The 72,089-nt window shown below is 42.4% G+C and overlaps 2 protein-coding genes across 2 annotated transcripts in view; one reads left to right on the forward strand and one right to left on the reverse strand.

Annotated features, from left to right (window-relative positions):
- Positions 1-33,263: 33,263 nt before the first annotated feature.
- On the reverse strand, positions 33,264-51,577 carry angpt2b (angiopoietin 2b). The gene is made up of 9 exons (XM_068710966.1): positions 51,187-51,577; positions 45,874-46,029; positions 45,057-45,178; positions 42,709-42,941; positions 42,062-42,186; positions 38,954-39,055; positions 36,720-36,886; positions 34,114-34,244; positions 33,264-33,854 (listed from the first exon to the last, which is right to left on the reverse strand). The coding sequence occupies exons 1-9, from the start codon at positions 51,502-51,504 to the stop codon at positions 33,694-33,696; spliced, it is 1,515 nt and encodes a 504-aa protein (XP_068567067.1). The 5' UTR covers positions 51,505-51,577; the 3' UTR covers positions 33,264-33,693.
- A 17,725-nt stretch (positions 51,578-69,302) lies between these two features.
- col9a2 (procollagen, type IX, alpha 2) overlaps positions 69,303-72,089 on the forward strand; it is a 17,310-nt gene continuing 14,523 nt past the window's right edge. The window contains exons 1-4 of the mRNA XM_068710965.1: positions 69,303-69,510; positions 70,583-70,657; positions 71,511-71,546; positions 71,655-71,717. Coding sequence (XP_068567066.1) covers positions 69,439-69,510; positions 70,583-70,657; positions 71,511-71,546; positions 71,655-71,717 — 246 coding nt within the window. The 5' untranslated portion in view covers positions 69,303-69,438. The remainder of the gene's footprint in view (positions 69,511-70,582; positions 70,658-71,510; positions 71,547-71,654; positions 71,718-72,089) is intronic.

The following is a 72,089-nucleotide window of genomic DNA, read 5'->3' on the forward strand; positions in this document are numbered from 1 at the left end:
ATGCCGCACGTTAACATGAGTGAATCGCAAAGAAGCTACGGTTTTCTGCTAACGCTATGGGACGCCAATTAGATGGCAAGTTTTTTTTGCATATGGTTCCCCTCCTCTGATCTCTTTTTCGAGACAGAGTGATGGTGTGGTGACTTGTAAGAGGTACATACGCAAGGGTAGAGGGATGACGGATAATGCAACTGCACAGCTAAATGAGATGAGATGGAAGGCAAGCGAAAGACAAGTGCTCGGGTTATAATTCAGCTGTTTATCATATAAATGAAGGGTCGTGTTCAGCTGAGCTAAAGGGGTCGCAATCCATCATTTGGCATGCAGATCCGTCACCATTTCCACCACCAATGCCAGCCGTCCACACGATTCCTCTGCTAATGTCCCTCGATTCATTTCATCACCTCTGACACACTCAAGTTATTTTTCCAATGCCCGCTCTTGAAAACACACTTTTATTTCATTTTCGATATTTTACTGATCGGACGGCGGTGCGGCCAGCGCGGGAAGTATTCTCTGACTATGCGGAACTTTGCTGTTTGACGAATCGGCTACAGACGGACTTACACAGCCTGATCAGTAGCTATCGGCCATTTCGTTGGTAGGCAGGCAGCAAAAACAAAGGTTTCATTGTTTTGAGCGTGCGCACGGGCCTGCCAGTATCACCCCACATGACCTGTGTCATCAAATACCCTTAAAAGAATAAAGGTCCCTGTCCCTCCGATATTCCTGCTGGGGGAACAAGCTTCCAGCTCGTGAATTTCTGCATTTCTGTTCTATTCCAATCATTCGCGGCAAACCTCACCCTCCATGCTCATCCTGTTCACGTCTTTTAGTCTTTTGTCTGCTCCGACAAACCTTTTGTCCACGCCGCACCCTGTGACTTTAGAGGCTTAGCGATTACAAAGCATCCTGAAGGTGCCACAAAGGGGATATTATTGAAGATGAATGGAAGCCGGCTGCTTTAGGGGTTCCCTTTTTAAACTTCACTAAAGCAAGGATAGAGGGATTAGGAGCCAGTGATGCTAATGATGCACGGCAGGGAAGTCTGTCCAGTGTGATATGTGACCCCTACAGTACTTGATTATGGGTTAGTTTATTAATCCTGCTCTTTAGCATAACTTCCAGGTATTAAAAAAAAAAACGTATCAAACTATCACAGATGCATTTAAATAAAAATTGGACTGTCGGCTTTGCATCACCACTGTGATTGATGGGTGCTGTACATAAACACTCAGATGTGTATCTCTAACACTAACTAAAGTTATTTTTTGTGACTCTGCTGTCTGCTGAATACAAAGTGAAGTGATTACACGGAGACCTCCCACTGCTCTCAGCAAACTGCTGCTTCTGTAACTCACACTGGCATGGAGGCTTGGCACCAGCTCTGCCTGGGTATAGTGCCCCCCCCCCCCCGGTGTTGTCATTAACATACAAGCCGTGTCTCACTGACTGCCAACCTTTAGCAGAGATTCCATCTTGTCGTGATACGCCGTGAGGGAGTGCAGTAAAACTGCCACGCTGCCAGGCTCTGACTGTTACAGAATTGCAGGAAGGCTGTGAAAGGGGGAAAAAAAATTACAACCTGCCTGGCAGAACGTCAAGAACGAAAGGGGACTGAACTCACAGAGGATTCACTTCACCTTATTCTCCTCTGTTGGGGTTGTTGCTGGGAGTTATTGATACAATTGACCAGCCTAAGGACAAGGCAACAACAAAATCTATAGTGGAAGAAGATTTTCCTTTTAGTCCAAAATGGAGGCATCAGTGAAGGCAGCCAAGTTCCGCTCATGTGTTGTAGGTCATCTTATTGATTGTAAGTTAACGTTAATTGAACGAGACTGCGCTCCGTTGTTAAGAAGAGACATGGCTCCTCGCTCTTTGGCCCGCAAAGGCAGTCCTGCTCTGCTGGTTTATGGCCATCAGGCAGGGCCGTGCGGTCAGGGGAGGCAGAGCCTCACCTGTCGTCATGACAAGTAAAAAACAAATAATGATGAAATAAATATTAATATGTCTCTACTGATCTGTGCTATAAATGTAATTTCTGTATGATTCCAATCGTTTCATGCATTTTTATAATCAAAATTGCTGGATTAGCGCATGTCCTGTTCAAACAGAGGAGACAATGAGGTGAGGCAGCGACGAGCTGAGCCTCACCTCAGATTGTGAATCCCTCACTAACTGGGTTGAGCGCATGTCTTTTGCTTTCTCATTGTTTGTCACCACTGTAATATCTGTAGACACTTTTATTATATGTCCTTTATTTCCATAGAATAGGCACTGTATTTCACGTATGTGTAGAACATATTTAGTGTTGCTGATCTGACATTAAACCGCAGTGAAAAAGCACAGAGAGGCAAACACTACTCTGCATCAAAGAAGAGGGCGAGCGAGAGCCCACGGGTCGGTTTATCGCGTCAAGCTGCACAGAGCAGATCGACCCAGACAGGAAGTCAAACACCGAAAAGGGATAGAGCACCCGGTAATTTTTCAAAATAAAACACTATGTGCAGCCGGACCTCAGCACACACGCTCTCGGTGGAGTCAAATATGTACCTTACCTATGTGTGTGTAAAGAATGCTGATATGAAAAACAACCAGTAGTCAATGTGCAAGCTGCCAATTGAATGGTGATGTAAGCTTCTCTATTGGGTTCATATATTTGTAAATCTGATTTATGTCAGTGCCTCACCAGCCACGAACCTCACCGCATGTCACTGCCATCAGGGCTACCAACATCCGGTCTTATTGTGTTAATTCAATTCTTATCCTCTCTCTCTCTCTCTCTCTCTCTCTCTCTCTCTCTCTCTCTGCAGACAATATTTAGCAAACTGCAACCCCTATTTGAAGTATTTAACCCTGCCTGAGGGCAAGCCGTGTTACCTTCATGAAAACAAGTTTTGTAGTCGGATACGCCTTGATCGTCGAAAACACTTTAAACCTGCAGTGCTTCACCTCCACTAATTGTGTGACCATGTCTTGTGTGGAAGAAAAGAATCTGAGGATTCAGGCAGCCCCCCTGAAAGTTTCGCTGAATTCTTTATCTCGGATAATTTGCATACTTTTGCATCTGTAAGATACCACAACCTTCAAAAGACACTGAGCAAATGCAAAACAAAAATCCACAATATTCCATCTTCTGAGGCACTTAACCTACTTACCATACAGCGACACAAGTGTTGCAGGCAGCCATCACCTCCTATGTTAAGCACAATCTTTTTCTCCTTTCCTCTTCATACTTCACATATACGCAGAAACAGAATTGGTGATTCTGACCAGACATTTTTAGGTTGAGAATGAAAGTGAGTTCCAGTCCAGTATTTTTTGCTGCACTCTTACTACGATGTTTAAGTGATGAACATCTAAAGATGATATTGTTCTGGGGATCAAAACCTCCGATGTGTGACATGTACATCTCAGCCGCAGAGGAGCCCGCTGTAGAGAACAAAAGAGGACTTCTCTGTCGCTGTGCATGTACTGTAGACGGTGATGAACATGCGAAGACAATGTTGTTTTGGGGACGCTAACCCGTGATGTGTGACATGTACATCTCAGCCGCAGAGGCCACCACGGTGGAGAACACAGGGGGGATTACCCGTCTTTGTGTATGCACTTCAGGCAGTTTTCCAATTAGTCTTGATGATTCTGAATTCCCAGCTGTATAAATTATTGGTCTAAACTTTTCCTAGAGCTAGCTCCGGTCTTGACATACAGTAGATGGTAAAAAGTCTGCTGTGCCAAACTTTGATCAAACACGGCTGCCACTGAGCCAAATTACCAGCTCTAAAATGATAGGGTTTGGCTGGGTTTAACTAACTGATAGAAGGCAGCATCATTCGGATCCCAATCCCTCTTGTCAAAAGTAATTCCTGCTCTCACTCCATCCCTGCATTTAGAAGTAGGATGACTCACCGGCTTCTTTCTGCCAAACTAAAGTCTATTCACGTCTGTACGCACACCAGGACGGCTTCTATCCCTTCGCCCTGTCCCTCTATGCATTCTGACCCATCAGAGTAGCACAGACTGAACTTCCCGTTCTACCTTTCAATAATGCAACACGTCCTCTTAAGCCTCGACACTACGTTTTATAGAACACTTGGAGAAATAATCTGCTCTGGAATTGCATCCTGTGTGGAGAAAAAGGGAAGAATAATGTCTCCTACCGCGGTTAAGAACTGTCTCTATCCTCTTCCTCTGTTATTACTTTGATGCCAGCCCTCTTTCCTTCAGTATCTACTGGGGATTTGTTTTCCTTCACCTATGTCATCGTGCCTGTCTAGCCATATTCTGTAGTCGTAAAACAGAATAATAGTAGATCAGTTTTTTTATGGATTTTTGAAGTGCATTATTTTCTTGCTTTATCACAAGCATGTCTTAAAGGACTTACAGAGATAAATAGACGAGCGTAACCAATCTACCTAATCCACGTTAGGTTTGATTTGTTTCTAAGTTACTTCACATTCACATTAGAACACCAGAGACGTAAATGGCGAATTTTTCAAAACGGCAAATTTTTCAAAATGGAACATTCTTCAAAATGGCGAATTTAACTGTTGAAGAGGAACAGTGAACAGGTGATATTCACAATAATACACATATTGTGAACAACTCCTTATCCTCAAGATTTGCTTGCATGTGGCTGCTGGGATTAAACAAATAGATGTAGCCATGCTACACTATGTGGTGGTCAGACAATGTCTTCACACTACTCATGTAATAACCTTGTGTTTTTTTTTTATTTACTTGTAATGGCACAAAAAGCAAACAAATGCAGTTAAATTCCATTATTAATGTCTGCGAAGTCTTTGATGCGTGTCTGGGTAGCTCGGCAGCCATGCTTTAACAACTTAATAAGATAGTGGAAAAGAAGTCTTGATAGAATTTCTGACTTGTGAAGTTAATTTCTTTAGCAGTTTGGCTTTCACTTGTTTCCAGGGACACAGAGACAAGTTTTTCATGGCCCATTGGTCTGATCTAATTTGGTGGAAGAGAACTCTCTATGTCTAAATTTGTCACCGTGGCCACCAAGGTTGGCACCGAAGGATGGATCACTGAGCAGCGCCCCTGTCTCCCATATCAATTTCAAGCCAAACCCTAAAAATACACCCAATTATACAGAGGAGAAGAAAGCGTCTGTTGTTGGTTTCTATATTTTCTGACCCCATGGTGTCACCTGGATGAGACGGTGTCGAATGGAGAATGTCCTGGAGGGCTGGAACACGTGGGGGAACTCTTGAATAAGCGTGACTCGCTATACGTACTGCATAATTCTCATAAGAATCCGACATGCAAGTCATGTTGTCGGAGCTTAAACAAGCAGTCAATTCTCCTTTTAGTCTATTTTAGTTTTTTCCTGCCAGTCCGCCGCTATTAAATCGACGAGGAGCTCTTGGGATTCACCCAGGAGCTCTGTCACTTCCTGCTTGCCGTCAGACTGTGCAAGCTGCGCACTTCAAAAAAATAAAGACAAATTATGTCGGCACCTCCAAGCACCAATGGATGCCCCGTCCTCTCTTCCGTCGACTGACGAGCCTTTCAGGGCTGTCAACTCCACCCGCTAATCAGCTAATAACACCAACAATTGGTAATTAGGCATCCCCAGAGTAAGCAATTAATTATCGGTTCACAACGTGCCTTCCCCCCCCGCTAATAGTTTGGTTAAAAAAAGACAGCCCGCTTGATGTTATGTTTAATAGTCATAAACTTTTATTGCCTCTCGAACACAAAGAGTCAATTACGTAGGCGAGTGAAGATGCCTGCTACGGGCCCTGCTGGGGAGAGAGGTTGATTAAGGGTGTTAAAGGCCCTACAGCTTTGAAGGGATGGATGAAGAGTAAATAAACGGGGAGATAATTAAGGATTCACAGAAAACAACACGCTTTTATTTTCTCTCGCTTTCTCTCGGTCTGCCCGTCTCTCTTGGTCCTCTTGATGTCCCCCGTCTGCTTTCACTGGCCCTCTCTGATTGTTTATTGCTTATCTGGAGAGAGCCGATGCTATTGACTGTACTATTTGTTTTGACTGAGAGCGGCAAATCCTCATCTGTTTGGGGTTTACTGGTTATTGCTAATGGTCAGGTTGATGGCTACATTGGAGCACCATTTATTAAAATATATATATCTAGATAGATAGAGATATAGATATATATCTATATATATATATATCTAGATAGATAGAGATATAGATATATATCTATAGATATATATATATATATCTATATATATATATATATCTATAGATATATATATATATATCTATATATATATATATATATAGATATATATATATATATATATAGATATAGATATATATAGATATATATAGATATCTATCTATATAGATATATATAGATATCTATCTATATACCTCACGCTTACCAGAGATGCATTTACTCGGGGTAAATTTACAAACATACACTCTTGTTCATTATGGACATGTTAGAGCCTCTAAATAGGGATATTGTAATAGAGTATTAATATACACTCCTCATTAGGGATGTCAGTTTGGTTAATGTTGCTTTTCATAGCTTATCACCCATTAACAGGTAACTAACTGTTTTATTTTTTAGCAAAAACATTTTTTTAAGTGAAATATAAGAGGCACTTTCCTTTTACTGCAGTGCTCCTATTACTCAGTGAGCTTTACTGCCGCATTAGTAAGCGCTGCATCCAGCCACTTTTAATGTTTTGTGTCATAAATGTCTTAAATTTGTTTTCGTTTGGCTTTGCGAAAGTTTAGGTTACTGGGGCTTTATTGTTTGGTCACCGATCAGCTGATATTTGCTCTAAATAGTTTGATCACTGGTCTCTGTAAGTGTCGATCAGAAGAGCCAATCATTTGACGCAATCGATTCGGAATGGAGATGTTTTCAATACGCATTTGTCTGCTTTCAATTTTTATTTCTTTAATTTGGTCTGAGAGCGACACTGCTGGTATTCTTTTTTTTAGCAGGTCTACATTTTACATTTTGGACGAGTACGTTTGGCCATCGGCCGAGTAAAACATCACGGCTATTTGCCCGAAGTTGCTAAAAAAAGCTCACCGTGAAGCGCTGCAGACGAAGGCGTCGGACGGCGGGACTTGTGGAGTGTTGCTGCACTCCTCGGCGCCATTAGTGGTGCGTGGCTGTGCTGCTGTGGCTCTCCCTGCTCACAGTGAGTTATCCACCTCCTCCATCACCCCCCTGTCTCAGCAGCCTAATGTGGTCTGGGCTTGTTGTGGCATACAGCACACCGCCCCGCCTGCTTAGCTATTAATACGTGCACATATCCGGGCAGTTCTCTGGAATAAAGATATTGAAAAGCACGCGGAGACTTCTTTTCAAAATGGAAATTTAAAGGATGCAAAATTTGAATCGTTACATATCCGTCTTTAAAGTCAACAGTAAAGGTTTGCGCTCATGCAGATGCGTGTGTGTGTCTGCTTCTTTGTGTTTTCTTTCGGTGAACTTACTTTCAAAACATTTTTCCTCCCTGCCGTCTGCAGGCATTAGAAACTCTTCTAGAGATTAGTCCTGTGAGTTTCATAATGCTTTTGTTGCCTTTAGCCTTTTTTTCCTTTTGCAGAAGGTGTTATTCGAGCTTTCCTTACTTTTTTTTTTTTTTTTTTCCTTTGCGAGGTGCTACTTTCGGTATTGCATCAAAGTTCATCTAATTTGTCGTCCCTATATCCCTTGCAGCCGTCGGTCGATCATCGGGGGAAATGTTTCAGAAGAGCTCTAAACATGAGGGAGGAAATGAGCTCAGACGGATGTGCCCAGAAACACAGTGTGGGAGATGGAAGCAAATGAGACAAAAGCAGAAATTAGGTGGGAAAGATGAAAGCGAGAGAGCAGGAACTGAGACGGAGAGAGGGAGAGAGGAGAAAGCAGGTGAGCTACGAGCGTGCTGACCTTCCCCCTCGCTGTCACAGTAAAATAAACCCGGCAGCCCCTGCCCCTCTAGCTGGATCGGACTGCCAGTCCATCAGCTGTCCCATTAACATGTCAGAACAAACAAACTAAACAAAAAAAACACAGAGCGCCAGGGAGCGAGAGGACGGATGGATGGCCGCCTTAGCTCGGAGGAGGACTGACTGTGTGCGGAGAGATGTACTGCTGAGCATTGTGGGTCTGTCATCAGTCATTTCTCTCTGTCTCGCCTTACTTTTTCCTCTTTCTGTCTGCAAACAATGGCACAGCCATGCACCGGCACCCACCAGCCAAATCCCCGGAGTGGTTATGGATCGTATCTTATACATGCACGGCAGACTTTTCAAGATGTGTTTTCCACCGCCGAAATATTATTAGAACCTTGCGTCTTTTTAGTCAACGCAACATTGAAGTGGGTCACATTGTGTAATCTCATAAGCAGCCCTAAATTATGCGCCGACACTCCCCCCCCCCCCCCCGTCTCATCTGCGGTTCGCCAAGGTGCAGAAGAGACGACTGAGGGAGGAGAGCCGAGCTCCACGACTGAGCCTCGGCAAGCCAGAATGCAGATTGTCTATTTGTTTATATGTTTGGACTTTTAATCTTGTCAAGTGGGTTATAGAGCACAGCTGTCGCTATACAAAACCAGTGGGGTAGCTGATCTAATACATTGAGCTCTTTCTACCTCCCCTCATGCCCCCCGCCAACTCCCTTTCCTTCGTCTGCCTCTCTCTAATGGCACAGGTGGATCTACAGTGGCTCCTGGTGGAGCTCTCTGGTACTGTTTGAAGGATCCGGGATTGCAGCGTCTGTGTGATATCCTTGACCTAGTTCCTCTGCTTGTTTACACCGCATGTCTCTTGTTAATCAAATCAATGTTTGGAAAACTGGTCGACCTTTTTCTCAAAACGAATAGCGGATTGAAGGAGTCTAGAGCGGCCTCCTCGGTTTGACAGATTAGCCCAGATCCATTGATTCCGAGTAAGAAAATATAGCAGCGAGCTGGCACCGAGCACCACTGCTTTCATGGATTTTGGCAACCGGTTGAGGGTAACGTCACTGGAGGGAAAACTCTAGCGTACTGCGCTGTAGATGTGTGGAGAAAAAAAAGATTTAAAAAAAATAAAATAAAACGTATCCAGAAGGATTTTCCTTGTAGGCCTTCATGAAACAAATTCCGTAGATAGCAGGGTTTCTTGTGTTCAATCCCATCTCTTGGGAACAACTTGCGGGAGATGTATTGTTCGTATAATAAGTCCATGGTGAATGCAGTCCTGCTGAGAGATTCCTTTTACTCGCATACAGTATTGATTCAGTCAGCATGCGGGCAAATTCTTGCACAAAACATTTGACACTTTAGGGCATGAAGTAAGTAAAGCTTTTGGCACATTCCAGGCAGAGAGTGCTAAGCAAGCCATTGTGTTTCTCAAGCTCTTCAGTTTCTCCTTTTCCCTCCATCTCTGCAGCCCACAGGGCGTCTCTGGAATTTTGCAGTACCTGATGGAAGGTCTACACGACAGTCTGAGAATTATTTAACTGCACAAGCATAAGGCCTTGTTTATGCTCTCGGTATTTCATTAGTTCGCAGGTTTACCTCGGCCTTACTCTGCCTTTTTTTTTGTTACATCTGTTTTTCTGCTGGCATTCCATATATATATTCAACCTTGTTTGAATTAGCTTGAATCTTCAGCTTCTTCAGTTCCCCTCCTTAACTGGATATCTCTCTGACTGGGTTTACAGTAAGGACTTAGAATAAGGTTGCTACAGTATTCACCTGCAGCCGACCCTTGTTAACCAATCGTTACTTGTTAGCTGACAGGATTGGTGCCTCGCATGCAGGGCTGCTGTGCTTGCGGTACAGCCGCAGCGTGAGGGCAACACAGGCAGCCGAGTCCCCAGCTCACCTGTCGAGGAAAGATGGCAGCCACAGTGTTCGGTGGAGCGTCATGGACACATGCGCCGCACTTTCCCAGCAAGTCTCCAGCGTGTCGGCTAGTTTAGCTGCGAGGGTTTTTCAGCTCTGTGTCGGCCTGGCACACTGTGTCAGGGTATTGGAAGCCCAGGTAACGTTAGCGAGTGTTGCTCAGCTTGTTTTGTTCTTAATAATTCGTTTAAACCTTTAGCTTATAGCATTAATCAGAAGATTTACTTATTGCCCGTTAACGGTTCATTATTAACATCCCTCATTGAGAAACCTTCCCGCTGCTCATGTTGAGGAATAGTTCCACATTTTGAGTGCCGGGACAGTTGCTTTCGTCCCGAGAGTTAGACGATCATGTCTGTACGCTAAAATATAAAGCTACCGCCCGCAATGGTTAGCTTAGCTTAGAGTAAACAGCTAGCCTGACTCTGTCCGAAAGTATCACAACTACCAGAACCTCTAAAAGCTATTTCATTAACATGTAATGTCTCGTTTATTTTATTCATAATTAAACCAAAGTGTAAAAGTGGACAGCTGTCTCTGGACTGACCGTGGAGCAGTAAGGCGTACCTTAAACATACACATACCTTCATAGAACCAGGTGGTTTTTGGATGGATGAAACGTACACCAGATATAACAGTGAGCTTTGAAGGTGCCGCTAGGCTGTTCAGCTGAAGGCTGTAGCTACATATTGCAGAAACGGGAGTGGTATAATTCTTCTTCTCTAACTCACTGCAGGAAATTGAATTAGCATATTTCTCAAAAATGTCAAACTATTCCCTTAACAAATCATACGTTGTATGTTGTGCTCTATAGAAGCGAAGTCGTGGTTCTAAAGGGTAAACCCATCCCTCAGTGCATCTTTCTGACCCGAGGAACAACCCCCGCCCCAATTCTTCATGTCAGCGAGAACAAAAAAAGTGTACATTAATAAATAAAAACTTGAAACCTAATTCCATCTTACCGAAGATGAAACACCCTCCCGATACGGCGTCGGGAGGGGTCAAGGCAGTGCCACGGCGTGGCAGGGAGGTTTGATGAAGGGTCCGCGGCTCTCTGACAACTTATTTTCAGCGGGTTTATCCGTCAACCATGTTGATTCCATTAGCCGGGACCTGACAGCGAGTGGCTGCGCTCCAAAGCTCTATCAGTCTCACATCAGAAGCCAGTGAGAGAAAGAGAGATGACGAAAGAGACGGAGCGAGGTTCATAACGGCTGGTCCTTTCACCGTATGACTCCTCCACAACCCAAGCCATGAACATATCAAACTACATGATGCGGAAATACATCCAAAAACACGCATAAACAGTCAAATAATCCCCGGGCAAATTTTTTTTCCCATGAACGTGACGACAATTACGGTAAAAATAAAGTTGACAAGGATGGTGACAACAACCATTATGACAGCATTAGAGACCAGCAGCATTATTCTGGGCCTGCTTGAAGTGGGTCAAAGCCTTAATGCCTTCTTTGTGGAATGTGACAAAGTGTAAAGCGACTGCCGCATGCAGCCTTGTTATACCCTTTTTTCCCCCACGCACAGCCGCATAAATCTCCTCCTCATTTACCGTTAACACGATTGAAATTCAATTCCCGGGAAACTGGTTCCAAAGAGACTCTTCAGGTTCGTCAGGTCGTCGGTTTAGGCAATACACATCCTCATTTTGGCGGAGCTGAATTTGATCTGGGGAATAGAGAAAATGGGGTCAGACTGCGATTTTTCATCTTTAAACCAAAAGCTCATATTTTTGTCTGAGCTTCTTCCCTGCCTCGCTGTCATCATGAAGACATTCGATGCTCGTATTTACTCCCAAGTCCGAAATTACCTTTCCTCTGTGTCGCCTTCTTTTCCTGCTCTCAGTCCATCAGCCTCGACTTGTTATTACATTTCTTTTCCCTGAAAATGTGCCAGGGATGGATCTATTCAGTGTAATGATGATGGAAGTCGCACTAAACAGGTCGGCGATGTCTGTCACGGCCAGCGGGCCGGCTTTAACTACGAATAAGGGGCAAAATGACTGAGAAGAATGAAACATTACTCATTTAGGGGGTAATGAATTTGAACATGATTAAAAGTCCCCCATTCTGTTGAGCTCACACCCAAACAATCCAAGCTGGCTCAAAGTCAGGCTTTGACAGAGCAATTTGTATGATGCCTGAGAACTCATTAGCTTGAGAAAGCTAATTAAAGCTTTCTGAATGGTCCCTTGACCTGTGAAATCTGCAGGCTAGGCAACCGTGAGAGAAGACGGAACAAAGTAGAAATCTTGATTAAAACTCAATAGGAACTCACTACTGGAATTGATTGTTTAAGCTCATTCCAAGTCACGCGGGTCAGACATTGTACGACCTAATTGTAGTTTGAGCAGCAGCTCTTGAGAGAGGCATGGAAAACAAAACACACACACACTTGTTACATCTGTGGACTCTGCCTAATCGATTATCCAGAATTAGGGTAGCAGAGAAGAGCGTATCACAATTCGGTTTGATTTGAAATATCTGCAGATTTAATTCTTCAATGGTCCCCCTCAGAAAAAAATACAGCTTACATTATCGTTGTATTTGGTTGTTCCTTCAGGCACTAACAACATCTTTTTTAAATAATAATGAGCTTCTACCAAACAGTAGAGAAACTGCAAATACAGTAAAAGTAAACTTTCAACAGTCTGCATTATATGTTTCTTTATTAAACTGAACATTTTTTTAAATGACATAACTTCCAAGAGCAAAGTGTATAACATTTTAAATACAAAAATATTTTTTTAATAAAACCAAAACATTACGGAATAGTCAGAAATGGCTGTAAGCGGGTTTTGGAAATACCAGGTCTAAAAACTGAGCTTACCGAGGTTTACGGAGGCGTGTCCCCTGAAAGAGTTTTGATTTCCCTGATCTGATATCAACACGTCAGACTTCATCAGCGTGGTGTGACACCAGCACCACAGTTATTTGGGTGACAGATCTTCTATTTTGTTGTTTTCTACAATCACTGGCTTGTGGTCCTATACTTTCCTATTACTTGTTTTTTCCTTAAATGTCAATATAAATGCTTTCAAAAGGGTAAATCACTGCAATGGCAACTGCCTATATATATATATATATATATATATATATATATATATATATAAAACATATTTTTACTCAATAGAGCTTGGGTGCAACATTCAAGTGCCTGATTAAGTTAGTAGATACAAATATTTTAAGGTTGTTCCTCCGTTTTTTACTTTCACTCACACTTGTGTGTATTTGGCTGAGGCTGAGAGTCAGTGTGCTGAAGTGTATTAGTATTATTTGGCAGCGGCACGTGTGCAAATGTAAAAAAATAAATAAAATAGTCAAAAATCCTACCGTAGGGCACATTCATATCGGTGTCCTCTCTGTACCTAGGATTAAGCATTAAAGTTCAGCAACTTGATCGAGACTCAATAGCTTTAGGCAGTTTAATTTGCACTTTGAGGAAAACTCAATATTCAGAGATGTCCGGTTGAGTCAAGTACAACAACCTCTTTATAAAGATATCACAGCTCAAACTATGCTTTAGAGCAGAGATGGTTTGTGATCTGCAAAATGCATCTCTTAGTCACATTGTCGCACTCCACCGAGGGCGTTCCCGTGATTGAACACGTCTCAAAAGTCATTGGAAGGGTCCGTCACTCTTCAAGCTGATGCGTCGTGAGAATTTCACTTTATAGAGTTCAATCCAAGATAAAATCCTTCCAGAGTGAGAGACAGCTGATGTTTTATTCAGATTCCCCCCGCTCTGACATTTTAGAAACAGTAGGAAGTGTGGATGTATGAGGCAGGATAAATGCAGTGATGGACCTTCCCAGGATGTCCATATTCAATTTTCTGCATTACAATTTCGGCTTGACATGCAAGACCACAGCCGGCAGCAGTTACTGCGATAAGGGAACGCCGGTAAAAATGTCCTTGACCATGGCTAAATAGGGGTGGAAAGGAGGGACAAAGGAAAGGAAGAATGAGAAAGTTTTTATTTTTTCTTCGAAGGGTGAATCCCACAGGTGTTCCCCCTGTCTGACCTTGACAAAATGAAAGAAAAAAGGGGCAAAACTCATCTCAACGCCTGTAGGAAATTCAGTCTGAGGCAGAGAGCACAAGGGGGAAAAGGAGGTTAGTGCCCTCTGTGGAATTAAAGGCAGTGTTCCCCTGACGATCACACCGGGAAAAAACAGGATCTTGAACTGTGTGACGCATGAAAGAATGAATCTAGTGCTGCATGTTATCATTTCAACTCACACAAGTTGTCTCAGTCACTTGACCTTTGTAGTTGACCAAGTTAAAGTTCAGTGAGCTATTAAAACTCTCACCAGGTATGTTTTTTAGTTCTAGACTGAATACGCAATGCTGTGTATCCAGAAGAATCAATAACTGTTAAAAATGCGGGGAAACACGTTTGTCTGTTCGAGTTAGGGACTGTGAACGATGGAGACCAACCCAGAAACTTTTCATAGCCCGGAGAGCCAGGGGACTGTTTTGAATACGTTACTCTTTTTGCACACTCAGCCTTCTCTATTCAATTTTCACATCGTTTCCATCTTTTCATTTCACATTGATACTGTTTTTATCCCGTTTTTCTCTCGCGCTCGACACAAACACAAACACACACACACACACACACACACACACACACACACACAGTCACTGTGTGACGAGTTCGACACGATCTTTCATTCAGGCCGGCGGCTCAGCTTAATGTGGTCCTGGGCTCCTAAATTCCCTTCAAACGAGTTTTTCTATTACGCGTCTGCTCTCCATCCAATGCAGGGCTATTCCCTCACAGCCATGTGTGAGAATACTAAGAATGAGTATACGGCATCAGTATGTGCTGTATATGTGAGATGTGGGGTTCGCTACAGGCTTGGATGCTACTGTATAACAAATGAGTTGATACGTTTTGTTTGTTCTATACATCTTTCACTTGTGTTCGGTACGACTTCTTCCATCTAACGACCAAGCGTAACGTCCTGAACGCCCCCTGAAGAAGAAAGATGAACCCCCTAGCTCAGCACTCTGGCACGTCTAATAGACCTGCAGGCTAAATCGAGCTCATTGATCATCTTCCTTTTTTATTTTCCTCTTCTGATTTTGTGTTCTGATCCCCCATCCTATTGCTCATTAGCATCTCTGCAACTTGGTAACTGATTCCCCATTGCTGCTCAGCACCCCGGCATTGATCGTAGGTCTCCATGTCCAAATGCAGAGACTGGAGAGAAGGCATTCTCGTATGCACATACAAATTCACATCTCAGGCTTGCAGTCATGCCACATGCATACCTTCTTGCCTACGATGTTGCCTAGAATATGTTGAGCAATGCCAATCAGCCCAGTTCTCTATCCCTTATCCTCTATTAGCATGGCATCCTATTGTTTCAGCATCAATAACTGGACAATTGAATGAATAACAAACCATAAAAAAACCACTTATCTGAATTTGTTTTGTTTCCTTACTATATGAGTTTTCTGTGCCAAGAGGCACCTCAGCAGATATTTTCTAATATATTCTCAAAACAGCAGTAATCTCTATAAAGCATCGGGCGCTGATGCTGAAAAGCTCTCCAGCATGACAAATATTCTGGATGAGGGCAAATCATTTATACACGAGCAAGCTGCTTCACAAATCTAACTCATGCTATTGAAGAGTGCTGAAATGTGCCATCTCAGATACATGTCAAAAATATATATTTGGATTTTCTCTGATCATTATCATCTTGTGATTTCCCCCTCACAGTATGTTATGTTGTTATGCAATCGCAGACGGTGTTACGCAAACAGAATGACTTAGTGGATGGAGACTGTCGCGATATGTGCGTGCGTTCGAGCGTCCCAGAAGGGTAAAAAGATATGCCAAGTGTGGAATGCTGGTTTGGCGTGTGTGAAAATGAACACTGTGATTGGGATTAATGACCTTATGGGAGCCTAAAGTGGGCATAATGAGCTGGAAAAGTTCTATTCTCGATAAACCCACTGGAATGGTAATGGAACAAACTGCTGGAGTCAGGGCCCAGTGTTGAGAGGTATTGACGCTAGATTTAGACCTGATGGATTTCATTTCTGCACACCTTAGGGTGATGGAGCTCTCCGATACTGTGTTTCAGCCAACTTTCCTTATACGACTGTGCAGCTCAAGTGTTATGAGGTTCTGTGTCTTTCAGTGCTGGGCGGTATCAACAAAAAATTGTATCCCAGTATTTTAGAAGATTCTGGTGGTTTTTATATATATGTATGTATATATGTATGTATGTACATACTGTATATATATTTTTCTATAGGTTTATAACGGCTTATTTTACTACCAGGTGTATAAAGAGTATAAATCATTGACCATAAAATAAAAAAAAATGAAATGTCATCATACATACTTATATAGAGGCTTTGATTACTTGAGGGTTTGCTTGGCACCACACAATTATATAATATATGAAGGAATGAGAATGCATAATCCATAACAGCATAGTTCATAACAGTTGCAGAAGGTTAACTTTTTTTTTTTTTTTATGTAAACTGCAACTTCTGTTGTTGTAGAAAAATGGGCGACTACTTAGTTCCGCTTCCAGCTTGCGTTGGTGTTGTTGGTATAATAATGGTATCTATAATGAGATGCAGTTTGGCTGACTATTTGTTTTTTTCACCCCTAGAAAACATACCTGGAACATAACTCTGAATGTCCTCTCGACTGTCCGTAGCAGGACGATGTATCTGCATAGGTGGATTGTAATTGCGTATGTCACTCCACCGCTTGCTTTTTCCGTCCTATCCAGTGCCTCAAGCTATTCCTCTTTAAGCGATGTCTGACCTTTTGGCTTCACTGTTTTTCTGGAGACTGCTTTTGAAAACAACGACCGCAATCACACTCTCTGTAAATTCGAACACATTTTACGCTGGAGTACGTTGCCGGTGTTAGGCCCAAGTGCTTGAGGGGCTTGAGCCCTTCTGTGCACACTTTCAGTAAGTTCACATTTCTCCAGACTTTTACCCACAATCCATTGTGCTTTGACGTTAAAACACAGGGTTACCAGGGGAAGCACAAATGCATAAAAAAGGTGAACAAAGAAGAGAGCAAATGTTTTCAGCCTGGCATATTACATTTACACAGACACATTAACATTAAGGATTTAAGATGGAACATAAAAACAAATGAAAGCAGAAGAATGCATGCATTGGCTTTATTACACACATGGTTTATTCATCCACCATTACTTACAATTTTGCTTATTTAACCTGTTTTGACAAAAACATCTAAATAGTTTTGACAATTACCTCTTACCTCGTAAGGCAAGTGCCTGGAAGACGTTCTTAATGCACTCCTGCTTTGAAGCCCCGACTGTAGCTCTTCTCGGTCGGGGCATGCACAGGTGTGGGTGTGTGGGTGTACATGAAAAATGCATAACGTACGGGAAATTAAAACTGATGTACCGGATGATCCGGTATACTAGCATCAATCATAGATAGTTTATTCTCTAAACTGAGATGACCGCGGCTAAGTGGAGAGCAGAGCCGCCTTTCAATCAGACGGTCGGCAGTTCGATCCCCGGCTCCTGCTAGTCTCGTGTCAATGTGTCCTTGAGCAAGACACTTAACCCCAAAATGTCTCCCGTAGCTGCGTCTACGGTGTGTAGATAGATATTGAATTGTAAGTCGCTTTGGATAAAAGCGTCTGCTAAATGACTGTAATGTAATGTAATGTAAACTACTAATGGGACCTTACCAAGTTGTACACATTTGATGTTCTGTATTATTATTGTCAACAGCCATTGTTAATTAGCTGTGAAGAAATATGTATATATTCTTTACCTTGACCCATCAAAACTATTCTAAACTTTCCTAATTTTCTGTCTTTTTGCAATGCATTCTCCTAAAAATGATATCCACATACAGTACAACGATGTTTTGTACAAAATGTAATTTCACCTGAAATAAAATAAAATAAATTAATATAATTATGGAAGTGTTTACCTTGGATTTAACGTAAAATTAATCAATACTAATACTCACAGTAGTATTAGCCAGAAGCTAGATTTATACTCTCAGTAGTATTAGCCTAAAGCTAGATATATACTTTCAGTAGTATTAGCCTAAAGCTAGATGTATATTTTCAGTAGTATTAGCCTAAAGCTAGATATAGACTCTCAGTAGTATTAGCCTAAAGCTAAATTTAGACTCTCAGTAGTATTAGCCTAAAGCTAGATATAGACTCTCAGTAGTATTAGCCTAAAGCTAGATTTATACTTTCAGTAGTATTAGCCTAAAGCTAGCTGTAGACTCTCAGTAGTATTAGCCTAAAGCTAGATATAGACTCTCAGTAGTATTAGCGTAAAGCTAGATTTAGACTCTCAGTAGTATTAGCCTAAAGCTAGATATAGACTCTCAGTAGTATTAGCCTAAAGCTAGATTTATACTTTCAGTAGTATTAGCCTAAAGCTAGATTTAGACTCTCAATAGTATTAGCCTAAAGCTAGCTATAGACTCTCAGTAGTATTAGCCTAAAGCTAGATATAGACTCTCAGTAGTATTAGCGTAAAGCTAGATTTAGACTCTCAGTAGTATTAGCCTAAAGCTAGATATAGACTCTCAGTAGTATTAGCCTAAAGCTAGATTTATACTTTCAGTAGTATTAGCCTAAAGCTAGATTTAGACTCTCAATAGTATTAGCCTAAAGCTAGATTTAGACTCTCAGTAGTATTAGCCTAAAGCTAGCTATAGACTCTCAGTAGTATTAGCCTAAAGCTAGATATAGACTCTCAGTAGTATTAGCGTAAAGCTAGATTTAGACTCTCAGTAGTATTAGCCTAAAGCTAGATATAGACTCTCAGTAGTATTAGCCTAAAGCTAGATTTATACTTTCAGTAGTATTAGCCTAAAGCTAGATATAGACTCTCAGTAGTATTAGTGTAAAGCTAGATTTAGACTCTCAGTAGTATTAGCCTAAAGCTAGATATAGACTCTCAGTAGTATTAGCCTAAAGCTAGATTTATACTTTCAATAGTATTAGCCTAAAGCTAGATTTAGACTCTCAATAGTATTAGCCTAAAGCTAGCTATAGACTCTCAGTAGTATTAGCCTAAAGCTAGATATAGACTCTCAGTAGTATTAGCGTAAAGCTAGATTTGGACTCTCAGTAGTATTAGCCTAAAGCTAGATATAGACTCTCAGTAGTATTAGCCTAAAGCTAGATTTATACTTTCAGTAGTATTAGCCTAAAGCTAGATTTAGACTCTCAATAGTATTAGCCTAAAGCTAGATTTAGATTCTCAGTAGTATTAGCCTAAAGCTAGATATAGACTCTCAGTAGTATTAGCCTAAAGCTAGATATAGACTCTCAGTAGTATTAGCCTAAAGCTAGCTATAGACTCTCAGTAGTATTAGCCTAAAGCTAGATTTAGACTCTCAGTAGTATTAGCCTAAAGCTAGATATAGACTCTCAGTAGTATTAGCCTAAAGCTAGATATAGACTCTTAGTAGTATTAGCCTAAAGCTAGATTTAGACTCTCAGTAGTATTAGCCTAAAGATTTATAGCTCAGCTCATTGTCTACATCGTTAGCCAGACTGTAACACTGTAATGTAAAACTACAGTAAACAGCAAACTTGAACCTAGAACATTTGTTATGGAACTATTTGCTGTTGCAGTGAGAATGGGTCTACAAATCTACAATGATTCCCAATGCTGTATAGTTTTTATACTAGGTAGAATGCTGTACAATGCTGTCAAACTTGTTTGATGAATCCGATTTGAAAAGTCCTCCTCAGCAGCGGCCCCTTGGCTTCTTTTCCCCCGTCTTTCGCCGGGTTTGGACCTTTCTGTGACGCATCCTCTTCAGTTTGTGCTGCCGGCTCTTGGGACAGATGTCTCTGGTTGTCACTCACACCGGGGTTTCAGTGGGGCTTGAGAGAGCTGGAGGAGGAAGCACAGCACGGCGAGTAAGTGAAGGGTTTAAAACTGGCCCTCTGGGGGGATCACCTGTTCCGAATGGAGTGGGGTGGTGGGAGGGCAAAGGAGAAAGGAAAAGGGTGGGTTGGAAGAGGAGTGAAATGAAGGGTGAGCAGGAGTGAAATGAAGCGAAGAGCAGAGTTTTTGGTGAACATGTGTCATGCACAGCTGCTGTCTTGGTGCCTGCCGGCGGTGCTTTGAGCATTAGGCCTCGACTGTGGACACCGCAGTGTGGAGGGGTCAGGATATAGTGGAAGCCATATATTCTTTGAGGGTCGTGGTATTGGAAAGAGCGGGGCCATAAGAGGGGAAAAAAAGAGAATAAAAAGGCTTTGTCTCACATTCTGAAATGACACACATCTTCCGCCAGTCCCACCGGACTAATAGTCTTCGATAACTTTCGCTCTTCGAGGACCGTCGGCGCTATGGGTCCACGGGGACCGGGCCAGGGAATTGATGGGGGCCAGGTTAGCGAGTGGTAAAGGAGACGAACTCTGGGAATCAACGGAGGACTGTTTGGGTAAAGCTCCAGTTGCTCTCCCAAAGGTCCTCTTGATCATCACACTTGCCCCCCGGAGACTATGACTCAGTTCAGTGCTCCTCTGCTCCCGTCACATGCTCATCATGTCACACAGAGAGAGAGAGAGAGAGAGAGAGAGAGAGAGAGAGAGAGAGAGAGAGAGAGATGTGGGCGCTCGGGGAAGAGCTCACGCACATGGAAATACGCACTCATACCCGCACAGCTCCTCCGCTTATGTGTGATTTTTCCTTGACATCTGGGTCTGTTCTCATCACTCTTGTGTTTGTGTCATGTTGGTAAATGGCTCGGGTGTTTGTGCATGTGTGTGCACATGTGAGTAGTTATGTATTTATGTGCCATATGTCTTACAATGTTGGTAAACGGCCCCAACGGCTCTCCGGGGCCTGATTCCACTCTGACAGAGAAACGACCATCCTGACCGTGAGGATAAACCAATAGTCCTTTTTACAGATGGATGTCCGCTCTCTGGGTGATGAAAGGGCTTCATGGCCTACGTCAGAACCACTTGTGAAATTGGGGGGGGGGAGGAATCAACCCTGTGTGAAGTGTTTTGTTTTTTTTTCCTTTCACACAGCCATGATACCCTCACGAATACAAATAACAACACACCTCCAACCAAGACGCCTAAGGTGTGACAGTCTGTCGAGACATGTGCACTCATCACAAGTCTTGTTTTTTCCTTTTCTCACCTTAGAGTATTTTAGATTTAATACTATATATATACTAATAGTTATATATGACAAAGAAAAGAAACCGATATAAAATAAAAGCAGAACAATCTTTGTTTTTAGCAGATTTATGCCATTTAACAGTCATTTTCAAAAGAGACAAGACACATCTTAGAATATCTTGCCGTGTATTGAACAATTTGTGTTATCCTGAGTTCCATTATCTGAACTATATGCAGAAAAAAGTCTGAAAACACTTCATTGTTGCCTTATTTTATTAGATTAAAGAACATTATACGTATTGTTCACTGGTTGCACCATTCACATAAATGCCATCAATAGTAAAACAGAACCTCTCTTGTCTGGAAACAGAAAGCGACTAAATACTATATTCTGAATGAAACCTCGAAAGTCAATTGTTCAACGCAATTATTGCAAACCAATGATTAGTTTTTCTTTGTATAGAAGAGTCGCAGAAGCAATCAAACAATAAAAGGCCGGGCTCTTAAAGATTCAGTATCGGCTCTTTCAGAACCGGGGTTTGTATTTATTCTGCATCACAATAAGAGCAATGGTACGTGAATGCTGATGTGAATGTGTCCTTTAGAAAAAAACATAGGCTCAAGAAGCCATTTGTATGCTTATAGTAATTATAGGTTCAAGGTGTTAGATACATGCAGTATAATAATTTCATAGATTTGTCTCTTACAATTCAGCAGAATGTGTACGAATGAATAAGAGAAATCTCCCAAGGTTTCACATTCATCAACAAAAAGAATGGCAGACACCAAAAAGCTTTGAAATCAAGGTTCTATTCAAAGGACAGCAGCTTTTTATAAAAGAATAGGAATAGTAAATATAAATTCACGACATTGAACGAGGATCCGAAACCACTGACTTCTTTCCAAAAATGGACGCACAGCATAGTGTGGCAGAATCAGACTCCTCAAATATTCTCATGCGGAGTGTGTTGACAAGCCTGATTGGATTTACTGTTGATCGTCTCTGAGGCGTTAAGTCAATCCATGTCAAACACGCCAAATTTATCTTTGCCTCTCGGCTCATTTTCATGTGCCCTTGGAGCAAAGCCAGACTTCTTCAAGACCCCCACCTCCCCGAGGGCTTGATCCGAGCACATAGACGAGTCAAAGTGAGCAGTTTGGAAAAATGACTTGTGGTGTGTGTGTGTGTGTGTGTGTGTGTGTGTGTGTGTGTGTGTGTGTGTGTGTGTTGACCCACTTTCACACAGTCAGAAAGAGGTAGAGCTGTAAACGTTCCTCTGCTCTACCTCCTCTAACTCTCTCTGCCCTGGCATCCTAAAGATGCAGTGGTGACTATGGCAACACTGCAGTAGTGAGTAAAGAAGAGGAGACTTCTTCTTCTTCTTCTTCTTCTTCTTCTTCTTCTTCTTCTCTCTCTCTCTCTCTCTCTTTTTCCCTTTTCTCTCTATCTTCATTTTTTTTTACTCTCTTCATCTGCTCAAGGCAGTGTCACGGGTGTGCGTCTAGATTTTGTCTTTATAATGACAAAGATCCCTATCTTCTGATTTATTTAGCATGCCTGCATTGGGATTTTTTTTTTTTCCTCAGCAGTTAGTTTCTCATTTAGCCTAATTTGCATCAAATCTCTTCTCTACATTGCTTCAGTGGGCGTTAAAGAGGCTATGGGTGGAATCATGATAAAAAAACTACTTTTTATTTCAGCACACCCAATTTGTTTTAGGGGCCAAACCCGTTGCATCACCCTGCTCACTTACAGGGGTGACTGTTGTTTTGGTTGTAACGGGCTGCCGACACAAGAGGACACAGCGGGCTATTAGGATGCTGTCACGAGCACCCTGTTGTTGTTAAGGGATGCTGTTGTGCTGCTGACTCTCCTTTCAGCGTACTCCTGATTCGTAGATAACACCTCCTCTGGCTCTGTTATTCCCTTTTGTTTCGTGTGTGTGTGTGTGTGTGTGTGTGTGTGTGTGTGTGTGTGTGTGTGTGTGTGTGTGTGTGTGTGTGTGTGTGTGTGTGTGTGTGTGTGTGTGTGTGTGTGTGTGTGTGTGTGTGTGTGTGTGTGTGTGTGTGTGTGTGTGTGTGCGCGCCTATGCCTGTCTCTTTGGCACGATCCCACCGCCCCCTGCCCAGGAGTTTGAAGCTGAGGACTCCTGGCAAAGACAGAAGGGCTTTTGGGACCTGCAGCCGTATGAATTTTTCATTCACTTCCCTCCGCCAACTCTCGCCCCCTCTCTCCTTTTCTCTCTCTCTCTCGCTAGTCCTCTCGCCGACAAGTATTGTCTCTTGCTCAGTCTGCGATGGCACACCTGGTACCCGTACAAGCCTCTACACACACACACACACACATACAAACACGCATCCACATTTGCTCAAACACAGCATGTAGCCTGCAGACAGAGTAAACAGCTTCTGGACATCGCTTGGTATTCTACTTTTCAGTGTTTTTTTTCTTTTCTTTTCTTTTTTTTTCCTTCTCCATCCTCTCCTTCTTCTCGGGGGTCCCTGAGGCTGGGCATTCGGGGAGACGCCAGAGGAATGCAGAGGAATCCTTTCTGCTGGGTTAGTGTTAGCAACAAAGTACAGGATAGCGGGAGCGAATACACACTGGGATTGCACATATTCACACACGCGCACAGACACACACACACACACAAGGCACTACAGAGGAGGCGAACGCTCGGCACCACAAACACGCAACCTAACCCAGTCAATACCCACAAATCTGTTCCCTTTGTACAGGAGCGCTTTGTGGTACCTTTTGTAGTCGTTTGAGGGAGTCGATAGATATTTAAAAGAAAGAGATTAAATCCTACCTAAGAGGAGCTACGCGAATAAGACAAAAGTAAAGAACCAAAAAGGTTTTCACTTTTGTCAGCCGCCTTAGGCTTCGCATCAGCATCCATGCACACACTAGATAGAAAACAATGACTGTACATGACAACCTGACATGTCCTTTTCATGGGGGCTAGAACATAGAGCTGTCAAGTGGCGGTGGCACAGCTGAGCCATTGAACCCGGACAGAATTCTCAAGCAAAAATTGCCCATCAAAAGGCGGTTGAACCCTGAGGCCGTGACATTTTAGATCTCAGCTCCGGAGACATTTAGGATTGCAGTAGGTGACGTGTTACCTCGGCTTGGATGAACATGACTTGGCAGGTCCTAGAGCTTCCGGTAATGTCAGACATGCAGACGTGTTGTGTTTATCGTGGAACCGGTTTGTTTGTTCGGTGCCTCCGCGGCTGTGTCTGTGTCTCGTTGCTTCGGCGGCGGCTTCTCTCTGCTTGGATCTTGGGATAAAGTGAGAACGGTTGCCTCCACGCGCTCCTCTCACTCTTTGAACTGTTCGACGATTCCCTTGATCAATAATTGATCAAAGCCATTACAAAGCTCTGCCAAAAGTCGCAAGTGTGGAGTGAATCGTGATGTCCGTGCGGATGGGAGCGTTTCTGTTTGTGTGGCAGAGAAAGAGAATGGTAGAGGCAGATTAAAAAAATCAAAAGATGGAGAATCAAGGGGAGGAAAAAGGGAGATGGATGAGTGAGGCATATGCTTGCTCATGTGGCTTCACAGATAAATGGACATATAGTTCAGCTATTTCAGATAAGATGAGAATAGGGGTGCAACAGATCACAAAACTAATTGTTCGGATCATATCGCGGTTTTGAGTCATGGATCTGATCAGCAGAAAAAAAGGCAGCGCAAATACAACTTTTTTTTTTTTGAGCCAGGCCATTTTGTTTTGTGACAGCAACCATTTTATTTCACCACCATCCTTCAAAAGTATTCCAACTACCTTAACCGCCAGTATAAACTGTCATCTATGGTGGTAATTTGCATAAAAACACACAATTCAAATAATTTGTAAATAAAAGTTTGTATTTGTATTGATACAAAATCTTGGGATTAGTAGTTTTAAAGATGCTACGAGCTAGTGTTTACTAAGTTTAACGTGTCATAATTCCTGCTTTAGTATACATGCATACTCTTTATGAACATGCTTAAATCCACATGTTGAGTGTGACACCAGTTCATTAAACTATAATAATAGAATGTACCGAAATATAATAGTTTCAAACAATCAAACTAGATAATAAATGATCAAGTCACAATGTATTAGTTGCCAATAAAAACATAATTTATAACACTATGACTTCTTGCTATTTCATATTTGGATGGAGGATGGAATTGATCTTTTTTTTTTGTGCTGCAACATTTACTGGTGAATGGACTTGAATTCATAAAGCTCCTTTCCAGTCGTCCAAGCATTCAAAGAGCTGTACGCTATATGTCAACATTCACCCATTCACACACAGATTCATGCTGAGACTGCAGTGCAATGTGCCACATGACCATCAGGATCTGATCTAATGCACATTATCACGCCTTCAAACACGCCACACATCCTCCGGGAGCAATTTAGGGTTCAGTGTCTTGCCCAAGGAAACTTCGACATGTGACCAGGTGGCGGACTTCTGGGGCAGGAAGTTTAACAGAGCACCTGGGACGGGTTCTGGAGGTAGACAGAACGGTTTATGTGATGTGTAAGAATATATTTTACTGGCCAGATTTTTTTTTCCCAACAGATTCACCTTGATAATTGGTGTCAAGCAAACGCTCCTGTAAAAAAAAATTAAAAATAAAAAAAATAATAAAAAATAAATTATATATATGTGTGTGTGTGTGTGTGTGTGTGTGTATATATGTGTGTATATATATGTATATATATGTATATATATACATATATATATATATATGTATATATATATATATACGTATATGTATATATATATATACGTATATGTATATATATATGTATATATATATATATATACATGTATATATATATATACATATATATATATATGTATATATATATGTATATATATATATATATATATATATATATATATATATATATGAGTTCATGAGGTTCAGGCTGATAAAGGTTGTATTCATTAGCCTGTGCTTTCCAAAAGTGCCTAATAAGTCCCTGAACATGTTCACTTTGTGCTATCTGGTTTCATGGAATATAAAAACAGAGAAATATAACATACAGCAGCCCAATCATTTTCTTTCCAAATTCAGGTGGCACAAGTCGAGATTGCGAAAGCTAGTAACGTTCCTCCCCTGTAGATGGTGCTCATAAGCATGTCCACAGTCCCAGTTGTAAAAGCAGTTTTCTGGCCCAGATTGGCCTGGAACTGTAGGACTAGAACTGCAACTAAATGTGTAAACACACAAAATGTGCATAATGAAATCTTGGCAAAATTCCCACACATAAACGGGCATACAAACCCATTTATGGCCCATTAATACGCATGGCTGTCTGGAGCCAGCCACGGGTGGTATGATGTGGTAGATATGACACATCGCCTATAAGGTTAGAGACATTATCTAAAGAATAAAGCATTGTTTGTTTGGGTTGGTTCACTAACAGTCCGATGAATTTATGCATGCATGCGTCTATACATTTGGCCTCGGGTCTCTCTCACTGGTGAGGGCGCAGCTCTGCAGTCGATTGATATCATCTGGCCCCGGTTTTCAGTGCTCTATGTTACAATCATTGTTCAATGGCGACATTATCATGATCAACCAAGAACAACATCTCAGTCAGAACCACTTGACATTCCCTGGAACATGCAGTGGGAAAATTGAGATTTTGAGGAACCAATTTGGTGAGCTGAGCGTCGAAGCATCTTGACAACCCTTGAACGTGGTTTCATCAGTGCTGCGCGGCGCTTTACGTTGTGACCATGGAAACTGCACACAATGAAATCCGAGCCAAAGTCGTGCCTTAGTAGTTGCGAGTGATGATTAGCCGCTGTTCAGTCATGACTGGCAGTTGTAAACTTAAAAGCCTGTTATGTCTGACCACTGTCGACGGAATTATGTTGTGATTAATTGGCAGCATGCATGAAAAGAACAAAAGAAAACAATTATCCTGAAGACGACAGTGCTGAATAACAATTTAAAATATATTTTTAAAGGTTTCTCTCATTAATGTGCATTGTGTCTCATTCATCCATCTTCATACATACCTCCATGATCACTGTTAAGCCCATTAATTAATTTAGAAATTTGCTGAAAGCCACTGAAGTAGCATTACCTCCCAAACTTTTGAAACTTTGTCCCACAGGTGTTTTCCACCAATCAAAAGAACAGAAAACCTCCGTTTTAATCTCTGTAAAGTAAAAAAAACCAAAACGGGCTTAGTTAGTGCGTTAGTGAGGGGCCGGGGTTGTTTGATTGAATTCACATCTGTCTGTGGATGTGTGTTTTTGGACTTTGACTCAAGCTGAGTACTAATGGCCAATTCAAGCCAATTACAGCAGTAATTGCAGAGCTCTTGGCATTTGGGCTTATGAGGAGAGAAACCTGTTCTGCTTGGCCCGGCCAGGAACTAAACACAGAGAGAGACAGGAATAGACCCATTTTGTCAGATGTGTTCATTTATGTTCGAGGGACTGGCTCTGTATCAAAAGTCAGATGTGAAAAGCTTCAACTGAGGAACAAAAGGAACAATTACCATATTTGAGTCTGCCTTAATTACATACAAATGACATTAAATTATTACAAACACATTAATTTAAATAATACAGAGGCATATTGTTCTGAGGAACTCGCTGCCTTGATTAAATATTCACACTCAAGGGTCAAGAGCGCGCTGACATCTTTTATGGATATTTCAGAAGGAATATCTGATGACTGAATGCTGAGAGAAACTCAGAAAGTGAATCAGTTGAACAACATCCTCGTCCTCGACGGGACGTCACGAGATTAAACACGTTCTCCAGAACAGGAAGACTTTCCAAAAGACATCTAGTCACCATGTAGGCTAAGACGTGCACCATGCCGTCATTTAATCTTCTAAAACGGAAATCAACATGAGACTGTCTGCATCCATCACAGCCTTGTAAATGAATGCATGCACGTAGGGCTCTGGGGTCACATCTGTGATTGGGTCCAAGATTTTGGACCAGTGAGGTCCGCTATAGGCTGAGCTACAACTGCCCCAGAAAATGAGAAAATATATTCCTTTTCTTTTTTTTAATTGTACGGTTTAGTAAGCGCGTTGTTTTATAGTTTAATAAGCGATACTTTAAGCTTTACTTTAACCTGTTCTTAAATAATAATGCTGGCATATGCTATTCTAGTATTTTAGAATTGTCAACAAATTTCATAAAAAATAAAAATAATGCATCAATCCACCTCTATAATTTTTGACTTCCCCACCCTATTTGTCTCTCTGCTTCATGCCCATTTCCCCCCTGCACTCAAGACTCACACACTTCGGGTCAGAAAAGTTAGTCTTTTAGTTTTTGGCAGACGTTACTCAAAATAGTTGGCGACTTTATTTCAACTGCGGATTTGGTGCCCTAGTGAGTATTTACTGCAGCAGAATGGGGCATGTGGGATAGATTAAAATAACAGGATTTTGTGAGACTGTGCTGGACGGACCTTGGACCCTCTACGGGGGTCCGGGTGGATGGCCCCCCCCCCCCCCCCCCCCCCCCCCGCTGAAGAAAATTGTAACAGTGTGGTTCACTGATGTGTTTAAATAGTCTTTTTGGGACACCATTGGCTCTCTATGGCACAGAGGAATACACTATATCAGCTTTGGCTACACAGACAACAATTGTTTGTACGTTTAAGTGCACTCATTGTTGCTTTTGGTCTTTGCTTGAGATTAATTCAGTTATCAGTAGACTTTTCCTAGAAGGCTGCTGGATGCTTTTTGTCTTGCAGTGTTGAATTCCTTGAAGCACTGACTCAACTAGATGCTCTGAACTTTCCACATGGATTTTTGGCCCATGCTGACTTAATAGCGTTCCACTTTTCCACTTTTCCTGATATTTCACATTATGCTGTGCCACCGGATGCAATAATGTGCCCAATCCATTTGACAAACACGAGACTGCGGTGATAAATGGCTGAACGGGGTCAGCAACGGTCTGTGAGCACACTGTGGGGTTCAACAGACGCTCAGTCGGTGCTATGTGACGGGATTTTGTTGAACAAGGGGACATTTTTCTTATTTTCCACTTCCAGTCACTGGAGATCACATGGGCATTGTGGCTTTATCTTGTAGTTCTTAGTTGAGGGGAGTAGAACCGTGTCCATGTGGCGTTCTGAGACGCCCCCCCCCCCGTGCACATCACTGTTTACATTTGCAGCCTGTCAGCTGGCATGAGCACATCTTGCCACTCTCCGCTGACCTCTTTCATCTGCGATTGCGTTTTTGTCGCTGCTGTTGTCAGGATGTTTTTTTTTTTCCTTTTCTGTTTTGTTTTGTGCTGCTTTCCTCTTTAAACTCGAAAATAACTCCTGTGTGACGTCTGTTTGTCAGACGAGGGAACCAAAGCGCCTGTTTATTTGATCGCACCATATTCAAAGGGACTTAAATCTCACATCTTGCCCATTTCCAACATTTAGTTGAACAGCAACTGAGCCTCTCAACTCCGTCTGCCCGCTTTATGTCTCATTTACACTCCCCTCAGCTGGGGGAGGGCAGGCTGTTTGCATAAAAAGGGGAGGGATGAAGTGAGGGCATGTTTCGGGGAAGGATGGAGTTGAAGAGACAGAAAAGAAACAGAGGGAGGGAGATCCGGCAAGCTGATGTGACAACGGAGATGCCAGACAGTTCCGCTGGACTCGGTTTTATTTCTGCCTTATAATGGAATCCCGCTCTCTATAGGAGCTGCTGTTTATTTTAAAGCTCAACAAGACAACTGAAGTTATTCAGCTGTATACCTCGTTATGTGTGGTAGTCTCTTGACAGCAAAGGTTTGCAACGCCTTTAATCCAACATGTATTTTCAGCCTTCACAGATTGCATTTAAAGTGCTTTTCCTTATGAGATTCTAATGTGACACACACACACACACACACACACACACACACACACACACACACACACACACACACACACACACACACAAATGTCCTTTGTAGCCTTCAGTTAACCATCTGCTGGGATGGGAGCACACATGGTAGAGGATGTGTTAATGAATGCGTAGTTATATAATCCAGACCTGTGGTGGAGGGAGAGACGAGAGAGCGAGCGGCAGCCGGATCGTCGCCTCTCGACAGAGTAGAAGAGAGAAAAGGTAAAGAGGTTCATTGTGCCACAAGTGCCCCCAAGTGGCCTGAGGTAGCATCTCCGCCTCCTGCCTCCGTCTCTTCAAACATTGACGGGGCGACTGCTGCTTTGCCTTTTTTCTTTCTTTTTTTTGCATAAAGACAAACTCTAGAGACACAGGAGCTGATGCATTGCGGGCAGATATAGGGATGGTGTTGCTTTTTTTGCTTTTTTTTCGATGACCGCTGTTAAACGGGCCGCATGCTGACACAGTGAACCACGAAAGCAGGGGCGGCTATTATAAATCAGTTCCCAGGCCCTCCCTCTTCCTCCTCCTGCCAAAAATGCCATAGCTGACCCCTGCCCTGGCCCAGCCATCATGCCCCTTATGAATCAAAGACACTGCAGAGACAAGGACTTATGAGCCCTTGGCTCTGCCTCCCCATTTTCTCCTTTCCTAGCTCTTGTAAACTGTACATTTTTCCTCCCTCCTCTTCCTCCTGGATTTTTTTTCTGTCGAGCTGGGTTGTATGATAAATCCTCAAGCGAGTTTTTTAAGCGCCCGCGGAGCAGAAAGCGCCCAGCTTACGCTCCGTTAATAGACTGTACATAGCGGGTCAACACGTCTGAGGATACATGCATGCCCTCCCCCGCCTCTGCCAGTCCATCACACCACAGACACTTTTCATCTTCTCTGTGTCTCTTTCTGCTCAGTCGAATTGAGCTGCTTTATTGACAGATCTATTTGTAGAAGAAAATACTGTCGGTGGAGCATGCAAGAAAAGATAGCAAAACAGCAGCTTATGTTCATCACTGAAAACGTATTATTGGTTATAAAAAAGGATTTAGTTTGGAAGTTCTGAAGCCTAATTCCCCACTTTAACTATATTGGATTTAGATTTTTCCACCCAGTTAATGAGAAGGTTTCTATTGTAGCTTAGCATAAACACTGAGCAAAGGTAACATGTCTGCATATGAAACTGGGTGAAATAAAAGATCTAAACACCCTTATTTCATATCTTCAAAAACCTTACCAGAATTCTTTAAGGGCGACGTGGATTTGTTTTGATAGACCAGTTCTAGAAGAGCTTAAGTCACACTGTGAGAGAGGAGCTAATTAAGATAAAAGTCCAACATAAGAGTCATTTTAAATGTATTTTGATTTAACCTTAATCAGCCAGGATAATCCCGTTGATATTTTGAATCACATTTGTAAGGTGGTTTTACGCAAGCACTACATAAAAACACAAACCGACTCAACAAAACAGATTTTAGTCTTCCCTGTTTTGTATAAAGTTCACCACTGTGAGAACGAGCGCAATACAATAACAACCTGTCACAAATATCGATAATACCATAACACGGTTCTAAAGTTACTCTCCTTGTCTTCCTGCCCGTAATAACAATAACCCATCTAATAAACACGGAGTAGGACAAGGAGACCAGCAATGCGGCCCAGACTCTGGTCTGCTTCACTGGACCTGAACACAAGCGTTTCATCTGTTGAGCCGGCGGGCCAAATCAAGTGGTCTTTATTAAAGTCGCTTTGATGGATTCACCCCCGGCCTCCCCCGCTGTGATCTATCGCCTGTCCAGCCCTTGGAGGTCGTAATAAACTTGTTTAGCAATGGGGTCACCGCATGCAAGCAGAGCATGTGAGTGTGTTTGTGTGTGTGTTTTTGTGTGTGTGTGTGTGTGTGTGTGTGTGTGTGTGTGTGTGTGTGTGTGTGTGTGTGTGTGTGTGTGTGTGTGTGTGTGGGGGGGGCTTTACTGCTTGTACAGTTTGGCGCACGGCTCAAGTTGTCTCAACCTATGGGGCTTCATAGCAATAGCTGCTCGTACTGGATCCACTTCCATGATGATATTTGTAAGTTCCTCAGACACACACACACACACACACACACACACACACACACACACACACACACACACACACACATTTAAGCTATGGTCAGGAACGGTGTTATCCCTCTGAGTAGCTTCTGCATGTTCCTAAAAAAACAGGAATAAATCAATGGCAATTGAGCATGCATAGGTCCTTCACAGATTCAGTGAAGTCTCACACAGACAAGCTATTTATTTAAGCTATTTATTTGTGGGAGAAAAAAACAAGAATTATCCGTTTTTGTTCAGCGTACCTCTGGCATTGATTTGAATAAGCAGGACATTTGAAAACACAGAGACCTGGCTGACATTTCATTAAGCTTAATTTCTCATTTCTGCAGTTGTATTAAATTGGCAGCAGTCAGACGGGACTCCTGGGAGTTGCATCAGTCATGGAAGATGAGATCTTTTAAGTGTTCTGTCTGTCCTTTATTGAACGAAGCACAACAATTAGCAGATGTTACCGACTAGGCCGGCCAACGTGCGCGTTATCTTCCAGTTAGCACACGGCTCATGTCCCCAGCCTACACCGGCATATCCAGATCATAGTTAGTCGAGGTGAAACCCATCCGCTTTCTAATAGGGACCACAGGGACCGCTGTTATTGGATGATTCATCAGATCAATGGTCGGCAGTTCCCATCTGACTTCCTGAGTCCAGCATGTGGGGCTTGTTGGAGTTTATGTAGCTCACATGGTAACAAGCACCTGGAACTGTGGATTATAGACACCGAAGATTTATATGAATTTATTGTTTCAACAAAACAAACATTGAATTTACGACTTTGTTCCAGGGTGTATTACAAAATGTTTCACTTTTGAAAGTAAATCACACCAGTGAAAGTGCATGATGTGCTTTTATGAACGAAATCTCTCACAAATAAAGATTTACGAGAGCTGTGCCCGTGAAAAATTGGGGATATTTCATTCTGAAAAGCCCTGTGGAAGATACAGCAAAGGGCAAAGCCTGTTATTGTGGCTGTACTTTATGGTGTTGTTTTATTAACAGTGGTAAACCACTGAAGCCACTGTAGGTTATCTTACCTTTATAGTGTGTATGGACTGGGACTATAGTTCTGAACAAGTCCTGGCATTTTACAGTCTGAAAATGCTTCTGGAATAAAGTTACAATCAAGGTATTGCATAGGAGAATTATATCAGACATCACATATATGAAACATACTAAGATCAGTTAGTGTGAAGTTAAGACTTCATAGTAGATTATTTTTCTCTAAACTTTATACGAGGCTGTGTCTGAAAATGATTGCAGTTTGGTCGCATTTATTTACAGCAAACAGACAAACACAGAGCAGGTTTTCACAGTTTAATGTAAAAAGTAGGTATTGAGATAGTGTCTCTAAAGGTGTATCCATTAAGCAGTTGCATTTGATTTGAATTGAGTAACTGGTCATAACATAATCTGGTGTGATCAGTTGTTTTTGGTCATCTGTAGCAAAGTTCATACCCTCTTCCTCTGTCAGATCCTGAAGTACAGTCTGGACACCGTTTGTGAATAGATATTGTCACTCCCTTCAACCACAGTCTCTGAGAGCTGAGAGTCCACACATGTCCCCAGGCCATCGCTAAAGCCCCACTCCAAGATGTCCAGAAGCTAAAACCACCAACAGTGGGATACAGATTTCCTTCCCCAAATATACCATTTCCCAGGATATTGTTCATGTTATTCATCAGAGTGCGACACTGACTCGAGAATCTGGCATCACGGATCGCGTCGCGCCCGTCAGAAGTTTGCCGGGCGCACCATCATGCTTGTCATGGTACCCATCAGATTCGGACCCTTCCAGTAGTACCACTTGATGCCGTTGTAGCGGACCACGCTGGAGGAGCTCGGGTAATATATGCCGTTCAGGTTGGACGGACCGCAAGCCTCAAACCACCAACCTGGAGCGGGAGTGTGCCAGAGTTCAAGGGAAAAAGTCCGAATGAATTAAATTCAAGCCCATGAAATGTAACACCCAAACGCACAGCTGTAAGTCAGCAGTAACTTTATATTGGTGCAGAGGGGGGAAATGAAATGCACTTTTTTGGACATTTACAAGTGGGGTGGATAGGAATGTTTAACACGATGCGTTACAAGGACGGACAGATTGAGACGGGGGGGGGGGGGGGGGGGGGGTAGAAGAAGTTGGAAGCTGCGTACCTCCAGAGGCGAGTTGGGCACACTTGCAGGTGCAGCGGTCGTTGTCTCTGTCCTTGGTGCTGAATTGGGTGCCGGTGTGGGAGAGGCTGCTGGTCCGTCCAGCTGTGCCGCTGAAGCCCTCGGCGTGAAGGCTGCAGTTTTTGAGAGAGCAGTAAAAAAAAAAAAAAAAAAAAAAAGAGCAAAGGATTTCAGCGGAAAAGAAAGCTCAGCCCATGGGCAACTTTCATTATTTAACGCTGTGTTGGGCAACTGTGCTTGTTGGCAGCTCCACATGGCAGTGAGCTGTTACGGCCCCGAAAACCGTTTCTTTTTCTGAAATCATCTAAAGTAGGGCAAGACCCAATGCTCTCTACTGCAGATCCATCTTGTCATTTCGAAGTCTGTGGAGCTGAGCCTTGTGCAGTATTACATCAAAAAAAAAAGTAAAAAAATGAATTATTTCACGATCACAGATAATAAAGATAAATTAAAGTAATCAAAGAATAACCAGTTATAACCACCTGTAAACCACTGGAGGAAATCATAGCCTGTTTAATATGTGTACAATACTTTTTAACACAAGGTGCCCCCCCCCCCCCCCCCCCAGGTTCCCATTGTTGCCAAGCATCAAGACAAAACTAACATAAAGGAACTGCTCATTATTTTTCCTCCATGTGGTGCTTTCTGAAAACAACCCAAGCAGTCTGAACGTGACCTCTGCACAAATCTAATTGATTCGCTCAATTAAATATATACAGCGTCCCCAGCAATGTGTGTGTGTGTGTGTGTGTGTGTGTGTGTGTGTGTGTGTGTGTGTGTGTGTGTGTGTGTGTGTGTGTGTGTGTGTGTGTGTGTGTGTGTGTGTGTGTTCAGTGGGGTGGACGAGGAGGTCAGCCCTGTTGACTGGCCTCTCCCTGCCCTGCCATTCTGTCTAGTTAGTACCGGACTCTCCCCCTGAGTTATGTGACACCGCTCCGGCGCCGGGGGGCACGCTGTCTGTGATGACTAAATGAAGGATCCTCCTCTTGAATTTGTAAGTTCACAAAGGCAGGGCAAACACATCATGAGGTGCTGAGAGAGAGAGGGAGGGGGGGTTTGAAATGGCCGTGGATGGACGGTCAAATAATAATGGAATAGCAGAGCGGGCTGGAATAATACATGAAGGGATATTTATGTTGGGAGAAATGTGGAGGACAATTAAAAACTATCAAATTAGACAAGGTGGCGAACCACAGGCTACATGATATCCTACTGGAGCCAGCTCTTCTTACTCTGCAGAACTTTTGCATTAGCCATGACTTCCAGATGTATTAGTTCCGCTATTCCACCGACACCGCAGACCACAGACTAGTCCTTTTCATAGTGACTGTCTTTTCATATTGTTATTGCATCCTTTAATGACAAACATACCGTTACATTAAAAGGGATGCCGTTGGTTTTACTCCAAGACGGGCCACCTCAGTGGGAAGTGGTCTTCCATGCTGATTATGAATGTATGAATAATGTTGTGAGACTTCCATGTTGCTTTAGGGAGCACACTGGATGCGGCTGAGGAGGTGGATTGCTTTGGCTGGCAGGCTGTGCAGCGCCACAGCTCTGGCTGGGGAGTTTTAATTTAAACCCGCGGATGAAGCCAGCATCTCTAGCATGCTAGTAAAGCTGGTACATATTGAACTAGTTACAACGGAACATGATCTCAGAGCTAGCCAAGCTTCAGAGGTGATTATATTCATTCAGGTGCTTCATCTCACGCAGTGTAGCCTGCGGCAAAAACCCGTGAAACATTCAGGTTCACCGCGCTAATTATGTAGAACAAACGAGGGCAAATGCAATTTGCTGCACTATTAGGGATCTTGGAAAACACCCACCCACATATGATTATGATTTGTCATCTCTCAGAGCATCAATCTGCAAGAACTTTCACAAAACACGGGTAAATACCTGTTCATTTATATGAAATCTAGCAAACATATTTTATAGCACGGCTTCAGCACGCCCACGCATCATCTTGTTAGTGATTGCAAGGTTACTGAGGAGCTTGGTTTGAGTTGTCAGTTCCTGGCGGGGGGGGGGGCTTTACTGCTTGGCGTTCCTGTAATACTCCAGTGGAGGGTTTCAGGGGCAGTGGTAGCCACAGCGATGGGAGGAGAAGAATGGAGCCAGACAACAGTGGCTGCGTGCCTTCTGCTGAGCTCATCCTTCTGAACGACAATCTTAAAAAGAGAAAACTGGTTCCTTCACCTCCGTGCTTAGAGAACGACGAAATAGAAGTGAGCTTGAACTGTCAATAACGGTTTCTAATCCGTCGTGATATTAAGAGCCTCGCAGCCGGAGGGAAGGCGACGATAGAATGGGTGTTACTGCATCGCAATAATGCATTTCACATTAGAAGGCTCTTAATAAAACACTTAAATAAAGCACCGTCATTATAGTCCCCTTCATGTCTGATTTCTGACGAAGTGAAATCTTTTAATTGGAGACCCGAGTGTACATGAAGTGTTTTAGTTCAGCATTCTGTCATATACTGAGATATGCCGAACACTTTAATAGGAGGATTTAAATGTTATTTCTTATGTAATGAATTAATGTGGTGTGTGTGTGTGTGTGTGTGTGTGTGACGCTGGTACCTGTAGCTGTTGTCCTCTCCCTCTATGGAGAAGCGGTCGTAGTGTGAGAACGCTTCATTCCCCTCTCTGTCCTTCAGCTGGACATGCAGACTGTATTCTTGGGAGCTGGTCAGCTTGTGGATGATATCATTCCCCAGCCAGTGTTCCCCAGACGGCTCTCCAAAGCCCTGGATTAGACACAGACAGAGAAACAATGGAACAAGAAACTATTCTAACAAGGGGGTTGTTTTCTTTACCACAGACCTGCCAAGTGTTTCTGTAGTTCTTATGAAAATGACCCTGAACTTAAGAAGTCACATTTATCACCGTGATGGACTTAGACAGCCCACTGAGTTTATGAAGAGAAATACTCCACTCTCAACGCAATGGGCCAGTCAACTGAGACTTTAATTTTACCGTAATACCCTACAAATGTTCTGTCTGTGCAACCAACACAAAATGTACCTCTATTTTGTTGCACACCGAACCTAATAGGAGTTTATCATTTATTTCTTTAAAATGAGTTATATGAACACTGTAATAGGTCTAATTTCATGTATTGTTTAATTTACTGCATGCACCGTTTTCACAGCAGTGTGTATTGATTGAGACCTCAGACAATTATGCCAATGGGAGATTTTGAATTTGTTAGGCAGCATTCTCCATCATCCTTTTATTTATTGAATATGTTTTCTATGAGTTATATTTATTCATCCAGCAGAGTTCAGAGATGAACATTGAAGCTGCTTTGGCAGCTTTACATTCATTGTATCAATTATTTGTGCATTAGACAGTGTGGGTTTGGAATATAAAGTAACGGGTGTCAAGGACTCTGCAGCAGGAGTCACTGTCAGATGATGTAACAGGTTGAAGGGAATTAAATATCAGCTCAGCCTGTATTTATTTTTATTTTCTTCTATAATTTCACTAGAAACGGTTGTTCATTTTGCAAGTTCTTAATAAATAACTCAATACTTTTCATTTGTCGAGTATTGAATTTACACAGAAGTATAAAAAATAGGGTTTAGCATGAGGTTATTTGATACAGATTATTTAGTTATTGAATTACCAGAAAACATTCTATATTGTGATATAAAGTTATCAAGATATGAAATGACCTGTAGGATAGCAGAGTTCTGTCATATTGCCCAGCCCTATATTACGCATGCGTTGTTCAGTCTATCAGAAGAACATCTTCTCCTCGTTTACCTCTGAATCCTCAGTCTTCAGCGAGAGGGGATAAATATTAGAGCCTCGGTGCATCTGTCATTTGACCAGCAAGGTCCGGTTGCAACACTTGATCAGCACTGCCCACAGTTTCTGAGAATACGGAGTGTGGGCTGAGGCAGTGAAGCATTTTAGTACACACGTTATTATTATGCCATCTACAGGGCCCCTGTGCTCCCACGCCCCCAACTGGAACCAAATATTTATCATCCACTTGTAAAAATATTGTTCTTGAACGAGTTTTGTTGAGCTTTTTCTTTTTTTTTTTTGTCTCTCGCCTTCCGTTTGCAGTCACGGTCTTCTCTCCATTCTATTTTCAGTCTGAGCTGGAGCAACTGATTTGTTGGCGTGGGTCGAAGACAAAATTGCTACTCCGCTCAGTCCCAAACTAGCCTCTCTCATTTGTTCTGTTGTCATTCAACACGGTCGGAAAGGCCCGCAAGCATTTGTTTTTTTTCTCTATTGCGCGAACGGAACTTTGATTCGATTGAGAAACCTTTGTGATGAGGTTCAGAAAAAAAACATCATCTTAATGTAAGTCCAAACAAAACAAAAAAGCCAAAAGTGTTAAAACACGCTTGACAACTTCACAGTCTCTCATGTACAACTTTATTAGATCCAGTTTTCCGGAGCTTGAAATGCTGTTACTTTCATCGCTACACAAGCATTCCCTTCCAAAAGCTATTGTGATTAAGGATGGGTACAAACAGTAGTGCTCTGTGTGTCATTGAAGTGCATGACATGTGTGTGTGTGTGTGTGTGTATAAACGTGTGTGTATATGGGTGTGTGGGAGTATGACGGGGAGAGGGAAAGAGAGCAGGTGCAATAACACGGGGGTTGGTGGAGCACACGAGGGCCGGCCAAACACAACAACCGCAGGTCACCTGGGATCACAGGCCAGCCGGTATCCCACGCCTCTCAGCGCCAAATCACCCATGGAAGGTTATTGGAACCTCCTGTCCAGTCCCACAACACCGATCCATACCGTCTATGCTGATAAGGGTGACCTTTAACCCACAGAACTCACCATTTTGTAGTCCGTCCAGCCACGGTGGAAGTTCACAGAGCCGTTTCTCCGGTGCTGCAGCACGGTCCACCCACCGCCTCGAGTCTTCATGTCGCAGAACACCTGTGGAAATGAAGGCAGAATACAACATATCTTATGATTTTAATACTGGAAAAAAGGTGTCGTAATCTTATGCTTGGTCACATTCTTTGCTTTCTATACTTAGTTGATCATAAAATATGCCCTGATCAAATTGGGAAGCTATATTTCCCAATAATTGATTGTTTTTGCCACAAGTGGTAAACACAACATTTAAATATTATCACCACCATTTGATTTTCGCCACAATCATTTTACACATTCACCAGATACACAACATTATTTCGGAGTTGTGTTTCGAGCCACGTTGGCAAGTGTGAGTCCAATATTCAGCCTCCCTTGATCTCCACAGCTGCTGTGGGAAATATCCGGCTCTGTAGCGGCCAAATGCCCCGCTGCGTTAACCAGCTTACAGTTGATTGGCCCTGGGCCAAGTGTGTAGTGGGTATAGCAGAGCCTTTTCACTAGCAAACAACTACCTGCTGCTATAGGAAACAAGGTTGGTTGAAACTGAACCTAAACAGTACATTTTTGGGGGGGTAAAAAACCCAAACAGTGAGCAGGGAGGAGAACTGCAGAGTTAAGATGACACCTTTCATAATGTGTCCCAGGTGGGAAGGAAAGCGGGGGTTGAGGAGGAGACTTCTTGGTTTTTGGTTCCATACATTGTTTTCTTTCTTACTTGGCTTCACATATTGCCATTATGTATAACAATAGATATGTTTGGGAGACCACAAAGGACTGGGTTGCACTCGTTCATCTAGTGACAGAATTGGAAATGTAGACTTGTTTAGGGACTTGTTTTCCATATTTGCGGTGTTTGACTGGACGTGTTCCAGCTCCTCTTGTATCGTGATGACATGACTGTGTGCTTTTTTCCCCCGTGGGTGGTGAGATTAGGTCCTTTTTGAATTGCAGTGTATTCAGTGTGCATACTTCAAGGCTACAGGGTGGGACTTTGTTTCAATCTCAAAATGATTACTACGCAATATTGTCACCTCAAATTATAGATATAGGGCTGGGGCAATAATTCAATATGATCATTTACTGTTTTTCAATGGAGGCATACGCTATCATAGAGAGATATTGTGACACACAATTAAGTTATCTAAATTGATAATAACGAGCACATACTAACTCCAGTATTTCCTTCACACAGGAGTAGGCCTATACATACATATTCATCAGCATATGGATTCATACAGACTACTCATTTATTGAAGTACTTGCTGTATCGTGAAATCGTTTTCGAGGTATGGAATGACCCAGGTTAGAATATTTTGGCCGTATCACTCAACCCTATTGTCAGCGACACTCCTGACTCAAAAACAACCTCTACAACCTGCAATTTGGTCAATTACTGACGAGTCAAAATGGATTCACTTGTCTGGTTGCTTGAATGTTGTCCACCACACAACCCCCCCCCCCCCCCCCCCCCCCCCAAGAGTGCTGGTATGCGGACGGCAACTCAAGTGGCTATTTTCTGCTAGAAATCAAATGAAAGTCTCCAGAACAGGAAAGCTAAATCAGGGTCAAAAGGCACTCAGGTCCTTTACCTCTGAAAGCAGAGTAGAGCGGCAACATGCTGCGCTTATTCTCCGCCACATTAAGCTAATGTTCTGGCCTTAAAGGAATCACACTGAATACAAAAACAGGGTCTTGAAATAGATTAAGTTAAGCCTTTTCCCAAATGTCGTCGTTCTTCTGATTCAGACCAGATCCATATTTAATACTCCATTCAATTATTATTAGCCAAGGAGTCAGTTAAAGACAAACCCATTAGAATGAAATGCAAAAATCCAGACAATTTAAGCAGTACTTTTGTCATATTATGCTGTGGCTCCGGCTTTCAGGGGACACAGTTGTTGAATCACAATGTGTGCTTCGAGAAGAGCCCTAATGTGTTTAATGTTATGAGCCCTTAGCATAATCTAGCTCTCAAAAGCATGCACAACAGAGTTATGAAATATTTTTTTTTTTAAAAGAAGCCGATCCAAACTATTCATTATTTGGTTTGTAAACAGCATCATTATTCACATCCCCGGTGATTAAAAGATGTGTGCATGCTTTTTGTCACTTGTTCAGCAGAGAAAACCCGCTCTCTGCTTTGAAAACAGGGCAATTTGTATCTGCCCCACTTTTCACGCAGCCACCCAGATTGCCAGCCACATTGGAACTAGATGGCATAGATTGAAAGCAGCGAGGATTTGGGGAGCACTAACTTGCATCAGTGGAAATGCACATTGGCCCTAGTTGGCAGGAAACACATGGCACCAGTGGCCAACACCTGGCTGCCTTGCCCACAGGAAATGAAGAGGAAGAACAGGGGAAAACACAGGCGGTCGGAGATGGTGCCAAACCAGCAAAGTAGACTGAAAGTAATGAATAACACACACACACACACACACACACACACACACACACACACACACACACACACACACACACACACACACAAAAGCAAACTGCTTCACTGCTGTCTATCTTTTTGTGTGGTAACTCTGAGAGTGAAGAAGCCAGCCAGGAATGCTAGCTTGTATTCAAAGAAGGGATAGCCTGCTGGTGGGGGGTGGGGGGGGGGGGCACGGTTGACTTAGCAAGGGCTAGCTGCTTCAGGTCAGCGGAGGTTCCTCGTAAGCTTTTCTGACTTTGCATTCAGCAGAGCACGCTCGCTCACCATGAAGCCCGTGGGGCATAACGCTCCTGTTGCTTATTATTTTGGCCCTCTGTAACCCAGCATGGCATTTCCATCCACCTCTTTACCCAAAGCCCCCTTTGCACATTACCATTACGTCGGACTAGTTTTTTTTTTTCCAGTGTTTCCTGCGTCCGAAAAAGCATTAATAAGCCCGTCAGAATGTCATTATGCAGCGTGTACCAGCTTGACGTTACGCAGGCTGGGCAGAAATAAATGATCCCAGTGTTAAATACTGACAGACAAATGGGTAAAATGTCTAAACAGAAACTGTGTCACAGTCGGTTAGGTGATATTTGCAAAGAAAAGGCCGAGGACCTTTAAAGCCTCACTACCTTGACAGTGTGCGTAGAGTTAGGGAGGCGTATGCCGTATATTCCACTCTCTGTCACTCCGGATCGCAGGATCTCCGCACAGTCCCTGAAACTAAGCGGCTCCTCCTTGGGCGTATTGACGACTTCTGCGAAAAACATGACGCAGACAATTTATTTACAGATGGCAACCTTAGGCGCTTTGCAAACCAATCCCAACCCCATATGTGAGATATCTTGTAATGCTAAGCCCTGGCTTATAGCCTGCAATATCTGTAGCGCATGCATGCGCGTAGTGTGTCTCGGATTTGAAATACAAGCTGTTCTAGGTGATATTTTTCATTTAGTATTTTTTTATTTATTTATTTATTTATTTTTAGCCTAAATCATAAATCTCATGCTCATTAATTTAAATGCTGTAGATCTCATCTTTTGCCTAAATTAAATTCTGGTGTTTATTGATGCTTTAGTCTTTTTTTTTGCAGGAAGCAGGTAATGAATCATAGGAATGCAATATAGAATTGTATGCTAAATACTAGCAAGTGAGAGCTCTGTCCTCGATTTCATATTGAGTATTATTTGTTAATCTCTGTTGAACCTACATGATGTTTTCATCATGCAAATGTGTATTTTGCACATGCAGAAAAACCAGCACACTGCCTCGGCCTCACCGTTGCAGTGGTTGACCATAGCCAGCAGCTGCTGCACAGTGTCTGTGAGCACGGCCTGCTGCCTCTGTAGCAAGGTGCTGTTGAGCGTGGAGCTGACCAGTTCACCCTGGAGCTGACCGACCAGTCGACTCTGCCTCTCCACAAGCTGCTGAAGCTGCTGCTTCTCGCTCTGCAAGCCCTGCAGCTCCTTCCCGTACCGGGCCTCCAGCGCCAAGAGCCTCTGTTCCAGAAAACTAGCAAAGACCAACAACAAAAAAAAAAAGCATTAAGTGTGTGTGTGTGTGTGTGTGTGTGTGTGTGTGTGTGTGTGTGGTATTGGCTTATTTTCCTAAAAGTGAAAACCGGAAGACGTAACACTATATCAAGTGTCTGAGATGCCTCTTGGATGTTATGGGTGGCGGAGGATTACACGGAAAATGCATCTGTTCGACATGTACCTATCTCAGCGGAGGTTGCGCAAACTTGCACATTTACATGATGATGACTAATAGACATCGGTGCGACAGGCTCGTTGTAACATCATATAAACACCTGTACTGCTGCAGCAGATGGGCCTGCATCTTAAGCCTCTCGATCACAGCCTTCAGGCAACAATCTGACTGTGTGTGTGTGTGTGTGTGTGTGTGTGTGTGTGTGTGTGTGTGTGTGTGTGTGTGTGTGTGTGTGAGAGAGAAGTGCCACACCCCCCACTTCCAAATGAAGATCATAAATCCCTGCAGCCTGATCTTTATGGCTTTGACTAACGACTGTGCAGCAGTTATTTATTGAAACAATCCAGCCACCCAGATTGAACAAGCTACTTTTCAGCCCCGTGCCCACGCTAAGCTGCTCCGCTAAACGTGCGTCCTCAATCTCTCACTTTAGGCAAGTGACTCAGCGTGTGGCCTCAAATGAAAGCCGGATCAATCCAAATCATTTTTAACATCACTTCAATTTCGTATTTGCCTTGTGGAGGGGGGGGGCACTCCATAAAAAGTGGTGAAGCAAGCTCACAATTTGTTCTCCATTATGTGTGTTTTATTTTGAGGAGCAGTCAAAGTGCAGCGGTAGACCGGCACAGCAATGTTTCTACAGTAAGAGGGTTTTACAAAACAAACATGTTATTTTCATATCACATTGCATCCTGGGCAATTAAACTGTTATGCTTATGACATTGCGCTATTTATTATTATTGAAATACATATTTGCTATTAGACCGCTCTCAACCCTCTATCCGCAAAATGCCACGCTCCCTGCCAATAGTATTTTACATGTAATGCTTGTGAAAACAAACATGTCTTTCAGCTCATTTTAGTTGGCAGTAGTTCAAAAACTGGCCCCCGTCCCCTCAAGGATCAGCGGCAGTAGCCCCCCAGAAACCACTACGGGCCCCCTCTTTTATTCCACAGCTGCTTGGCAGCAAATCTGCTTTGACCTTTTCTAATCTGGTGCGCCGCGTCACGGTGTTTACTTGTGAAGATGTGTACATTTATTTGCATTGAAGGACGAGGGCCCTAAAGGGGGCATGGGCAGGGCCAGATGTGTAACAGGTGTTTGGAGCCGGGGCACTGTTGTTCCACCAGTCACACTTGGTACAGATGGATGGAATGATAAACAGTCGGATATACAAAGAGAGAAAACACCCGCTGCCTTTCACACCGCCCAACACCCTGTCCCTAACCTCTGCTGGCCCTAAGTTGACGTTGTGCTTCTAGAGAGAAGAATGGGAAACCCCTCCCAGCACGCACGGCCTATTCACTGGCAAACACGCGCACACACACACACACACACACACACACACACACACACACACACACACACATGCTTACACAATGCACATTATGTTGTTAAGTGCCCTGTTTGTCAGAGTAATTCAACATATTCTCTTCCGGTAGTTTGATGAAATGGACTGGTTGGATACATGTGAATCTACATATACAGTATTTTGCACTGCCACCAAATGTCAAATAGCTTTTTCCTGAGAAAACATTGTTTGACGCTCATGAGGAGAAATGTGTGAAATGTTTCCTACAGCAGCCGCAGCAGCAGCTCATTTGGGATCAGTAAAGGAGAAGCAGCGGCTAAACGGACCAAGAAAATAACACAATCTACATTAACCAGAAGACTCGCTAACAGAAAATCCATGTAGAAGCTATTTGACATTGAGGTTAGCGCAGCGCTTGACTGATAGGGGATTTTCTGGAAGGTGAAAAGCAAAAATAACTTTGTGATGTTCAAAATGAGAAAATAAGTGCCTCGTAAATTACCACTTACGGTCCATAATGGATCTGAAAGTGAAGTTCCTGTACACAGTGCAGTGCCTAAAGAATTACTTTCCGCATAATCTTTTGAAGCGTGTTTGTTTTCACCTGTTTTTATCGCCGAGGCGTGAGATCTCCTGAGTCTGCAGGAGGATATGTTTCTCCAGCCGGTTAGTGAAGAGCGAGTACTCGAGCAGCTGTATCTCCAGGCGACTTGTCTGGTTTAACACCTATAGATTGATGAAAACAGAATAAAAAAACTCTATCACAGTATGTGCCGTGTTGAAGAATGGATGAGCGAGATGACAGGCTGATTGACTTTGGGGGGTGGCGGCTCTAAAGCACCCTGGGGGATAAACAATGTCGCGCAGAACATCACAAGGCCCATAATGCTTCACTCTTCGATCTTACAATGAGAACTTGAGAAAGAATTACCTCACTTGCACCTGTGACATGTTTTTGAAGTTGCAAATGAAACAAAAAAACTTGTAACAAAAGCAGCTCAGATATTTGTACAGGTTGCAGTTTCACATCGACTCTGATAAGAGCAAAAGAAAGCATGCGGACCAAAACAACCCAATCTGTAATAACAGCTCTGTGGCATGACTGAAGACACATCTGCGTTGTGCTGCTGAGCTTTGTTTTAATTGGCTTGTTGTCAGACGCCGAGTTCTATTAATTGTGTCAATCAGAGCCTGTGGAACCGAATACCAGCTGTTTTAAAAAGCGGTAGCCGCCCCCTTTGGGCATGGCTTCTCAGTGGGTTACATCTGATTTACATTTAATTTAGCTATTCGCCAAGTGTTTCGCAAGTAACATCATTTGTTTTTGCATGGGTGTGACCCCCCCCCCCCCCCCCCCCCCCCCCACAGTTGTTCAAACAGGTTGGCCATGACATCCCTTAAACGCTTCCCGATGGGCTCACCTGGGTCTCAACGTCTGTCAGTTTGCGGGTCTGCTCCGCCGATTGGCTGAGGAGGTTGGTTCCCATTTCTAGCATGGCAGCTGTCTGGGTGTGCACCGCAGTCCTTTTCATTTCCTCCATCCCAGAGCGCACATTCTCCTGGATGAAGTTCTCCAGCTGTAAGGGGAACAAGCCGACTCTGAGAGTATTATACCACACGTCAGATTCCTTCGTTTCATCGTGGCGATAATCATATTTTAGAAGGTAATACATTCGCTGACAGCTTGATGCAGTGTGAAAGTAGCAACCCTAGAGTCGTCTGTCTTTTTCATCTCAATTTCTTCAGGTACTTTGATGGAGTCATAGATTACAGCACCCCTATGGCACCGACGGTGTCTTGCCACCATCTTTCTATCCGCAGGTCTACCTCAGGCAAATACTAACCAGCACATTAATACAATTTAGCACTCGACAGGAGTTTCAATGGTATTTCAAAAAGAGCAGTCCTGACACACACATATTCATGTGCAGGACTTCAGGGATAGTCGCCTGCACTCTAATCAATCACAAGGTCAGATAAAGAAGCGTTTGGTGAAACCCATCATGTGTTGCAGAGGGAGTGAAAATAGGATGGCATCCTTCTTGCTCCAATAAATAGATTCTCTTATTAATGCAGTCGGTTTCAGCGAACGATGGGGATTTGTTTGACGTTTAACGGTCAATGGCCTGTGCATTGCAATAACCTAAAGTAGAATATCGAACTGGAGAACATTAATATTAACATTATGACTTTTGTGGGGATAACAGATCAGGCTTTACTCGTTAAACCACACGACTGGAAAATGAAGTCTCTAAGGAGGAAGCTTTCAGAAGTATCCGGCTAATGAGTGGTTATTCGCAAAAATCGAAGAGAATTCAAATGAGAATACGATTGTTTTTTCAATACAAATGTGTATTTCAGACAAGAATGGGGTTATGATAATGCGTTGGCACAGGAGAGGGCTTTTTCTATATTTCATGTAGTATTAAAATACCGATCTAAGCGGGCAAATAGAGATGAATCTGCAATTAAATAGTTTGGGGCTTCACTAAAACATTGATCATCTAACTTTTTAACAAATTAACAAAAACTTAAACAAGAATTAAAATTCTACTATTTAATGTCCGGCTATTTGAGTCAGTATCGGCCCGGTGTATCTGATATCTGTATCGGTGTTGTTGCATCTCTCGTCTCTTACTTCCTCTTGATCTCTCTCACTATCTCCCTCTTTGATTCAAACTCTCCGTCGTGCTCTATGAATACATTTCTCACATTTTGCTACTTAAGGACAACTGAGACAGCAGAAAAAAATCCCTCCGTAACGAAGGTTACGAAGAGATTACAAAGCGGATTATAGCCGACTCTAAGGGAAGAACCGAAGATCCCCGCACCATAATCAGCCCATTTATTGAAGCTGCTATCAGTCGCCTGTCCATCGTGTTCATATTACAGCCTTCTGTGATAGAACTCAGTCCAGCGGTCTTGATGCACTACGTCTCCCGCTGCCAAATGCATTAATTGCAGCTCTGTCACATGTTGCGCTAGGCCGCCAGATAAATCACATTTAGAACGGAGCACAGGTCCATCGTATTGTGTCTAAGAGGTAAGGATCAGTGCTGAGAAAACCATGGCAGTTGTGTCACCTGATATCATAATTGTCGAGCCAATAGACACATTTGTTCTCAGTTACTATCACAGAGTAGAGGGGGAACATATACGCATGGTGTTTTTGGGAAATGATGATGGCCTAGCGCAGTAGGATGGCTTGTGAGGAACAGGAACAATTATGTTTCCATGAAAAATGCAACTTTATTAATAAATATATATATATAGATATATATATATATATATATATATATATAGATATATAGATATATAGATATATCTATATATATAGATATATCTATATATATATATATAGATATATAGATATATCTATATATATATATAGATATAGATATAGATATATCTATATCCCCCTTTTCACCAGAGATAAATGTATTCTTGGCCTTTGGTTTGTATTTGGATGTCTGCCTCAACCCCAATACAATATACAGAAAATTAATTTGTTTACCGTTTTAATTGAAAGTTGCTGTTGAACAAATTTGTCCTTTTCAGAATGGTTGACAGAGTGTTCTGTAGATTATCCAAAGTAACCAGGATATTGCTCTTGGAAACAGATGTTCCTGATTATTATTTTTTTGTTTCATCAAAGGAAGGCGATGTTGGATTAGCCACAGCTTTAGTCTGAACAAAAAGTGGAATTCTGCCATGAAATTCTATTCTGTGCAGACACCAGCAAGTCAACATTTCCACTTGTCCAAGTAAAACAGCTCAACAGCTACAGATGGATTTGGACCATACTTTGTACGGATGTCATGGTTCCCAGAAGATGCGTCACAATGACTTTGGTTATACCCAGGACACTTTTCCTCTAGCACCATCATTTCAAAACATCTGCTCAACCACTGGATAGATTGCCATTAGATTTACTGATGTTATCACGCTAGCTCAAGAAACTAAGATGTTCAACATGGTAAAAGTTATAACTGCTAAACATCAGCATGATGAACATGTTATGTTATGTGATTTTTCAATCAGGGCTCCAGACTGAGTCACATATTGGATCATATTTTTGTGTGAAGATAAACATTTCAAGTGGTCGCATTAATGCATACCATCTTCTTGCTGATGGTGTCATTTACTTTACAGATAGAGGCATCAATATTACTTTGAGATTAGAACAAAACTTGCTAAAACTAAGTGAAAAATCTAAAATAATCCAACATTAACAACGGTTAAGGTCTACTCTCCGTGCAAAAGGGCATGTAGTAGAGTAGAAAGTTGCTTAAAATTTGTAGAGTACTTGAGTAAATGTACTTAGTTACTTTTCTCCACTGATTAATACCATGCCGTGACCGGCTGAGTAAGTTGTCAAGTCAAAGGCCATAGATTGAGAATGTTCAAAAAAGGGGTGAATGTTTTAAAAATGAATACTGTTAGTTATGTGGGTAACGTACCTACTTTATGAAACATTACTGGGCCAGGAAATCAGGTGACCTGAGGGTGGCCCAGCCACCTTGATCTCTATGCAATACTTCTGCATTACCATAATCCACACAGCCTCTTAGAGGCACTAACAAAAGCACGCTTACATCCTTTTTGTCAATCCCTCAGGGCAGCGGAATGTTAAAGGGACTAGATGGGGCTGTGTTGGGGGTTAGAACAAAAGAAAACAAACACTAGTTCCTCCTTGGAAACACCAAAGAAGGAATCTGGAACGTTGATACAGTCCCGTTGCACTCGTCCACTTGGAGATTCCTCAGCGGAACGTGTGTGTGTGTGTGTGTGTGTGTGTGTGTGTGTGTGTGTGTGTGTGTGTGTGTGTGTGTGTGTGTGTGTGTGTGTGTGTGTGTGTGTGTGTGTGCTGGTGTGCTGGTGTGTTTTCCTTCAAGGGGTTTTGGGTTGAAGGCTCACAGTAAGGGTCATATTATCCCAGGGGAGCCTCGAGTGAGACCGCTCAAAGTTTCACAGACAAACCGACACACAGTTGCCACATTTCAAGCTCTTCCGCATAACAAATGTCTCCCCAAATGTATGCAGATAAGGCTTAATGAGCTCCACAAGGTGCTGAAAAGGCTTTGCCATCTGGAGGTCAGAGGTCAGTATATCGTTGTGTATTTCTAAAAGGGGCTCTCTCGGGTCTTGCCGTGTTTATGAGGAAATCCCACCTACAGTGCGATCGTCTATGCATCACTGTGGCCGGGTGGAGGTAACTTGTTGAAAGGCTGGATCTTTGGCTTCACTCCAGATGTTGTGTGGAGGAAGCTTGGCAACAGAGCAAGATATGCGTCAGCAGAGCTTTTTCTATGGATGGAGGGATAAAAACTGCATCTCCTCCATGGCCTCTCGTATCGCAGCTCTGGTGGAGAGGGAGTGAGAGACGGGAGGCAATATGCTGCAAAGAATACGACCAAGATGAGTGCGATATGTGATGTTTTGCAGACTGTGCATGAATAATATACTGTACACATGGGGGGGAAGTGTGTGCACTCTGGCACTATCTCTTCCCCACACTGTCTCTCAAGCAAGGCCTCCTGGGTTGCTTCCCATGGAAGCTAGGTGTCCTGTTCATAGACATCAGACAGAGTGTGCACGTGGGAATCGTGTGTGTGTGTGTGTGTGTGTGTGTGTGTGTGTGTGTGTGTGTGTGTGTGTGTGTGTGTGTGTGTGTGTGTGTGTGTGTGTGTGTGTGTGTGTGTGTGTGTCGAGAGAGAGCGAGAGCAAGACAGACGGAAGAGTTTGCGATCTGGTGGTCGGCAAGTCAAGGTGTGATATGGGAGACATTCATCATCCCGGAGCGGTCCAGATAGAAGTAGAGGAGACGGAAGGAGAGGAACGGGGTGTCAAACGAAAAAGGAGACAGGAAAGGAAACGCAGTCAACCTTTATGGCGAGAGTGGGGAGGGACAGCAGAACGGGGGGGGAGCTGTGGCATTCTTAAAACCTCATTTCCAAAATCCTGAAACATAATCAACATGTTTGCTCTCAGCCCGCCAATCTAAACACTCGACACAAACCCTTATAATCGGCCTGAGGATTAGTGTATACCATAAATATTCTGAGTGATGCAGACAAGAATGGAGAGGCGGGTGGAGAGGAGGGATGGCGTGTCAGTCAGTCTGTCATAGACAATGGCTCAACACTGTTTCTGTGCCCCGGATGACCTTAGCAATGAAAACACTATTGTGAGGCCACTTTTAATCGCATCATTTCATTTTAGTCGGTCATAATCCGAGCCAAATGGAACCGCAAAGGCCAACGGCCGTGCTGAAATGTGTCTACAGCAGATAAACTGAGGAACATATTTATATAATATACATTTATATGTCAGCCGAGTTTGGGACACAAAGTTTTCCAGCTAACTTGTGCTTACTAGTGAGCCGAAACACGGGTCAAGTGTCTTTCTCCTCTCGTATGCAGCGGGGAGTTCTGGCTTCCCAGCGGTGTTAAACACAGACACACACTCATGCACCAGGCGTTGACATGGTGCCAGATATGCATACAGCGAGCATCCAGGAAATTTCCAGCTGAGCATTGAACTTATCAATAAATGAAAGCTCGTCAACAGATGTGCATTCCGTGGACATCCCGTTCTTTTTTTTTTTCTTTCAGCATTTGGTTTGAAGATCTGCAGGCTAAAATGTGTGTCGTGTGAAAAGGACAAGAAGAAGAGAGTGTGAAGTAAGAATGGTCAGATGACGGAGGAGAAAGTCAACAGGGCAGAGACCTTACCTTCTGCAGCCACTGGGTGTTATTTTCCATGGCACTCTCCAGATTTACCAGCTTCCTCTCCTGCCAGGAAGGCCTCTCTGTTTGGGCCTTGCCCGCCTTTAATTGGCTCGCGTCAGGCTCAGCGTCGGGCGGGGAATCCCTCTGGAGTGTGTTGGTCACCTGGAAGTCCTTCAAGGGATGGCAGTGCTCCACCTCGGGCAGGATGAAGGTGTAGCTGCAGTGGCCGTGCTGCACTCGGTGCTGTTGGCGCTCTGAGCCGGTCGCGGTGGCCAGCAGGTGAGCCAGGTAGGCAAGGGTCAGGGCCAGCGGGCGGCCCATGTCAGGGGAGAGGGGTAGGGGAGGGAGGAGAGGGGAAGGGAAGGGAGGGAGGGAGGGAGGAGAGGGGAAGACGGAGGTCGCTCCCCTCTGGCAGAGCAGAGAAGCGAGTCAGGTGGGTTGCCCCCTTTTGGTACTTTTTGGATCTTCTGTCTTTTTTCTGTCTTTTTTGTTGAAAAGTCCCTCAAGACTGCTCCTGTCTTCTTAGCCCAACTCGTGCTGCTCCTGTCTCTGTATCTGTCCCAGTTAGGGCGGACAGAACACACACACACACACACACACACACACACACACACACTCACAAACACACACACACACAGGAAAGGGGGATTGCCTTCTATTGTAACTCCAACAATCCAGTCCAGGAAACCCAACAGCAGACTTCTCACTCACCATTTATCTCTCTCTCTGAAAAGTTGCCTTCCTCACTGCCTTCTCCCAAGCAGCTGGAGTCCAAAGCGTTGGTCTGGAGGAAAAAGGGGAGAGGAGGGGTTGTAGTGGAGAGTGGCCCGCTTCAGGATGTTGGCTGAAGTGGTAAGCTCTTAGTAAAGAGAGAGAGTGGCGTACCTCTTCAAACACACACACACACACACACACACGCAACTCCTTAGCACATAATCACTCAACCACCCTTCCCTCTTTCACTTTCTCCCTCCCTCTTACGGTACTCCTGTTTTTGCGGAGGTTAGAAGAGGAAGCTACAAACATGCACACTGCTCACCACAAGAGCGAGAGCTAGGAACTTTTCTCTGACGTTTTGCTCCCTCCCTTCCACTGTCTCTTTCTTTTCTCTCTGTCAATATCTCGTTTTCTCTCTCTGAAATGTAAGTTTGCTTTATTGGCTTGACCATAATTACCGATAGTACGATGCTGCAACAGGCATTAAAATGCATTTTTAAAAAGTGCAATAAATTAATGAATACAATAATTCAGAATGTAAATAAAAAGGATTTCAAATGATCTGTAGTAGAATGTATTATACTCAAGGCTCTGTAACATTTTTTTTTTTCCAAAGTTCAGAAAATAAGCTGAGATATGGTTGAAAGCTCTGAGGAAAAAAAGAAGCTAAACAACTATTTCATGTGTCACCATTTAGAATTAAGCTCCATTCTAAGACAAATGTTTTTCTCACTGCTACGCTGTAAACGGTGTGCAGCACTGTATACTCTACACTAAACAATGTAAGCTCTAATGCACTATAAAACTGCACTACCAGGCTACATAGTATATATATATATACAATAACAACTAAAAGAAGTTGTTGTAAAGAAAGTTAGTTATACAAGTTATAAAATGTAGTCTAGCAAGTAGTTTAACAATGCAATTTAATGGTAACGTTGAGAACCGTGAAAGGAAAGAGAGAAAAAAGCGGACGATAGATTTTGAAGGCGGTGTTGTTCTGCTGGTTTCCCTCAGGCTGTGCCATGCTTTGACATATTTTTCTGCTTTCATCGCAATGTCAGTTTTTCTCAAAGTAGATATTGAAGTTAGTTACAGTCTGACAGTGTGTCTAATTGTTGGTATTGGAGTTTTATTTTGGTAAAGAACGTGTTGTCACCCTGAGCTGCTCTGTCTCGACCTCTTGTTGTGCCCCCCCCCTTCTTCAAGCCTGTATAGCGTTGCCGATCAGCTGTTAATTTGGAAGGAACCATATTGCTGTTAAGTTTGTATTTCAGTCAAAAATATTGACTGAGGCAATTTCATTATTTATTCAATTCAGTGCCCCCCCTCACTGATGTACCAATTAAATGTCCAGTACCAGCATCGTCAATCAGTGCCAAAATTGAAGATATAATAAGAACTTGTGACCAAATAATTAAACCATAGTCAAAACCACCAAGACCATATACAATGATTTCTTGACAACATTTGTTACACTTAATCTGTCTCTCGGTATTGTCTGTTCAGTGCTTAATAGCATTGTATAGCACGCTTAGCTTGGTTTCTGTTGTTGATATACTTTCTTTATATAGGTGCTGCTGAGGATATGAGCCTCAAGACCAGCTTGGTGATCTCTACAATGGTAGGAGGTGGGTTCAGTGCTTTCTATGTGTTTATGGAACTATAATGCCTTTTTTTAGGATACTTATCAATGCTAGATATTGGCCTAGTACAGTTTAGCATCCACTGTTTTTTCCTGTTTAATCTGTTCTCTTGTCAGCCAAACATGCCTCTCCATCACTTTCCATGTCCTCCGTCTACACCTTTATGGTTTCGTTCGTATGGCTACTATTTTCTGATACATCATAAATGCCCTCCCGGCCTTCTCTCCCGCTGTCCCATAAAAGATTCACTCCACACCGCACCACAGATTGTCCACTTAAGTATAATCTTACCGAACTCCCTTTCAGTACCTTCTGCTTCTTTTCAATGCCCACGTCAAGTACCACTGACTTACACAAGCAAAATGAATAATCTCCCAAAGATAGCAAGAGAGGAAGTTGCCCTGTCACACATCCGACATGAAGGCTGTTTATTTGCTTCCTGTGATCAATACTTCCAAAGAGGAATAAACGCTGCAAAGAGAAACTATTACTTTCAAATTCAACATGTATTCTTTTATTCAGTTTTGACACATTTTTTTTGTACGTTTTCCCATGTTGCTATGGCATTAGGAGACAAGCGAACTGTATGAAAGTCTTAATCTTGCATCTACCTTTCACGCACTGTAGAGTCTTAGCCCTTCTCTCTGATGAGCATTCCACACTGCTACTGCTGTGTGGACGCTTAATGACCTGGCAGCTTTAGAGCCCAGTGTGTGGCCCCATCACTCAGAATACCAGTGGCTTGGATCTATAGCGATATGCATCAATTCATAGCCATGCATGCACTGTATATACTGCACCCACCTTGCAAACACAGCACGGTTGATCGATTGTCATTAGGAAATGAATTTCACTGCATAGATTATGGCGCTGATTTCACAAGCAGTCCTGTCAGTGCTGGAAGAAAAACAAAGCATGTTTCATCTCAGCCTTTGTTTAATTCTGCGCAGTGTGTCTCTGTAGACATTGGTCAGACATCAAATTGACTTGGATGTTGATTAAATTATCTGACTTCCAACTACTGTTCACAGCATGTAGAATTCCCTTTAGTATCTATTGCGGCCATGGATAATAATCAGCTGTCACTTCATGTCCAGTGCAGGTCAACTGTTGCGAAAATCTGGAAACTTGGATATGAGCAACGCAACATAATTGAAAAAAAAAAAAAAAAAAAAAAAAAAAGTTTTCCCACTGAGATGATTTATGCATGAACACAGACATGCTGCTGTTTTTATGTGTAAAACACATTTGCTTGTGAGACTTGTCGGAGGTGAAATGAAAGATGGATACTGCAAGTGTGTTGGGTAACAGGACACAACAGAGTAATGATCTCGTGTAAACTCACTGACACAGTAATACCCACAGGGAGAACTCTGAATGTTGTTCCCCTTGTGGCCCCTTTCTGCAGAATAAAAAAAAAAAAGCACGTTCACATTTTATTGCACGTAGTTTTTCATATAAAGACAGACCGAAAGGGAACGACGGGATTAGATCTTCTTGGCAGAGGTCGGGGCTGAGCAGAAATAAACCAAATGGCAATCTAAGCGAGTCACGATGGAGAGCGAAGTATCGATATGATTATTCATAGAGATGGCTTCCACAATCAAACTGCCTCAGGTCTGTTTGTGTGTCAGGAAATGCACTTTATCATCAGACTGTTTCCAGTGCTAAATCACAACATGAGATTAAATATCTAATATTAAACACAGTTTGCGTTCAGTTATGCACTGGATATGAGCAAAAGTGAAAAGTACTCATTGCTGAGTGCAGAGAGCAGTTTGACTGCTGTCCAATATTTTTTCATAAAACAAATATCTGCTCATAAACCAGGCATTCCAAAACATTCTAGCATCATACATCATATATTGTATAAACGTGCATGTGGAACAAACTGTTATATATATGTATATGTGTGTGTATATATATATATGTATATGTGTGTATATGTGCGTATGTATATGTGTGTATATGTATATATGTATATGTGTGTGTGTGTGTGTGTATATATATGTGTGTGTGTGTGTGTGTGTGTGTATATATATATATATATATATATATATATATATATATACGTATATATATATATATATATATATACGTATATATATATATATATATATACGTATATATATATATATATATATATATATACGTATATATACGTATATATATATATATATATATATACGTATATATATATATATATATATATACACGTATATATGTACAAAGTAGACATAGCCTGACAGAGCTATTAGCCTTGCTGTAGTTTTGTTTGTTACTACACTATTAGAGTTGTCAAGTCTTGACAACTAACAAAGTCTTATAAAAATTGATGCTGAAGGAAGTGAATAAATAAACACTATTGAACTACTTAATGATCACCAGAGTATAACATATAAATTGCCAGACACACGGAAATATCCTTCATTTGATGAATTATGTGTTACAATAAAAAAAAAATATATATATATATATATATATATATATATGTATATATGTATATATATATATATATATCTTCACGTCAGTCATCTGCACTTTTTTTTCCAGTTTGTCCCAGAAATTTGACGGAAACTTCTCATATATAAGGTTAAGTGTTTTGTTTATTGAATTGCATATTTCAAAGATAAAAACCCTTTCTGCCATATAAAACAAAGTAAGATGTAAAAAGAAATTGCCTGGGGCCCATAATTCATAGTGTGCTGCAGTTGAGCGCTCTCCCAGAGGAACACTTGTTGTTTATTTTAGTGTCTCCTGTCAGGCCGAGGTATTTCCCACTGCTCCCTGAAGGCCCTGAATCAATCCGTTTGCTTGATTCGGAGGTGACATTCAGCCTCCCCTCCCTTTGGTCCGGGTATAGCGACTGGGTTTCTTCCTTGTCTGCACCGCTTGTCACCCAACCCTGTCCCCTGAGAAAAGAGCTATGCAAGTGACAGAAGCAACAGTGTAAAAAAAACACGAGACCTATGGTTTTCTTTTAAATAGGATCAAGAAAAGTGGGAAAAACACAAGTTTGATGCAATATTTTATTTCGTTTTTTGATGCCAAACTTGCTGAAAGTTTTGACTGTGCTGAAATCCTCTGTAGCCTCCTCGCATTGGGACCCATCACTCCGCACCGCAATCTAAACCTTCCTCCTGGGCAGGGTGGAAACACCAGAGAGAGAACAGAACTGACCCACATTCCCCTTAAAAGTTCCTCCTTTCAGGGCCTGTCTGAAATACTTAACGTCCTCATCCACTCTCATCTGCTCAGCCCGTCACTAACAAATGACCATCTGTTCAAGATCTGTTTTTCAGACTGGTAAATGTGAGAAATGCCCAGCGCATACTGGCCTGCTCCTCTGTCCAGTGGGTTAATAATAATTATGATAACAATGATGATGATGTTAGCATAGCTTTACTGCCTCCCCTCATACCGGTTCTGGGAGAACAAGGCATCCAGGCAACAGTGAGCCCAGGGGAGCTGTTCTGAAGAGAAAACAAAGTCTAGCTCCGCTAATTTGAACTGGCAATAACATGAACTTGAATGAACCGCATCTGACAAAACCAAAGAGTGAGACAAGTCCATCCATGTTCATTAAAGACACGCAGTGAAGCTAAATCAAACTCCTTGTTGGTCAAATCACTTAGGCAAAGATGACATAATCACAAACCTAACAGGTCCAGAATAAACAAAGCTCCGCAGCGAGAGAGAGCTGGAGACTAGAGTCCGTGGCATTTGAGAGGATTTTAACTCAAATACCCGTGGACCCTTTTGATTGTGTACACAATGATACGCATTCATTTCCATGGAGACTAAACAAATAGAACGGTTGGTGTTCCTGGTTCTCGATAAAGGATAGTTCTACCTCCCCTGAAAGCTACCAGGCTACTCACAAGAGGAAATTCCTACTCTGGCAAGAATAAAAAACCCACCCTTACTTAAATTTAAAAAAAGAATGTATGTAGAAAATAATGGCGTTGACAAACGAGTACTTCAAGAAATAACGGTATCTCAGTCACGCTCCGGCATTCAGTCGAATGTTAAAAGTCGACAGGTAGAGAGTTGTGAGAATGTAGCAATCGGTGTATGTTCAGGCCTGCCAACCGCTCTACATAGACAGTTTAACAGCCCTCATAAAAACAGAAACATTAAGCAAAGCAGGTCCAGATCCTCGTCTGTCTCCCATCGACCTTTCTCATCCGTTCCCCATTTGATCCACTTCTCTCGAATGAAAAAAAAAAAAAAAAAAAAACATGCTGACATCACTCTCTCCTGCGGTTCTCCCTCTCTTTAACCATTTAAACTGCGATTCCTGTCCGTCTCTGACACATACAGTCTGCCGTGCGAGAGCTGCCTGTTACACAGCCCAGAGAGCATTATTCATAGCAAGCTGTCTCTTGTAAAACACCACAAGAACTGCTTGGAAGCCTGAGCGTAATTAATCAGAGAAATGGGCAGATGAACACTGTAATGTGGCATGTTTTTGCTTCCTGCCCAATGGTGACTTGTGTACAATTTTAACAGAATTGCTTGTGATGCTTGGTAAGTGTGTGATGATGGCAACGGAGGAGCTATAAATGGTTTTGTCACAGCAGAGGCTAAACTGTAAGCCGGCAGGAAAATCGTCTGCTTTGTGCAATCCCAGTTCACGTCACCTTTGCTCCTTCAACATGTCTGTTTCCAACCCCCCCACACCTCCTTTGGTTAGAAAGTTTTTAGTTCCTTCACACGTGATTGAACTATAAAGGCTTTAATGTGCTTCGTATGTGAGTTTTCAAACTGCAGTGTGTGTGCGATGTGTGTGTGTGATTAGGAGGCACCGCTCTTGTTGTGCAGTGAGATTAGGTAATGCAATTTTATGGATGAAACGCATATTGGAAGCAGCTGCTTTTCCCCAGCTGCTTTTGCATCGCCTTTGTTGTGTGCTGGGGATCAGGAAGTCCGCCCTGGTGACCAACCGCTGCTACCTTCCAAGCTAATGAAAAATATAGACTCACAGGTATGCAGGCTTTAATCTGTTTGCTTTTACTGACCGTCCTGGCCGCAGTGTCACGATACTGTTGTCGTGCCGTGTGGGCACATGTGTCACTGTTTTGGAAAACGATGGGGGCTATTAACGTCCGTGCGTGTTTGAGAGAGAACCAGAGAAACATGTAAACGGCCTTAAATACACTGAATATGGCTTTGCATGTCTTATGTTGGGTTTCATTTGAAACACGTGCAGCGTGACCTCCGACCCCTCACACACTTAGTAGTCCACTTCCTTTTCCTGACATTAGCACCTGGGTGCAGTTTTCTACTTTGCAACTTTTCACCCTGGGGGCATTGTGTGTGTGTGTGTGTGTGTGTGTGTGTGTGTGTGTGTGTGTGTGTGTGTGTGTGTGTGTGTGTGTGTGTGTGTGTGTGTGTGTGTGTGTGTGTGTGTGTGTGTGTGTGTGTGTGTGTGTGTGTGTACTGGGTGACAAACAACATACTGTACCAGATAGAAATGTTGTAATACCTTGCTAGTATGCCCTTTTCAATGCTGATTTATTATTATTTAATTATGTAGTTCAACCACCCTAAGGTGTATGAATCCCACTAGAGTTTACTGCTACTCTGTTTAGCCAGTTAGCCTAACTTTTAGCCTAAAACTTTAGTTTTCGGGGGGGTTTTCTCCATCATCATTGGGTTTAGCTCTTGCAGTACTTTATGATGTGGAACAACAAAATTAATTGTGAAGATGTTTGAAGGTTTTTTTGGTCACAGATACAGCTGGGGGGCACATTTCATCTTTATCTAACACTATTGGGGGCTATTTCCCGAGCTAGCTCTGACACATAAGTGAGACACATGCAGCCTGTGAGACAGATAAAAACCTACAAATATATCGCACCTACTTATATAGATGTATCTTAATGTAATGAGGCATCCTGCCTCGCCTATGTGGCAGTGCTACATCTTACAGCCTGTGGTTTACAGGGAAACTACCAGAGAATGATGATCCTTCATATGTAACGTTTTAATGGCATGCTGAACTGTACAAAGCGTATTCCCTCCCACCGAAATACACATGTACTCCATTCATGGATGTGTGCACAAACACTGATAATCTGACACGAGCAAACACACAGGATCATTTTTGAGTGGATCTCACTGAAGTCTTCGGAACATTATGTTCCTTTTGAATTATGGTTTTAATGCTTCATCCGTTCCCATCAGGCTATCCATCACACACCGGTGCTCGCTTAGTCATGAAGCAGTTTCATCAAGGGGGAGAAAGGGAGACACGCACATCGACGAGAGAGCCGTAGCAAAACAAGTTGAGAGAAAGAGTGGAAAGAAAAGGTGAAGAAAGTGGACGCACGCCGATAAGTAATCAAAGGAATTAAACAGAGGAAGAGAGTTGTCGGTATGACTTGGAGAAGATAGAATGTGTGTATAAAATGGGAGAGCAACAGCAGCGGCGGAGAGACGTGGCAGAAAGAGGAGTCATTTAGACAGATTGATGGTGATGAGGGAGGGCTTGAAATCCCTCCAATGCTGATAACCACTCGCTGCTGCTCTGACTGAGGAAAAATAAAAAAGGCTGCGTGTGGTTCTTTCTCATTTACTCATTGCATGGTCCCTTGCCACAGAAGTAGCTCTAGAAAAGTGCCCTTGACATCAGGTGGGATCCAAACAATATTAAAACACAACAGTGGCCTGTTTAGACTTGCATGAACTAAAACACTAATTTCAAACACTGCCTTCAAATTCAATTCTAGGTCCCATGTTGGTTTAGGAGTCGGGTTGCATTTGCTGGAAGGTAAAGACGAGAGAGAACTGCAGTGAGGTCAAAATGGCCTACGAGTACAAGCAATTCCCGGATGAAAAACACAATTACACACACGCAAATGTGCATTATATACAAGCGCGTTATAATCACATGTATCGTGACATTGTCACTGGTCCCCCATCAAAAATGTTATTAAACCTTTTGTAGCTTATCAGAGCTGATTGAATATTGATTTGCATAACAAGCTTTTGTAACGGCATAGAAGTCTATTTTGTTCCATGAGCAATTGTCCTTTTTGTAAGATCATCAAGAAAAGTACATCTCACACAATTGGGTTTGTTTGCCTGCCAATCAAGTGCAAAAGAAATGTGCCCCATGAATCTCAATGTTACCTTTGTTCCAGCTTCTTTTCACACTTCTTTCAATTTAGAGAGCCTTGTTTTTCTTTGTAATACAAATTGTGAACAATGTCACATCTATCATGCAGTTCAGCGTGAAGTTTAGATAAAATATTCTTTTTTTTTTTTTTTTTACAGGAATATGCTGTTTACCACAGTCCGCCGTTATTCAGCGTCCTGTATACCAGACCACCTGGGTCTTTTTATGGAGGAAGTATCAACTCTGATGGAGGCGTTAAAGTAAAATGTTGTCAGCAATATGGATCACTGGCCACAGAGGGCTTCAATCAACCATGCGGAATGGGAAGTAGAGGTATGGCAACTCTCACCAAAATGTCAGTGATAAATACGTACTGCGAGAACTCTGAAGGTTGCTTGTTATTGGGAAGAGAGGGAGGAACGACAAGGAATGAAAGAGTGGAAGATAAAGAGATTGATGAAGCTGGACGGGACAGAAAAGAGGGAACGGTCAGAGATAACGCAAATGAAGACAAGTAAAAATGGGGAGAGTTCACAGAGTCCAAAGAAGGATGAATTTGATTGGGGTATGAGAGGACACGAAGCCATAGTAGTTTGGTGTTTCTTATCGTACAAGATCGGCCTGAAGGGTGGGGGTGAGGAGAATCCACAGTCTGGACGAAGAGAGGAGGAGATGATGGGAATGTTACAGCTGGTTTGTTTCACAGAAACCTGGAAAACAGAGGAGATGCAGGGTGAGGCTTACTGTTCTCAAAATTAAACACTAGCTCTTGTTGTTTGTATTACTGTACAAATAACTGTATAAATAACCTATTGCTAGCTTTCATCACCATACAGTGCAAGAAAAGTCAGCATCGGAACTTGAATTTGCCTGAAATAAAGTCGGTCGTGAAGCATCTGGTGTTACTCAGTAGCTGCATGTGCGTGTGTGTTATTTTGGGATTGTTGGTTATTATCCAGTTGTAATGTTTCCTGGTTATAAATTATTTTAATGCTTTCTACTTAGGAATTACATGTCAGACAATGTCAACATGGAATTTGTAAATCCGTGAAAGTCTGAAGTTGAATTTTTGTGTTTAACCATGTGTGTCTGTAAGAGTGTGCAGATAGGTGCTTTTTAAGTTTGATACACAATCTTTTATTATTGAGAGTGATAGTTTCAAACTGTGCCCTATTTGTCAGAGGTGCTTTAAATCATACGTTACAAAGTAATTATTTCTCATTTATAACTTGGACCGAACTCACCAGAGTAATTGTAGCGAGTCCAGATGACTAAACCAGAACCTTCTGTCCCGCCATTGGCAGGCATGTCTGGCATGTCTCCACACATGTAGACGTTCAGTTTATTTGAACTTGGTTTCAGATAACAAAAACAGAGCCCACTTTAAACTTCACACAAAAAAAGCTTACATTTCCAGTGTCACACGATCCATACAGAGCAATACACGTTCTCTCAATGGTAATATCTCTGTGTGGTGGGGCATGCGAGTGAGTGAGCGCGCACCTCTGTGTCTGTCCACGGCTAATCTTGCGTTCTGCTGCAGCAAACTGTCTGCTGTTTGGTGCTGGGCTTTAAGTGTAAAGTGGGTTTTTCACTGAAAGTGTCTATAAACGAGGTATATGAGGGCAATCAGACTGAAGCAAAACATTCAAATATCAGTCAGTTAAATCAAAACAATGAGCTGCAATATGCTAAACCGCGTCATAGAGCTGAGAGGAAATTCTACGTGGGTTTGTCACTACAACTAATTTGTCACATTACACACAGTCATTTGATTCACAGTCGATATTAAAATATTGAAGTGCAGCTTGACGTCTCTGTTGTGTAGAATTGTTCACGGATACGTTTGAGCGTTTACCTGGACCATGTTGGATAATTTGTTCTTAAGAACGTAAATAAAAAAGAGAGGATTAAATGCTCGAATGTGAATAGGAGCTTGTTAAAAATAAATCATACTCTGCTTTATTTTTTCCGTAATCCATTTCAGAGCTGATGTTGGAATGTCACAGCAGGCATTCAATTTAATTACAGTTCTCTTTTAACAGTTTCAATGTGGCATTGTTAACAATCCATTTGTGCATGCCATCCAGATGTAATACAGTAATTACGATATGTCGTTGCTATTTAACAACTTTGAATTGTATAACTAATTTAGAAATTGAGTCTCACGTTTATCATCTATTTAACTGGTAAATGATTTTCAAGGCATGTTATGTGAGACAGAAATAAAGCATGGATTAAAATAGAGAGCTTAGTTTCAGCTGAGTTTCCATTTCAAATCAAATGCATTTCTTATTTCCCCAGATCTACAGCAGATAGAGCTGTTTTATTTCTTTTCCTCCTCTTTCTCCGACAGAATGTGCAAATATGCTTTTTTTAATCCCGTTATTGCTCAGACTATGACTATTTGTCTAGCTGTTTGGTGCCAGGCAGGTAGCGTAAAGTGGGTTTATCAAAGCCTTTTTCCCTGAAAACAGCTGGAAATGAGGTTGATGAGGGCGGTGAGACTGAATCATAAGTGAAATCAAAACAATGAGCTACATTTTTGTGGATTTGTCAGTACATAGACACATTTCACATTAAGTCGTTTGGGCCATTGTCTACGTAAAACAATTAGTGCAGCTTTAAGTAATATGTCAAAAAAAGTCTGGCATGTAAAAGTTTAGAGGCAAAAGCATTTCGAAATCATTTTAAAGCTAAGATATTTTGCCTTCACTTTACATCATTTTTTTCTCCTCTTCTAATTCTAATGTATGCGCCTATGGGATGTTTTGTGTATGAGATTACAATTGTAATGTGTACTTGTGAAAACATGTCGGGTTACTGTACGAAGACCTCCTTAACGCCTAAATGCAGGAAATGGGGTTGATTGCAGAGAAACCTGCATGAAATTGTCCTGCCTCCTGTTATGTCACGGGACCGCTTCACCACAATAACATCACATTCATCATCATACAAACACTCAGTAATTAAAGTAGCTTTGAAGAATGTCACTGACAATAAAGATAACACATAAAAAGTCATGCTAACTTTAAAGAAAGACAGATGACCAGCTTTGTTGGATAACATCCAGCGTGGAATTTACCCCCTTTCTGTCCCACAGACACACACTGGAAACTGAGCAGACACAGCTGAATCCCGGTGTATCCCTTTTAAGTCATATTTTGGGATCATCCACGGGGCACAGAGCTGGATTCTTCTTGACCGATGTTCAGTGGTCTTGGCGGGGTTTCGAATTTTTTTAAATAATATTGGACAGCACTCCATTGTGGATTTATTTTGATTTATGTTGCATTCATATTGCACATCCCTAGAGTTTCCACAAGCTGCTACCTTGACAGCTGTGAGTATGAACAATAGCCATGTTCGTTGTTTACGCTCATAACTATAATTTTGGGGGAGTGACTTATGGGAAACCTGAAGGGACTGTTAGTGTTGCAGACTTGGCGACCCTCTGGCTAGATTTAGCTACTTTCATTGGAATACAAACATACAGCATTAGTGACTAAACTAGAGAAGATCAATACCACTGTCATTTAATATGATATGAAGCTAGAGCTGGTTAGCTTAGCTTAGCTTAGCAAAATGACTGGAGGCAGAAGGAAATAGCTAGCTTTGCTCTGTCCAAACACCTATCAACACCTCTGAAATATGTTAATTAGTTAGCTTTAGCGGTGTAGGTAGAATGTGTTACCTTTCAAATCCAGGATAGCGTCAGACATATCATGAAAACCTCACTTTTTGGAGTGCCTGTGCAAATACATTTGGGTTTCCAGAGTGCCTACCAACCCACAAACTGACAAGCTTTTTTCTTGTCTTTCAAAAGCTTTCACTTTTTGGAAGGGGCTTTAAGAGCAGGCGCTCAAACTGATCTGAGTATTTCAGACAGATTTTTTAACATTAAAGCATGTTTAGATGTTCTAGTAGAAACCCAAAATACAAATGTGAACCTGAAAATGAGCATGCTATCTCCTCTTCAAGCTAAGCTAACCGTCTGCCTGCTCTAGCTTTAGCATTCAGGCATGACAGTGGCATCAATCTCCTCACCAGACTCTTGCTTATAGAGTGAATACGTGCACCCTATTTCCCAACATGTCAAACCTTTAAGAGTGCACCAGTTCTAAATGTGTAACATGTGGCAGCAAAATCCATTTAAATCATAGAAACACAACTTAGACTAAATCTGCCTGTTTCCACTTTACATCTGCAACACACATATTGTGATAACTTGGATTTACTGTGTGTTATTTATGATGTTTGAAGTTTGGAAATTTCACACTAAACGCTCAAATAGGATTTTAAGACAACATAGCTCCATGCCAGACCACCTCCACGGGCCAATATATTTCACCAGTAATGTTTGCTGAAAACAGCATTTCATCGCCCGAAAAGTTAAATCAAATTTCAGGGGAGGTTGGGAAACAACTATGATAGTGTATCTAGCTACCATAATAATGTCGGAATATGAAATCTCCGTGTGTGTTTGCCAGTGCAAACACATTAAAGCAATAGTAACAATCTGCTGCCCCTTCCCCCTCATCCCTTTAGCCTTGATGGTGGTGAAGCACAGCTGTGGGCCTTGGTCCGACATGCGATGTGTTACCGTGCTTTGTTGCTTAGAAACACCTCACCTAGCTTAGACTGGGGTCAGTGGCTGCTAAACGGTGCGATTTTCTATCCCCGCAGCAGTCATCGCTTTGTCAGCTTGTGACTCTGGGCCAGTTCTCACCGTACAGCCGGGTCTCGCCACTACATCGGGTTCAAGTCTTGTAGCCGGCGTGGTGAGAAGCCGGATCTGACGCTCACTGACTTTGAAATTGCACTTCAAGATTGGTGCTTTAAAAGTGGTTTTGCACAATGGATTTTTTTAAACTGGTGTCTTTTAGAGTTGAAGTCATTGAACAAAGAAGAAGGTAAAGTCTGAAGGCATGTGTGAACACTTATCCCTGTCACACACACACACACACACACACACACACACACACATGCACACACCCTCAAACGAGCTGCGCCGCTAGCTTCATGATGGACAAGCAAATCGCACCTCGAAATGTCTTCATCTGCCGAATTTCCCAATAATTTTACATGTCAAAGAAGCTTTATCCTCCAGCTGACTGGAGCGATTTTCACATCGAGAGAATAACCACGAAACACCCTAATGAATGTGTTTCATACCAGACGGACTAATATCCTCTTCCTGTATATCATCAGCCTGTCAGTGTGTACCTCTCCTCCCTCTGCCCCGACTGTAAACTATGCCTTCTCCATGGAAGGCTTGATGCGGAGCGGGCCTCGGGGTCGGCCTCAAACCCTGCTGGACTGTTAATGGCCTCCTCTGTTATCACTGCGCCGCTACTCCTCACACCTGCACTCAAGAATAATATTTACCCTGTCTGTCATCATTGTATGGTGTGTGTGTGTTTGTGTGTGCGCCTTCCTGTCTTTGCATCAGACTTTAAATGATGACTTCCACTCTCTCCTTCTCTCAGGTGTCTTATTAGAGAAGGAATGGACAAGCCAGTGTGTGTGAAACGGATCTTTCTCAGGAAAAGTGGGAGCAAAGAGCTGAATACCAGCACAGAACCGAAACCTCCCTGGTCACTCATATTTCAATTAGGGGCTACTTAAATGCATGAGCACGCGTGCGTGTAGTGCTTGCTTTGCTCTGGTTGTGCACATTTGTCTGGAGGCCAGATAATATTTGGGCGTGTATATGAGGAGGAGGACATGTGATGATCATTTATTGGTTGAATTTGTGTGGCATGTTGCCTCATGCGTCTCTCAATAAGCTGCGATAAGTATGCTATCAACTCGTGGAACAAGATGTGATTGCTTTCATTTAGAAAAGTAACAGTTAAGTCATTTCCCCCTGAGAATGTAAACATGAGCAGGGAGAAAGAGGCAGAGACAGATTGAGAGGGACTGAGAAAAAACGGGCGAGGCCAATGTTTTCCTTGTCTGTTTTCCGAAGTTTGAGGAGTCTGGGGAATCGTCTATAATGAGAAATACAACAACTGGAGGATGATTCTTTTCAGTTCTCACCCGTGAGAAGATCTGCACAGCAGGTTTTTTGAATATAGATGCGTCGCATTTCCATGCATTTGATCTCTCAATTTCCTGAAATTCAAATAAGAATTGGTTCGCCGTCGCGTTGTTTTCAACAGCAGAGCAGCATTAGTAAGCCAGGATCAGACAGTCGCCTGGAAGACAATTTGTTCACTAGCATATGTTCACTGAAGATGACCTGATAGAATTGTTAAAAGCCTTAGTTCAACATTTTGGGAAATTTTTTTACCTACTTGCCAAGAAGTGAAAATATTGATACCACTCTCAGGCATTAGAATGGTTTATCAAAGTTCTCATCTAACTCTCACTGAGTGTATTTCCCAAAGAGGTATGCTGTTTCTTACTCGGCAGTCCAACACTACACACACACACACACACACACACACACACACACACACACACACACACACACACACACACACACAGTACATACCAAACATAGTAATATAAAAGCTGACATATGAGAATCATTTAGATAATGTCACACAAAGTGAAGCTTTGCAATCCATGTATCAATCACTTTCTGTATATGTCTTAATCAGTTACAGTTAGGGCATCAAATGGTTAATGGGGGGGTTTTCTTGATGTTGCAATTTTCAACTGCTTGAAGAAAGTGACTCATAAGGATTACAAGAAAATACTATTGTGTCATTTGGATTTGCAGAACTCTGCTGACATTGTCATTTTTGAAACATCCTTGTAAAATAGGCATTGAGGCAAAGTTCACCAGAGCATGATGAATTAGAAGATCATTAACAGTGTCTTCTTCTGGCCCCTGCAAAATGTAGATTCTGCACATTCTTTTTGGATACTGCTACCCACAATAATCTTGTCTACCGGAATGTATAAATGCACAGAAGAAACATGCAATTAATGGACAAAAACTGGAAAACTTTTGGATACAAAGCAGTTCAATACAAGAGTAGTCCGTCTTTGTATGTATTTTTTTTGTTTAAAAGAGACAAATTGGTTTACTTAATTTCTCAAGACATCGTTTGTTGTCCTGAATTGCATTATATTGTGAGGTTTTTCCAGTATGTCTGTCATTTTGTGTAATACTTTTGCATTTCTTTACTCTCAAACAAGAGAAAAACAGCCGGTTCATTTCTTTGTACAATGACTCTTGTCTAAGAAAACTGATTTTGAGGTTGTTGTTAAATGAGTGAACAAAAATAGATCAAATACACGCAATACTGCTTATAACTACACCATGTTCCCGTATGTTTAATTTTAATTATTGTATTTAATTAACTATCCTCTATTCAATGAAAATAAGTGTTCACCATGCAATAGTTAATGTTTAATAATTTTGGGCAAGCTATGAAAAAAGGGCGAACCAATTTTGAGTCAGTGTGATGAATGCAGTGCGAAGATATTGTGCAACGCAAATACAATACATAAGCCACCACTGAGCCGGTTTCCTAATTTATTTAATGGGGTCTGTTGAGATTCCCAATTGTGTGCAATACATCTCAATTTGCTAATAAATGCATCTCTTGTCAGCATCCTCAGTATGGTCTTCGTCATCCCTGAGGAGAACGAATGTATTATCCCCAGTTGTAGCAGTGTAGGCCTCCATAACAACCAAGCTGCTCCTCAGACTTGTTAATGTGTATTTGCTGCCATCTAGTGGACACAGAGGTAATTGCTGTGTTTGGTGTAATATAATGTCTGCACAATAGGGGTCACTATATGTTTTTTTTTTTTTTCCCCATTTGCACGAGTCTTGTTTCTTCACCCTCAGAAGGCCACTCTGGATTACAGTGGCCTAACCTGCTCTTAGTAAAATGACCACTAGATGTCAGTAGATGACTTGAAAACATGAAGAGGGAGTTGCTGATTAGGTATATTATTTGCTACCCTTACTCGTCCATTTGTGGACAAAGTGAATACTGCCCCCCCCCCCCTCCTCACCCTTTAATGTACAGCATGTGCTCTATCCTCCAAGTAGCTTCCCTGCTTCCTCTCAGATGTGCAGTGCAACATTCACATAGGAAATGTTTGGAGATATTTACACCACTATGCAAATGATAGCCTCGGGGCGAGAAAAACAAAAACAACAACGCTGAGACACATTCTCAGAGAGCGAGAGAGAGAGACGGAAGCAAAGGCAGACGTTTGTCCACAGGCCTGTGTTTAGGTGTTTTAGGTTTCATTCGTTGGTCCACTCCCACAGCTTTGGGAGGAGCTTGATGGCTGCTCGGCCCAATTGGCTTCAGAACTTGGTACCAACTATGCTAATTATTCATAAATCTACCAATCACAGAGGCTGCCTGTAGGGCGCATATTCAGAGAGTTTCCTCATCCCCCAAATCTAATGTGAAAACCTGAGATACAGTGTGTGTGTGTGTGTGTGTGTGTGTGTGTGTGTGTGTGTGTGTGTGTGTGTAAGTTTCCCACACTGTTGATGGGTGCATAGAGTGTTTTTCTTCTGCTTTCAGAGGCCGGCTGTGGGGCAGGATTACACCTCTTTCTCTGTCCTCTTCCCTCGTCCTCATCCCTCTCCACCCTCGGCTCTCTCCTTCCTCCTGAGTGGATTTTTTTTGGAAGCTGAGCCCCCCCCACCCCCCACCCCTGCCCCTCAGACAGCTCTGCTCCACCAGTTTCGCTCTGTGCCGGCCTGGAGAGGAGTAAGGGAGCGGAAAGAGGAGCGAGAAGAGAGGATTTGGTGAACCGAGGAGAGACAGACAGGGGAGAGGGACCATGGCTGCTCTCTCTGCCTTGCTGAAGACCTGGGTAATACTGCAGACCTTGTGCCTGGCTCTGGCCCAAGTGGTGAGTGGACAGGGGAGTTTAAGACCTGCAGTGCTCAGGCTTAGCTCCTTTTATTCTGGGGTTCAGTGGGGATTTGGGCCCCTGGAAAGGGCCAGCGGGCGCTGGATGTCTGCAGGTGATTTTATAAGTTGTGTTCTGTCTTGGTGCTAGTTGAAGTGATCAAAGTGCTCACGGTTGAACCAACACAGGTCTATTTGTGATGATCACCTGGCTTCATAGCATTCATGTAATAGAAAGAGCTGTAATGGGTTTTCTGCTGTGGATACAAAGTGGTACTGGACTCTATGGATCCTTTTTTTATCCTTATCAGGTGTGGACTCTTATACCTCTTGAAGATTTAACAGAGGGGTACTCTTACCGTTACCTGGGTTCTTTTTCTTTTTGGCTGAGAAGATTTTTAGGAATCAAGAATGGAGGAAAATGTTGAAATGCCAGTGAGCAATTGCCACAAACAAACACACACAGCCTACAACACACACACTAACTGTATCCACTGAGCACCAAAGCCCCGCGTCAAACAGACACCTACATGTTATCTACTGGACGTCTGACGTTGTTCACTCTTTGGGATTATTCATTTTCCACTTTTGAACAGTTGGAAGACTTCAAAGTTGGATTTAAAATGGCTTTTAACATCTGATGGACTGACTGATCCTCTGAGATGATATTCAAGACAGGCTGAGATGACATTGGGATGGGGGGGGGTAAACAGTGCCAGTCTCATGACCCCTCCTTCCACATTCCTCCTCATGCCTTTGTTCTTTCCTTGTTTTGGTTACTTTTTGGTGTTTTTTAGTGGGATGCTTTCATACAACACAATGCATGCAGTAGCCTTGAATTGACCGATTTGATGTAGGTCCATCCTGCTTCATGTTAGCTAATTGTTTATTTGTGTAATATTTTTAGCTTGTTTTGATGTAATTGTACCTTTTGGTGTTACACCTTTATTGTGTGACCATAATACGCATTATAATGTATTATACTCATACATTTCACAGTACTATGATAATTGCTTGGGGGTATCTGTTGTTTGTCTTGACGGTCTTAAAATGTCTTTCTGCCTGTGTTTCAGAGGGGTCCACTTGGACCTCAGGGCCAGGCCGGCCCACCAGGCCCCTCTGGCATGCCTGGGTCAGACGGCATTGATGTGAGTATCCACACAGGTTTGCCCAGCAGATTTGTCACAAAGACCATCATTGTGCTGGAGAAATACCGACACTGTGCCGCTCCGCAGTACTGGAGTCTTACCAGCAGAGAGCACTACAAAATGAAAACACATTGGCACAAAAGAGCTCTGTTCTCAGCAGAGAGAGGTTGCCTTTGAGAAGGGACCCCTTGCCTCAATCCTGAGTTTGTGTCACAGTAATGTGATACATTTGAGATATTCTCAGGGTTAACTACACACAGCTTGTATAAATATGTTTGAAATGGAGGCTGCTGGGCCAGTGGAGCAGAACACAGACTGCCTGTAAAACCCTGGTGTTGGTTCCAGGACCCAGAATCCGATGCGATTAAATGTTTTAGATCAGCTAATTAATTCTAAGGTTTAACTGAAGTCTATGGTCTTAACCAATACTGTACCACCTTCATTATACCAATATGCATTTTGACTTGAGACCGATCGATTGCTGAGTTACTGTAACTCGTACGGCATTTGGTCGCCACAATAATGCAGCAGGGACACGTTCGTACATCAACACCTCCTACTGCAAATGTTGCTTGGTTCAAACTGGGAGGTGTAGCCTTGGAACGTGGGTCTCTGCCTGGAAGAAGTTCTTCTGCAAAGCCAAGATGGCAAGATAAAAAGTCTGTCGAACAGACTGTGTTGTGAGAACATCCAACACAGGGTGTATTATCACCTGTCTACTGTCAGATTTATCAGTGATGAAAGACATTACGGGCAAAATCAATGACTATTGTGAATGAGTATACCCTACTCCATGCTCCCACTGTTAAACGAACAAATACCACATTAACATCTCCACTCTGTTTCTCTGCAGGGAGACAAAGGACCACCTGGGTCCCCTGGTTCACCAGTAAGTTTGTACTGAACTGTTAGTTTGTATAATACAAAACCTTTAGCATTTGATTTATCTTGATATCTATATTGTCCGTGACAATAGTGCTTTTTTCTTTCATTGTAGGGACTAAAGGGAGAGCCAGGAGAGCCCGGTCTTAATGGAGCAGCAGGAAAGAATGGCATTGACGTAAGTAAACTGACTGACGTCGGTATTTGGTGTGTGTTTGCGAGAAAGACTGCAAGAAAGAGGGAGAAATGACTTTGAAAATGCAAATACAATTATAATAAGCTGTTTACCTAAAGAAACATTCTGAGAGGCTTAATGTTAAATCGGCTTAATAACGCCATAATAAACCTGGAGGAAATAAAGGTGAAAACATTTCCACAGGAATAGCAAGACCTAGCAACATTGCCAAATGTCTTCATTTTTAAAATTAAAATGTTCCTAAGGATGTTTGGAGCCACAAGCTGTTCTTATAGTGAAAATTGAATCTGTAATAAAAAAATAGTGACACTTTTTTTTCTCAAATGAATGGGATGTTGCGTGATGGATCAGCGT

This window comes from Cebidichthys violaceus, unplaced genomic scaffold (assembly GCF_023349555.1).
Source record: "Cebidichthys violaceus isolate CVI_PGR_0920_01 unplaced genomic scaffold, fCebVio1.0.p SCAF_16, whole genome shotgun sequence".
In the NCBI taxonomy this organism is placed as follows: domain Eukaryota; kingdom Metazoa; phylum Chordata; class Actinopteri; order Perciformes; family Stichaeidae; genus Cebidichthys; species Cebidichthys violaceus.

What these genes read in the sequence shown, in the direction of transcription:
- angpt2b (XM_068710966.1), bottom strand. Translation starts at nt 51,504, where the DNA reads ATGGGCCGCCCGCTGGCCCTGACCCTTGCCTACCTGGCTCACCTGCTG. An exon ending in TGACAGACGTTGAGACCCAG is followed by an intron (nt 45,179 to 45,873) that starts GTGAGCCCATCG and finishes ATCAATCTATAG; the next exon opens with GTGTTAAACCAGACAAGTCG. An exon ending in ACTCTACGCACACTGTCAAG is followed by an intron (nt 39,056 to 42,061) that starts GTAGTGAGGCTT and finishes TCATTTCCACAG; the next exon opens with GTGTTCTGCGACATGAAGAC.